Source organism: Protomyctophum bolini (genome assembly GCF_963924005.1).
Source record: "Protomyctophum bolini genome assembly, chromosome: 3".
In the NCBI taxonomy this organism is placed as follows: Eukaryota; Metazoa; Chordata; class Actinopteri; order Myctophiformes; family Myctophidae; genus Protomyctophum; species Protomyctophum bolini.
In genome coordinates, this window is record NC_137864.1 from 6,557,302 (window position 1) to 6,629,390 (window position 72,089).

The window sequence follows — 72,089 nt, forward strand, 5'->3', positions numbered from 1 at the left end:
TTTTATAGTTATGACTACGCCACCTTGAGACAGTTCAAGGAATTACATGAATAGATATATAAAAGGACTTAACAAAGTTCCAAAACACAGGAATTTATTAACTTTTAAGAACAGTATGGAAATATTTATTAGACCAATGTCCAATTTCATATAATGCAGTAAAATGCGAACAATATCTTAAAAAAACTAAGAACAAAACTAAACACACGCACTGAACCACACAGCATGCAGGGAAAAACAACAAGAGGAAATGGCTCCATTAAATAAAACCAAACACTAAAAATCAGTCTAAACAAACAAAACAAAACATTTAGTACACTATAAAGTTAAACAAATAAATCATTGCAACAACAATTTGATATGATGTATACCTATTTGAGTCTGTGTTCATTCACATCAGCCCCTCTGGCACATGAAACTCACAAATGATAGCCTCTACAGCTTAGGTCTTGCCCAGCGTGAAGGAAAGTAGGCTTTCTAATTACACAAACCGCCTTTGTATTGGTGAGTATGCAAAACCTTTTCTTATATTTCCGCTACAGAGGAGAGGCTAGTCTGCATTTCACGCGAGGGCTAGAAGCAAAGAGTGCAACGGCAGCAAAGGCTATGATGGACCAGAGATATACTATTCCACTATCTCAGAGGCAAATATTGTAGGCTACTTACTCCACTAAAAGTTTGCTGGCACCATGGGGGGTCAGAACAACAAATGGAATGAATTCTGTACTGGCCATATATGGAGCGTGCCTTGAGTGTACAGGGTTTGATGAGAGCCCAGGTAGGGCCGGGCCTTAATTTTCGGGGCTGTTGAGAACTGTTTTTGCGGGCTGCCGGGCGCACTAATAACTTTGGGGCGGGCCCGTCTAGAGTTTGAATGGACAGGTATCAGTCAAAAGGGAGACATCGAAGAGGAAGGACGGGTGGGGAAGGATCAACATATAGAATGTCAGAAAAGGTCAGCTCCATATATGGAGATCTTCATAGTAAAACATACATAACCACTTCAGCACTATATGCTTATAACTTAGGCTATTTGAAAATAGCCGATCTACAGGCTCGCAGCATCTGCTATTTTCAAAGCATTTAACTTTGACTTTGACAAGTACTTTAACTTTCAGTATTTGAGTGATTTTTTAATACCAGACTTTTATTTGTAACAACAGTATTTCAACATTGTGTACTGTATTGGTACGTCTAAGTACGAAAGCTGTAGCCATGAGTTTTGTGTTTGAATCTCTTTCTTTCTCTATCTCTCTGTCTCTCTTGCTCTCAGACAGACAGACAGACAGACAGACGGTTCCTCATTTTATAGTAGATGATTGAGCCCTAATCTATCCCACCTCACCCACTACTGAAGATATCACTGTTTAACGCACTGCATGCTGGATTAGATTTAGTATGTGCACACTGAAATGACAACAAAGTTGTCTCTAATGCTAATGTCTAATGTTGTAATCCCAATCCCATGGGGGAGTGAGGGGGAGGCAATCACTTAATGTTCTGTGTTTGGTCTTGGTGAGAGCAGGAGTGGACCTGGTGAGGTGTAGGAGGTGCCCGGCCAGGAGTCAACCCACATAACCTATAGTCCCTCTCCACACGCCGCCACGCCGGATGGTTCTACCTCCCAATTCAGTATTTAAGGCCGACGTCATTTTGTAGTGCTACGTTACGTCCAGGTCCAAGTGGCACCAGCTCCCGTCCGCATCCCATTGTAAATAGATTATCTAAACGCATGAATGTTTTTACAATGACGTTATTTTTCAGCAGGGATTGAGGGTTAAAGTGGGTCTATAATGCTTCCAACTCGAGTAGAATTATTAATGTTTTGTACAAGTGTCCATGATAATAAAAATATTTTATGTGGAGACAATTAAAACTATTATTATCATTATTATTGAAGGTGGCAACAGTCCATTGGCTCGGTAAAATATTTCGGGGGCATATTTAGAATGCGTGCATATGTTGAATCTGTTTGCATTATTGAGGATTTAGTTGACACAATAAAATAAAATGGCGATGTTTTTATTGTTCTTGGTTCGTGTGGGGTGAAAAAAAAAGTCACATGTAAAGAAAAATCTGCAACGGAGGCAAAAGTTACAGAGAGATAAACTGTTAAATAAAATCTAGGACTGCATTAGACCAATTATATTAATTAGAGCTAACTTATTGAAGAAGCCATTTCGAACTTCAGCTGTTTTGGGCGCTTGGGGTTACGAAAAAGAAGATTTTGGCACAACATTTGGTAACATTTTCAGTCTGGTTTATTGTACATCATTGCATTAATGTACTAATCCCCATGGATTCATAGACCTTTTTGAGAATGAACAGTGCTGTGTCTTCGGATTCCCAGTAGCACTGATGACTCTGAAGGGAAAAAACGTACTCGTTGAAACTCTCAATAGGCTTCTCCTGCAGGACGTAGTCAATGCGGCGCCCACCGTTCAGCATACCTACCTTCACCTGGGGTTCCACTTCTTGGTGGTGTGGCTCAGGACTGTCCGAAACGCTTCGTTCTTCGTGTGCCGGCACCTGCTTCTCCTCCACCTCTTTGATCTGATCTGCCACCATGGCCAACTCCACCTGGAGCTGGGTGGAGGAGGTGTGAAAACGAGCAAACTCGTTGAGCGTCTGCCAGGCACTTTTCAGGGAGCTGATGAAGCCGGATTTCAAGTCTGAGCCCATTTTAGAGAGACTATCTTTCAGTTCCAGATGCATCCTTTTTCTCCCTTTGTGATGTGGGATCAAAACCGGCTCCAGGTCCAAGTGGGGAACGATCATGGGTTCAATCCTGTATGCGACCGAGTCCAGGGGGTGATAAATGTTAAAGAAACCCTTGCAGGTAGGCAACTGGTATGTCTCCTCGATCTTCTCCAGACCCCGGACTGTCAGGAACATGGCAATTGGAGAGCCCAGGGCAAAGAAATTCACCGGCTCAAAGTCCAAGGCTTTGTAGATCACTGACACATGTCCAGTGCCCACTTCAAAGTGATTGTAATCGACATAGATGTTTCTTCCCACACATAGCTTTGTGATGGTGTGATCGGGCAGAGGTTCAGGTACTGCCTGTGGTGCTACCACCCCTTGGTTGAGGTCCTTCACCCCCATTTTCTCATCCGCCTGGCGAGTGGCCTGCTTATTCAATGTGTCTTTGACAAATTTAGCAACCCTTTTCCTGGGTCCCAGTGGGATTCCCATCTCTTTTAGGTCCTCAATTGTGCACATGAGCAAAGATTCAACGTCAATCTTCTCCTCTTCAAAGGTGCTCTTGTACTCAGATAGGCCCAGATGTTGCAGGACAGCAGATAGATCCTCAAACACATCTCCTTCATCTTTATGTGCGACAGCATTGTTTGCCTGAGCCTCTTGTTCCGTGTTTACCTCAGGAACTTCATTATTAGTTGGCATGGTTGTCATGACCTGTGCAAGGTTACCATTCTTCTGATTTGACAGCAAGTCAAAAAGTATCAGGGAACCTAGGCCATGTCCAACCACTGACACAGCTCCTGTGTAGTCCGGGTTTCTCTTCATGAACAGGGCATGCAGTCTGTTAATCCCCTGGGTAACCGTGTCAACGATGGTCTGGCAGTACGTGGGGCTGTTATAGATAAGCACGTCCAGCAGCGTCTTGTTGGTAAAGTGTCGTAAACGTCCAGCACTGGGCAAGGTGATCTTCCTTATCTTCTCATCCACGCCCGTGGCATCTCCATGTAGAGCTGTGTGCCACTGGACTGGGAGGACCTCCACCCTTCTGATGACATGCTCATCCTGGGATGTCTTAAAGTGACTTTGCATTAGCATCAGTGACACTGTACGAAAATCGTCCACACAATTCACCATGCTCCGACATCTCAGGTCACACACAGGACCAATTCCATGCACCATGAACACTAGGTGATCCACCTTAGGTAGCTCTCCGTCAGGCACTTCATCGTGGTCATCATCAATGCCCCTCTTCATCACCCTGGTCCTGGTCTGACCATCTTGAGCTGTACCCCGCTCGTCTGGCATGGCAGAGGACTGGAACTGGACTATCACATTTGGACTGTGCATGACAATGGTTTCGCCCGATGGAAATTCTAGCCTGCGTTGCCACTGGTTTGTGGACACAGTTTTCTTGTATTCTCCCTCCAGCTTGTCACTGAACTCCTCTGAATAGGGAATGAAGTGGCTGTCGGAGTCTTCCTTGTAGAACCAGGTGCAGCGTCGGATCTCCGTGGGTTCTTCCTCCCAATACGCGGCGGTTCGCGTGCGGTTGCACAGCTGCACGTCATAGCGGCCTCCATCTGTGCACACGATAACATTCTCTGGGTCCGGTTGAATGGAATTATAGGTCTCCTCCAGCTGAATGGAGTCGATGATACTGAAAGGAAGCCAGACACTCTGTGATTCCACTTGTTCGCAGTGGAACCAGTGAGGCTGAACGGGCTCATAGACATCGCTGTTGTGTAGCATAACAGGATTGGCAAGCGCCAAATCTGTGGTAGGTGCAGGACAGGGTGTCAGAATATGTGTGGGAGGGAGCTTTGTGAATGCAGGGCCTGCCGTTTGGAACGTCTCTTGTGCCAGTAGGCCCAGAGAATAGGGGGCTTGCTGCAGTGGTGGTTGAGGTGACAGCTGCAGTACTGGAGCTGAAATGTAAGGGCTGGCTCTGCTGCTGATGGGAGTGTGGCGGTATGGGTTAAAACCCAGCTGGGAGCCCTGTGGAGTGGTTTGGTAAACTGTACTACTGAATGCAGGAGCAGAGTTAGTCTCTGGTGGTGGAACAATGCTAAGGGCACTATTGGGGACAGAAGTGGGACCCGTCGTTTCCGTAAGAGCAACTAGATGTGACCGTGGCGGGCATGGCTGATGACCTATCGCTGCGAATGGGTCATGGCCGCTACTGGTTTCGGTACTGAAGAAGTAGCTGAATGTGGAGGGAGCCGACAGGTTGGCAGAGGTCTGCCCAGGGAAGCTATCCGCTTCTTTCACCTCAGCTGAATCGTCCGGTAACAACACATCATCGGGACCAGTGGCCCGGCCGACCGGTATGAATGGCAGATTCAAGTGAAACTCTGGAGCCGTGCTAAACAGTAGATTTGCACTGGAGTTGGGCAGAATCGGCACATTATAATTCTTTCCGTCAGCCATTTTCACCCGAGACATATGATAAACCAACTAGCACAGTAACTGGATCTTTGTTCTTGCATGGACAGATTGTCTGGCCCACCACAGTGTTGTCCAGCAACAAAAGTACATAACTAGTGAGTGATATCAGTCTGAGATCCGACCCAGGAACAGTATGGTAATAGTGGTTAAAGGGTTCGTCTTCCGTTCACTGATCAAATGGATCATTTGTCCATGATTAAGGCTCATAAAGGCTGAATGGTTGCACCTGCCAGAGATGTTTTAACCAGCTTTGATGCTCACGTCATCAGTTACATAAGACATATCCAAATGTATTGAGTTCCATATCAGTCTTTTCCAAATATGGACGTCTGTGATGTTGCACAAAACCACTAAAGTCACAACCACTAGGGACTTTTTGCTTTACTCTATACTCTCATCCTATCATATATTAAAATTGCCTGTGTGGGTAGACTTTGGGTGGATGATGAGTGTCACAAACGTAACACGTTATAACAGACAACTACATTTTCAGGCTGAAAAGCGGCCTGAACATCTAATCACATAGAAAGTATGTGGGACGTAAGGAGGGGCCCGGACAGGAGACAATCCACAGAGCCTAGTCCCTCCATGTGCCAGAAGTGTACCTCCCAGCCCTGGCAGAGTAGTTCCAAGGGATTGTGTGCCCCTGGTTTTTCCCTAGTGGGACTGATTGAGGGTAGCTACTGGGACGTAAGTCGGGACTTGATCACTCCCGGCTGGGTCGCCTGAGTGAGGGGTATGATGTTGAGAGACCCGAAACCCCGTTGACCTCAGGATACATCACTGAGGATACGTCCCAGGTGCGTATCGTATCCATGCTATGTTTTTTAGTTGTGAAAGTATGGTAAGTCTATCTCATTAGATTAAGGAGATTTTAGTTTTTAACTAATTGCACAAAATAATTGGAATCATGCACATCTCGGACTCCACATGGGAACGGCTTGGCATTGATGTGGACAGTAACGTACGTCATCTACATCTACAGTGTACACACTGTGATACTGTAGTTTCTACAGTATGACGTCTGTCGCCTATGACATAATTATGTATCTATGATGTATGACTCGATGCGAGCCCCATTGATGTGACGACATCCATAATAACAATAACAACACTCTCAGTCTTTTCTGCATTGAGCTGCATTAGCAATCCATTACTTAGTCATGTACTGTAGGCCTTAAAGTCAGTCAGTCAAGTGTGTGTGTGTGTGTGTGTGTGTGTGTGTGTGTGTGTGTGTGTGTGTGGGGGGGGCGTATATTGTACAAATGTTCTGTTTGTATAATGAGGCTGTTCACCTGCTCCTGACAGCAGAGGTTCCGGTGCAGAGCTTGTAGACAACCCTCCCCTGGCCTATTCCATGGGTTGGACCCACCCACCTCACGTGCTGTCACTCCCTCCCAATCAGTAACCACACCTGCTCTCACTCACTCCTCAATCTGACAATCAGCGGCCTGGTATATAATGCTGCCTGTTCCCTCCTCAGTCCATGTTTTGGAAGCAGCAGCAGCAGTAGCAACCAGCTGAGAGCCCTCTGCTCTGGAGTCTCAGCAGGCCACAGTTATGTGTCACTGAAGTGAGTAGTTAAATTCATGAATGCATATGTTGTACTTTATTGGGTTTGTGATGGAGATAATGACTATTATAGCTACTCGCTTGCCTTGAAGCTTATAGTATAGATGTGTTTGTAGCTACTTGCTTGCCTTGAGGCTCATAGTATATGTTTGTGTAATGCAAATGCACATGTGCTTGGCCTTTTGTGAACTTCAGGGAAATGCAATGATCACAAACCTTCTTAGAGAATATTCACTTGGGTGTATTGTTTAAATGTTGTTGGATTGTATAATAATTGTGTTTCTATCTATCCCTACCTAACACCTACATTAAGCTGAGTCGCTCAGTACGGGGGCTATGGCGGGGCTATAGTTGTGTGTTGTGGCGTAAATGTATTACATTTGGGTATTACAGGCGCGCATATTCATGGCGCAGCAGTGTTGCTGTTGTCATGTAATATAGACATATAGACAACAGATCTTTAATTTATTAAGCTGTCAGTTACTTAGGTGTAGGACTGTAGGTCATTCCAAGTGGTTGGGGCACTAAAACAAACGTCTGTTGTTTTTTGGGACGGTCTTGGCCAAATGTCAGGGCCGAATTATTTTGTCTGTCTGTCTGAGTAGCCTCTGCTTCATTTTGATGTAGCATATCAGATATCTCACCAGAGGGCGGCATTGGCCCTTTTAACGTTGACCACAGCATAAAGGACATCATCCTGTCTCTGGGGCTGTGGTGGTACCTTACTCTAAGGGTGGTACTGGTTGGACAGTATAGAATACATGGGGCACTTCCTGGTTCTCAGAGCGAGTGACGTGGATGCTGGAGTAGTGAACACCACCCAGGTGTTCCGTTGGTTCCCTCTGATCTGTAGAGGCAGAGCTGCTACTGCCCATAGGTGAGATGTTCTCATAGTCCGGGCCAGAGTTGAACTGCAGGGAGAGAGATTGAATATCAAGCATTATTTTGTTTTACTTTCCTCAATTTATTCAACTCCTATAGCGTACCTGGACTGTTGGTCCCCCATCATCAGATGGCAGCTTGGAGGCCCTTTTTCTCCTGTGGATGAGACATTCTACTTCAAACACAAGTTTGTAATTGAACAAATGTATTTAGAAAGTGTAAAGTATGAACAAAACAATTAATTACCTGATCCACAGGAAGATGAAGACAGATATGACAGCCAGGAGAGCAGCTACGGTGATTCAGCTATTGATGCCCTTGTCCCTAGAAATGTGCTCAAATTAGAACAATAACGGTAATAAAAGAGAGTTGGACTTATACAGAACAGTATATGGATTTATTTACTTTTGGAAAAGAGCAGATAAAAAAGGTCATCCAACATATTTGTGGACATAAATCTATCTCTTGAAGAATATTTGATTGGCTAAAGATCACTGTCACGCAAAAATTATATTCCAATAGAATATTAATTAATAGGAGCTGGAGTTGGACGTTATATCTAGTATAATAGGCATATTGGTTTTGAATTAGTGAAGATGACTTTTTTTTTCATCAACTTCATACAGTATAGAAATTACCATACAGCTGATGTATGTAATGAATGAATGAGTAATTGTTACCTGCTGCCTACAACCTCCAAATGGAAGGTGGAATTCCTACCACCTATTGTGTTTTGGACAAAGCAATAATAATATCCTCTGTGGTCCGGTTGTAAAACTTGACCCAATGAAGGGTGTGCGCACTGCTCACACTGGCTTCATGATGCTGTGAAAGGAAACTTTGCATAAGTCTAACCATGTGACATCTAGACAAATCATAGTCATTCCTAGAACATATTGCTAATTTAGTCATCAAAATAATACAGTAATGCAATAAATAGGTATATAATGATATATAATTCAAACTACTCCCATTGAGGTTCTTCAGGTGAAGAGACCCGGGTTAAAAATGGACCACACTACTATTTCCTCTTCAGAAGGTTTCAGTGATAGTGATCGAACAACTCGGATAAGTCTCCATTTTTAACAGTTTATCATTGTCCATTACAACGGTCATTATTTGTAGATTATGCATTGTATGACATTGTTATCTGAAATATAGAAAATAAAAATCTGTCTTAACTTGTAATAGATAAATGTACAATACCTGGTACAGTCAACAGGAAGAGCACAAGTCCACGTGTTGCTGTTGGTTAACCTCTTCAGATGCTTCAGAGGTTAACTGACTGGCCGGTGAATAATGTACATAAGAGGAAATATTTTAATATTTTCAAGATAGTTTATCAAGATAATGATCTTTAAATTACCCTTGTCAGGTACATAGTCTTAGCTCAGTATTTGAAAGTCCAAAAGTTTTTTTTTAAAGAGTAGCTAGTAACTAAAGTATAGGTTGATACAATTATAGAAAAGAAGCTGTTTAAACTTGGACCTCTTCCTTCCAGTCACACATGCATAGCAAGCAGGCTTTCCTCTCACTGTATAGACTACGTTTCTTTTCCCTTTTTACCTCTATGACGAGTTCCTGCATGTTTTGACTATATAGTTGTGTATATTCGTACGTCTCTTAATTTATTTGATGAATTGAAAATGGTGGGCCCTATTGTAGACAAGTGTAATGCTTTATGGTGTCGTCCACTCACAGTTAACAGTTGTTGTATTATTGAGTTGTACTTGAAATGTACCGTAATTCTGCAAACTGTTAATAAATCAATCAAGTTTCTGGATAAATCTAAAGAAATATTAAAATATAAAGAAATATTAAAAAGAGAGAGAGAGAGAGCACGCTAGAGGTATTATATCAGGTATTATATCTGTCATGCAAACCGATGTTTAAGGGTGTTTATTGAGAGTTTGGAGATCATTAGCAAGAGTTTAAACCTTTCAACAGCAAACATTTGTTTGAAAACAGTGTCCACTCAATTATGAGCCTGGCACAAACTGTTGATGAGTATTTTAGGAACAGTAGCCTACAGTCCTTAGACATTATTTGTCTTTGTAGTAAAAGTATTTAGAGAGAGAGAGATACACTTATGCCCAAGCCCTGAAAACAACCACTCCCAGCCCCACACTTGGAAGAATCACACCTTATGAGCACAACATGCATAATGAGTTCATCAACTTGCTCAGTGAGCTTTACAGTTTACACCAACTGGTTCCAGTCCAAAACTACTAGTGGAATATAATTCCAAAACGGATTACAAACTTTATAGACTCAGTGAACACAGTTGAGAAATTCCCCCATAGGCAGACCTGTATTAACCTGACGCTGCCAGATCCAAGAAGCTTGCTACACAAGTTTGTTTTGGTTACCCAATACCGCCCCCATCTGGCAGAGTCAGGTTAGACCTGTATAGGCTCCCAAGAGAAGACAGGCTATGCACACAAAACGAGGTAGAGACTGAGCTACACTTCCTAACCGTCTGTCCACTGTGCCATCAGAGACATGTACAGTACTTCCCACGGATTACATTCACCCCAAGGAGAGTTTGAAAACCACCAAATGTTTATAACGTGTTAAACATTTGAAATACTGCTGACAACTTTCAAAAGTATAAAGCGTATAACCTATATGGATGTATAACTATCTCTGACAGAAAATGCACAATGTTTTATAGTCTCACAAGGTAGTATTACTCAAAGTGTTAATATAACACAGCTCTGTTTACACGTTTATTGTATTGTTTTAACTTTATTGTTTTGTTCCACTTTTGCTTAAAACCTTTTGGTTTAACCACTTTAACTCTAGTATAGGCTACTGTACAACGCTTGTACTGTATACCTGTATGCAGTTCTCAACCTTTTCTTACTGTATAAGGCCCATTGTTTGTTCTGTATTTGAGCCACGGACCATGATGAAATTTAGACCCAAAACTTAGAATATGTTATCGTTGAATAAGATTTAGTCCACAATTCCATATGCTAGTATTGATGTGGTAACATAGATAGGAGATATCGGGCAAACGTTGATCAAAATAACAATTCTTCTACATTCTCTATTCTCATTTTACACTCTCAAGACAAGAGTTAAATATCCGGAGGTCCATTTGATGACCCACGCTCCATCAACCACTGGTTGAGAACCACTGCTGTACTACAAATACTGTATACACTCTTCTTGATTCTTGATTCATGCTTGGTCTAATGCCATATGTAAAAATGAAATAATAGTAGGCCTAGTAGTAATATTTATTCAGTACACAAATTCACAGAAATACACACAAGTCACTGATTCTGTGCTTTTATTCTCAAGGAAGATGCAGCAGTTATTCTTCTACTTCCTTATTATTACAGGATAGAGACGCGTAGCTCTGCAATACAAAGATAAGAGATAAATAACTAAAAATACAGATGGATTAAAATAAAAAAGACATAATGGCCCTATCTTGCGCCACCCCTTACCCCCTTATCCCTAAACTTATTTGCCATTTTTTTACTCTTTTGAAAATCATTTTAAAATAGTTCAACTAGGCACGTTGTGAGCCTGTAGATCTTGTAGGTTTACAATGTGGAAGAAGATACACTGTAACTTATAGTACCATTGTTGATAAAGTCACTGAACATTAGAAGACAAGTATACTATTGTGAAATGCGTACATATACCACTTGTGTAATGCACTTTTAATAACCTTTTAGTTTTTAATACAAATGTTAGGAAATTAATTATTAGATATTTAGCGTGTGCCTATATGTTTTGTTTAAGTTTAAAGGGATAGTTCAGTTTTTTTTTTAACTTAAGCTGTATGAATACTTGCCATTATTAATTGATTGCCCCGAGTCCCGTGGTGGGAGTTCTGCTCTGGTGTTGGAGAAATATTAAGTAATACCTGATGATCATGTTTTAGGATGGGGGGAAACAATCGTGGCACTCCATCTTTACATTTCAGCATTTCCAACACAGCCAAGGTTCAAGGTTCTTTATTATTTGTCTCCCGAGGAAGAAATTTGTCTTAGACAAAGGGCCCGCATGCAAGCGTAGCCCTTATGTCTATGTCGCCGCAGTGCAGCGCCAAATACATCTTTCTTACATCATAGAAAAATAAAACGTAGAGGGTGGGGGGCGGGGGGGGTAAGAAGACATCACATCACATTTCAAGTAGGATGATAATACTCGGCTGTGCAGGCACAAAAAAATCTCTCTTCCTACGCAAGCCATCGAAGGGATGAGCTGCGCGGGGGGGGAGGAAAAAGCCACTCATCTCACCGATCATAAACGTCCACGGACATGTTAGGTGCGTGCGTGTTTGTCATTGTGGCCTTGACAGTAAATCTACCATCTGTGTGGGTGATGGCATGCGCAGCCTTACGTCTGACAAACATGCTCTCGTGGTTGTAGTACATCTCGCGGTAAAGATACTTATCGCAAACTTTGGACTTTGGAAAGAATCCCGCCGCAAACCAGTTGGAGTGAAAGATGAAGTTGAAGGGCACGGAGAACATGAAGGCCAATTTCCTGTCCACACGGTTGGTCTTGGTATCAACGAGGTCGTAGGTGATGACGCCGACGGCACCCCTGGTGGCATACGGTGTCTTGCGGAACTCCAACTGCACCTCGTGGTTGGGTTCGATGTAATGTTGCATAGCTACGGCTGAGCCACTGTACATGTACATCCTTAAAAGTAGGAAGGGAAAAAAATGTTTAGCGTAACTGATTAAAATAAATCATAGAGAACTGTGACGGACATTGTGCATTTGTTTGATTTAACTGTATGTAATGTATGTGTTTTTTCTTTTTTTCGTTATTCTTTTTTTAATTTGTTCTGTATTTATGAACATTGCCTGATGTTTCTTCAAATATTGTCTTTGTATTTGTGCTGCCATGGGGATGTGGGGGGGAAATATATGTAAATTATTACTGAAATTGAATTGAAATTACTTTGTTGTAATGAAAAATCAATAAACATATGTTTAAAAAAACCAAAAAGTATTATGAAAAAGTTAAAAGTAGCCTACCCGGGGTTCTGGAGTTTATGGGAAGTACAATGGTTCCTCAACACGATGTTGCACTGGCGATGAGTGAGCCTGGAAACGTGAGCCTTGAGACGTCTAAAAGACTTGCGTACAAAAGCGTCACTCATGGAGCTCAAACATAATATAAGCATAAACGTTAATATCTTCGTCTTCGACATGATGAGTGGAAGGGTAATAGCCTGGGAAGGGAAGAGAGAGAGAGAGTGCAAAGACGATGTTATTTAATGTCTTCTACATCCTGACACTTTTCTGAAAAAGCCATGTTTCTATGTCAGACCTACAAGCTCGTAGGGAGCTCGTAGATCTGCTATTTTTCAATAGCTAAAGCATAACATAATGCTAACACCAAAAGGGGTTCCCGCGAAAATGGATTAAGGATCATGACATTGACTTCTTCTCACCCAGGGATTGATTGCCCAGTACAGAGTCATAACCTGATGCATTTATTCTTCACGCATAAAATGTAAATACATTTTTTTTAAGAGAGAATGTTGCCCTCTGCAGTCAAGTTCCTAAATATTCATTTAGACTTCAAGAAGAAAAGAAGCATGCACTTGTTCTGAACTAATGGAATGTTACTCTAAAACATCATCAAAAGGCAAACTCCTCATTTGCAATTGAGGCTTCATTGGGGAACTGGTTTATTTAGTCAGTTCAAATAAATAGTATTAAAGTAAGTAAATAACACCACAACACAACCTCAGCATCCTTTCTCAGACCCCACATTTTTGGTCTCGATGTACATATACGGTATATACATTGTTAATAATGTGAACATGTACCTGAACTATAAGAACTATTGGTATAAGATTAATATACTGTATAACCATGCTGCTACCAATTCTGGGTTTACATGAAAGAAACAATAATGTTCTTACCTGGAATCAAAACGTATAGCGTCTGTCGAGTTCTTTGAGAGCTTCTTATTATTTGAAACAATTGACAAGCAATTTATAGCATCATGGGGCAGGGCCTTTTCCTAATAGGCCCCTCCTTTTAAAAACTGCAAATAGCGGTTGTCCGATTCTTGCATAATGATGACATGGCCATGGCCATATTACGTATCAGTTCTACATTGAGATGAGAAGTTGAACCAACCCGGATGTGCCATACTTTTCTTCAATTAAACAAATACAAAACTGAAGTAATAGTTGTTGGTGCCACAATTGGAAGACAGATTAAAAGTCAGCACCCAACTCCAATCGGCAATGCAACCCATTAAGGCCCACCTGAGGCCGATTCTGCAAATGGCTTCTAAATTCCAACAGTTTTCTGCAAGTGTTTGCTATATAGTGTATCAGTGGTGCTCAAACCTTTTCATGTCAAGGACCCCCAAACATGTATGTATTTGGCTGCAAACCCCAAGAAGCAAAGATTTAAGAGTTAAAAATGTTCAGTTAAAAAAGATCCACAATATATTCAAAAAATTGCAAAGAATATGATTTTCAAAATAGCAGATTTACGAGCTCGTATCCTTGCTTGCTTTTTTTTTTTTTTTTTTAATCATGAAAAGTAACAGTTTCTAGCTCTATCTCTCGCTCATCACATTTCTCACCCATCGTACTGAGAACACTTGAGTTGCAGGCCATTTCCTTTGCGTGAGCTGTATGGTAGGCCTATGGCCTAAGATTTAGACTCGTAGAGGTATTTTTCGATTCTGAGTGATCATTACTATGATGGTGTTTACATTTTTGGCTCGCGGACCTATAATCGCTCTTAACATGTACATACGCACAATCTAAGGTGCTTACGTTGCTGCCCCACATCTCAGCTTGGCCTACGCCCTGCGTTTAAAAGTCACGGTGCGTTGTTTTCAATACAAAAGGTGTTTTGATCCACTCTGATCTGGCATCCATCTTGGATTTCACTCCATTGTAAATGCGCAATGATGAACAGTTAACAAAGAGAGAAGTATATGACTAATCTGTCTGATAAAGACTAAAGATTACCCCCAAAAAAGAGAGAAGAATGACTTGGATACAGAAGTGGTCCATTTTTATCTTCAACTTCATATTGACATCTGTTGTCCAGATCATATCTCACACCAAGGCATGGCTGCATGAATCATTCAGGTCATACCAGGCCAGCCAGGCCACCCTACCCACACGCGTGTACATTTTTGGATTACAAGACAGCCAGCCCTGGCAGCCAAATACCGCTTGTAGGCCCTGAGAAAGCCAGTATTCTGTCCCAGCGTATCCTCTGTTGATTGTGTCGGAAATTGAAAAATAATGGACAGGTCTACCATTAGGAGCTATAGCCCCACCGACTATATGGGGAGGGCGTGGTCATTCAAGAAACATACAACCTGGGTGATCTAATGTATGCTATCCAAATTGTATGTTTATTCGCAACACAGTACAGTACAGTACAGTACAGTACAGTACAGTACAGTACAGTACATGAATGATACATTCTCTGGCTGATTTTAGTTTCTATACCCTTCCAATTAAGGACCCCTGAGACCCCAACTTTAAAAGCCAATGGTGTAGTGCTTTAAGTACCGGACCGCATCTCCAGATATGATCTACTGGACCTCGGATGTAAACATGATGTTGAAATGTATCGTAGTCATAGTTCTCTCTTTTTGTATCTTTTTGCCATCAGTTTCCTCCTTTAGAGTGAGAGAAAAACAAGTAGTGTCGAAATATGTTTTGTATCTGTTTGTAAAACATGGGGGTCTGGTACTAGATTATCATGCTGGGGCCCTTTACTTTAGATTTGAATCGTATGATAGACTGCCGGTTATATGATTTCGCTACTTTATTATTATTTTTGTAACACATAGGCTATAATTTAAATTTCCAGATTGAATGCCTGATAGCCTCTCACTTGGCCCCATTTTCTACAGTGCCACCCTGATCTTTGGGACCTATAGGCTTGGTTCCAGAATGCCCATTCAGTGTTTTCTTATGAAGGCTTGCAAGTTAAAGTTAAAGTCTGCTAAATGCCTGAATTGCATTTTCAGTCATATTACCATTGTACATGGCATTTAGGGTATTTTCCAGTATATGATATTTTATTGTAAGGCAAGGCAAGGGAAGGCAGTTTTATTTGTATCTAGCACATTTCAACAACAAAGCAATTCAATGAATGTGCTTTAAACAGAACATCACACGCAATCAAATGACCTTGAGAGATCTGGACGGTTCATGATATCGTACAAGATCAGAAATGTATGATCAAGTCCCGACTTACGTCCCTGTAGCTACCCTCGATCAGTCCCATTAGGTAAAAACCAGGGCCACACAATCCGTTCCTCCTGAACTACTCTGCCGGGACAACTACACTATAGGTCTGAGTCCATGATAGTCCGGCAGCCGGGGGTGTGGAGTGGGACATTTGGTATAGTTTTTTTATTGGCCTAAAATATTGTCTAATACGTATACATTCATGAATCCACTTTCTCACCGGCTGTCGGTATTGAGCAGTTTGTTTTATATAGGGTTTATATGTGACCATACCATTAAAAATGTCATTATGCTTTATCCATTCCAAGCATTAGTTTTGCACAAAGAGCACTCCTTGGGCTATCTTCAGATGAAGAGCACCTGACTTAATATGTAACAGTCTGCTAGTTCCTCTTCAGAAGGTTTCAGTGATCTAACAATAAACCACTCTGACCTCATTTTCTTTTTCTTCTTTTTTTCCGCAATTCAAATGTTTATTTATTTTTCAAAGTGCTACAAAATATAAGTTTGGCACAGCCTAACAACATTGCAAGCCTGTCCAAGTCAATGTTTGTGCATTCATTTAAGGTTCATATAAAACTCAAATCTGTCCCATGTCCCTTTCATTTACTTTCTCCATTCACTCTGCCCACCATATTCATATGATGTGATTTGAACAGTTTATCACCATTACAAAGGTCATTATTTGTAGACGGTCACTATATGCACTGTATGACATTTGTTACCTGACATGTTGAATGTTGTTTTTTAGAGTAAAAAAGAAGAGAGTGAGAGTAAAGTTACAGAGTATGCTATTATGGGTTGATATACTTGCTACCATAGAGGTTGATACAAGACAGAAGCTGTTTAAACTGGGTCCAATTCCTTCCAGTCACATCATGCATAGCAAGCAGGCTGCCGGTAAATCACCATTTATGTTCAAAAGCAGAAGTTTCTGGATAATCTAAAGAAATATGAGAGAGAGAGAGAGAGAGAGAGAGAGAGAGAGAATATTATATCTGTCATACAAACACCAACACATAAAATAGTAGTGTTGATGTTGCCATGTCTCACGACCCCCGCCCCCCACGCCCCCAATACAAATTGGCTGCTACAATAACCTTAATAATTGAGAAGATACATCATCTGAAACCAGATATAATCATTAAGGTTGTACTATGTGTATTCTATGTAAACTCTTATTTTTATAATCTGGGGACCCCCTGAAATAATTTTGCAAAAGCATGGGTTCTCAACCTTTTCAGGCCGTGACCTTTTACAGTCTATGGCTGTGACCCCCCAAAAGAACCCTGTTTGAACTGGGGACCGCCACCCTGATTAGCACTTAGAACTAGGGGTTTAGGCATTACATTTTGTTTGACTCTGTTCCACAGATAAATATTGTGAAAATAGCAGATCTACAAGCTCACAACGTCTTGCAATGCGAGGCGTTGTGAGCTTTTAGAGCGGCTATTTTCACAATTGTGTTACTTATGTAATTTTACAATTTGGCCAACGTTTGACCAGTTTGTATATAGTAAAGTTTTGGTAGGTATTTTGTAAAGTGTATAAAATGTATTTAAATCGCACCGCTACTCATTGTGTGCTTGTAGTTCGGCTTGTAGATAGTTTTAATAAAAACCTATACAAACTAACTAGTAACTAAAGTTTTCAAATAAATGTAGTGGAGTAAAAGTACAATATATGGATCCGAGATGTAGTGGAGTACTAAATTACAGTAAATGTACATAGTTATTTTTCCACCACTGCATAAGAGACATAAGAGTGTTAAGTCTGTATTTTGTAGAGATAAGACTCACTTTTGAGGAGGGATCTTATATGGAGCAAACCCGTTGGATCAGTTAATTGATAACCTTATAGCAAAAATAAATAAATACGATGTGGAATTCTGGATGTCTCCTGTAGGTCTTGTGACAAAGCTCATGAGAGAAACAAGAAGAAGTGTTTGACTTTGAGGAAGAAAATATGTAACAATTGTGAACAATATCACTGCTACAAAATTGAAGACAAAAATGGAACACAGTGAGCATGGGCAATACGTGCACACTGCAGTGCATACTCTTCTTGAGCATGATAGTGACACAGTGAGGACATTATTGGTATTACAGCAGTAGAGGCAAACACTGAAACTGAAACTGAACTAAGTTCAGCATTTCCATCGACCTGAATATTGCTGTTAAGAAATGTGTCCAGGTTCTAAAAGTGGGGTCCTTGAGCTGGTTCTAGGGGGTCCCCAAATGATAGATAGTTTGTAACTAAATGGACAGGTCTTTAAGTCAGAGACAGAGAGTGCGCAAAAGGATCCAAATGGATTTTCCAGTGAAGAAATTGGGGTCCCAGAGAACATATCGAATGGGGGTCCCAGCAATGAGAGAATGCCTATTCATTTCATAGGTTTCTGTAAGCGCATTACAAACAGTTCTGTACTTGTCTAACGACTAATATCTCATGGCGGTCTGGTATAAAAACATTTAAAATGTGAAAATGGTTCAGCAAGGTGTATAGTACAATAGAATTATCAGGGTAGCACAAAACATTATGTTCCATAGGTAAAGTATCTAACTGACAACACATGTTATTCTATTATAGCTAAATAAAAAGCACTGTAGTAACAACATTCAAACATTAGATTTAAAAGCATCAATACCAGCCATACAAACGAGGTCCAGTGCAGACCAACCAGGGGTTTATTCTGTTTTACAGCACAGTATGTATTTGTATATTGATGTTGTTGCTGGGGCGTTTTGCCACAGTACATTTGCACACACATGGAATTTGTCTTCTACATTTTACCCATACCTGAGCAGTTTTTTTTTCCTTTTCTTATTTATTTTTCTTTGTTTGTGTGATATATTGAATACTATCTCTAGATGCCTGCAGTAGACTGCAGGGGCCGCCAACGTCATGGCTTGTGCCTGATTCTGAAGAGAATACAGCGGGCACTAATGCATTAGTCTTCAATCTGTTCATTAGATCTGTTCACTTACGCTGCCGTCATTAATACAGTGAATGGAGACACAGCAACACGTTGTCATTCTGTTCATTCATTTAATCATCTTTTCCCCTCATTCAAGGTAAAATGCTGGTGCACGTGCACCTATGATGGTTTTAGATCAGGACATTTGAGTGCTATTTTGCCGTTTTGGATAATGTGTTTACAAAGGGTTTTCTGGTGATAACAATGCTATGTTATCTGACCCAAGAACACAAAGCTAATTAGTTAGCAACAGTTTGCTAATATAGCTGGGAATGATGCAGAAATGTATTTATGTTGTTGAAATGTGTTTGGTACTCTCATGAGAGTGAACAGTAGCAAAGTTACAATACTAATACATGTTAGTGTTTTGAAATGCAGTACAGACTACAGTTGGTATACTGTATTTGGGGTATCTAAACCAGATATAATTATTATTATTGAACTGTCATGATGTGGATAAACCATTTAACTTAGGACATTTGTATGTTGAGCAATACTGCAAGAGATATGTGTTCAGTCATATAATTTCTATGTGAAATTGTGAATGATGATAAAATACAGTATTTGTTACAGTGAATGGAGACACAGCAACACGTTGTCATTCTGTTCATTCATTTAATCATCTTTTCCCCTCATTCAAGGGAATTACATTTGTTTGTAGCCTACACATATAGGACCACAATGGAAACAAGTCTCTAGCTAGGACTAGCTCCTCTTATCAGATCATAAACGTCCACGGACATGTTAGGTGCGTGCGTGTTTGTCATTGTGGCCTTGACAGTAAATCTACCATCTATGTGGGTGATGGCATGCGCAGCCTTACGTCTGACAAACATGCTCTCGTGGTTGTAGTACATCTCGCGGTAAAGATACTTATCGCAAACTTTGGACTTTGGAAAGAATCCCGCCGCAAACCAGTTGGAGTGAAAGATGAAGTTGAAGGGCACGGAGAACATGAAGGCCAATTTCGTGTCCACACGGTTGGTCTTGGTATCGACGAGGTCGTAGGTGATGACGCCGACGGCACCCCTGGTGGCATACGGTGTCTTGCGGAACTCCAACTGCACCTCCATGTTGGGTTCGATGTAATGTTTCATAGCTACGGCTGAGCCACTGTACATGTACATCCTTAAAAGTAGGAAGGGAAAAAAAATGTTTAGAGAGTAACTGATTAAAATAAATCATAGAGAACTGTGACGGACATTGTGCATTTGTTTGATTTAACTGTATGTAATGTATGTGTTTTTTTTTCGTTATTCTTTTTTAATTTGTTCTGTATTTATGAACATTGCCTGATGTTTCATCAAATATTGTCTTTGTATTTGTGGGGATGTGGGGGGGAAATATATGTAAATTATTACTGAAATTGAATTGAAATTACTTTGTTGTATTGAATTGAAATTACTTTGTTGTAATGAAAAATCAATAAACATTTAAAAACATTAAAAGTAGCCTACCCGGGGTTCTGGAGTTTATGGGAAGTACAATGGTTCCTCAACACGATGTTGCACTGGCGATGAGTGAGCGTGGCAACGTGAGCCTTGAGACGTCTAAAAGACCTACGTACAAAAGCGTCACTCACGGAGCTCAAACATAATATAAGCATAAACGTTAATATCTTCGTCTTCGACATGATGAGTGGAAGGGTAATAGCCTGGGAAGGGAAGAGAGAGAGAGTGCAAAGACGATGTTATTTAATGTCTTCTACATCCTGACACTTTTCTGAAAAAGCCATGTTTCTATGTCAGACCTACAAGCTCGTAGCGCTGTGGCGCGCTATGAGCTTGTAGATCTGCTATTTTTCAATAGCTAAAGCATAACATAATGCTAACACCAAAAGGGGATCATGACATTGACTTCTTCTCACCCAGGGATTGAGTCATAATCTGATGCATTTATTCTTCACGCATAAAATTTAAATACATTTTTTTAAGGGAGAATGTTGCCCTCTGCAGTCAAGTTCCTAAATATTCATTTAGACTTCAAGAATAAAAGAAGCATGCACTTGTTCTGAACTAATGGAATGTTACTCTAAAACATTGATTGTGTGCATCATCAAAAGGCGAACACTGGAAACTCCTCATTTGCAATTGAGGCTTTATTGAGGAACTGGTTATTATTTAGTCAGTTCAAATAAATAGTATTAAAGTAAGTAAATAACACCACAACACAACCTCCTTTCTCAGACCCATCTCGATGTACATATATACAGTATATAATATACATTGTTAACACGCACATGTGAACATGTACCTGAACTATAAGAACTATTGGTATAAGATGAATATACTGTATAACCATGCTGCTACCAAGTCTGACTGTTACCAGAATTCTGGGTTTACATGAAAGAAACAATAGTGTTCTTACCTGGAATCAAAACTGTCGAGTTCTTTGAGAGCTGCTTATTATTTGAAACAATTGACAAGCAATTTATAGCATCATGGGGCAGGGCCTTTTCCTAATAGGCCCCTCCTGTTTAAAACTGCAAATTGCTGTTGTCCGATTCTTGCATAATGATGACATGGCCATGGCCATATTACGTATCAGTTCTACATTGAGATGAGAAGTTGAACCAACCCGGATGTGCCATACTTTTCTTCAATTAAACAAATACAAAACTGAAGTAATAGTTGTTGGTGCCACAATTGGAAGACAGATTAAAAGTCAGCACCCAACTCCAATCGGCAATGCAACCCATTATGCAAATGGCTTCTAAATTCCAACAGTTTTCTGCAAGCGTTTGCTATATAGTGTATCAGTGGTGCTCAAACCTTTTCATGTCAAGGACCCCCAAACATGTATGTATTTGGCTGCAAACCCCAACCTGAAAATATTCTGACCCCAAGAAGCAAAGATTTAAGAGTTAAAAATGTTCAGTTTAAAAAGATACATAATATATTCGAAGATTTGCAAAGAATATGATTTTCAAAATAGCAGATTTTTCTTTTTCTTTTTAATCATGAAAAGTAACAGTTTGTAGCTCTCTCTCGCTCATCACATTTCTCACCCCTGAGAACACTTGAGTTGCAGGCCATTTCCTTTGCGTGAGCTGTATGGTATGGCCTAAGATTTAGACTCTCGTAGAGGAATTTTTCGATTCTGAGTGATCATTACTATGATGGTGTTTCAATTTTTGGCTCGCGGACCTATAATCGCTCTTAACATGTACATACGCACAATCTAAGGTGCTTACGTTGCTGCCCCACTTCTCAGCTTTGCCTGTACGCCCTGCGTTTGAAAGTCTACGGTGCGTTGTTTTCAATAAAAAAAGTGTTTTGATCCACTCTGATCTGGCATCCATCTTGGATTTCACTCCATTGTAAATGCGCAACAGGAAAATGCCAGATCCTGAGACAGAGTGGATCAAAACACCTTTTTTATTGAAAACAATGCACCGTCTAATGGCAATAACGTGAAGAGAGAGACGTCACGTAGGCTACACAAATATACAAACGCAAGCACGCACGCACGCACAGACACACACAGCGCACATCTGCCACAAACGGCTCTTCCGTGGCTGTGTACATGTGTACACATCAGTGATGATGAACTTAACAAAGAGAGAAGTATATGACTAATCTGTCTGATAAAGACTAAAGATTGCCCCCAAAAAAAGAGAGAAGAATGACTTGGATACAGAAGTGGTCCATTTTTATCTTCAACTTCATATTGACATCTGTTGTCCAGATCATATCTCACACCAAGGCATGGCTGAATCATTCAGGTCATACCAGGCCAGCCAGGCCACCCTACCCACACGCGTGTACATTTTTGGATTACAAGACAGCCAGCCCTGGCAGCCAAATACCGCTTGTAGGCCCTGAGAAAGCCACTATTCTGTCCCAGCGTATCCTCTGTTGATTGTGTCGGAAATTGAAAAATAATGGACAGGTCTACCATTAGGAGCTATAGCCCCACCGACTATATGGGGAGGGGGTGGTCATTCAAGAAACATACAACCTGGGTGATCTAATGTATGCTATCCAAATTGTATGTTTATTCTCAACACAGTACAGTACAGTACAGTACAGTACAGTACAGTACAGTACAGTACAGTACAGTACATGAATGATAAATTCTCTGGCTGATTTTAGTTTCTATACCCTTCCAATTAAGGACCCCTGAGACCCCAACTTTAAAAGCCAATGGTGTAGTGCTTTAAGTACCGGACCGCATCTCCAGATATGATCTACTGGACCTCGGATGTCAACATGATGTTGAAATGTATCGTTGTCATAGTTCTCTCTTTTTGTATCTTTTTGCCATCAGTTTCCTCCTTTAGAGTGAGAGAAAAACAAGTAGTGTCGAAATATGTTTTGTATCCGTTTGTAAAACATGGGGGTCTGGTACTAGATTATCATGCTGGGGCCCTTTACTTTAGATTTGAATCATATGATAGACTGCCGGTGATTTCGCTACTTTATTATGTTCTTATAACGCATATAGGCTATAATTTAAATGTCCAGATGGCCTCTCACTTGGCCCCATTTTCTACAGTGCCACCCTGATCTTTGGGACCTATAGGCTTGGTTCCAGAATGCCCATTCAGTGTTTTCTTATGAAGGCTTGCAAGTTAAAGTTAAAGTCTGCTAAATGCCTGAATTGCATTTTCAGTCATATTACCATTTGTACAGGTAGGGTATTTTCCAGTATATGATATTTTATTGTAAGGCAAGGCAAGGGAAGGCAGTTTTATTTGTATCTAGCACATTTCAACAACAAAGCAATTCAATTAATGTGCTTTAAACAGAACCTCACACAGAATTAGAACAACACAATTATACAATTACATTATAGGATGCATAATGGGAGTTTGTTCGGTATTTGGTGCATATAAAAGCTAAATGCTCCTTCCCCACATCTATTTTTGGTTGTAGGGGCAAAAAGCAGACCTTTCTCAAATGACCTGAGAGATCTGGATGGTTCATGATATCGTACAAGATCAGAAATGTATTTTGGCCCTAAACCATTAAAAAGCTTTATAGACCAAGTCTACTGAAGATGAATGCATGTACACCTTTTTCTATACCTTGCGGAAACCCATGCTATATGTTTTAGTTGATTTGGCTGACTTTGTGATTGTGCTGAGGTGGATGTTTAAAACAAAAATACATTGCATGGATGCACCTGGGACGCATCCTCAGTGATGTATCCCAAGGTCATCGGGGTCATGCGGGTCTCCCAACATGCATACCCCTCACTCAGGTGACCCAGCCGCGGTGATCAAGTCCCGACTTACGTCCCACTAGTAGCTACCCTCGATCAGTCCCATTAGGGAAAAACCAGGGCCACACAATCCGTTCCTCCTGAACTACTCTACCGGGACTACTAACACTATAGGTCTGAGTCCATGATAGTCCGGCAGCCGGGGGTGTGGAGTGGGAAATTTGGTATATAGTTTTTTTAAATTGGCCTAAAATATTGTCTAATACGTATACATTCATGAATCCACTTTCTCACCGGCTGTCGGTATTGAGCAGTTTGTTTTATATTAAAAATGTCATTATGCTTTATCCATTCCAAGCATTAGTTTTGCACAAAGAGCACATTTGGGCACAATATTATGTTAGGCCAATAAAAAAACAACTATACCAAATTTCCCATTTTAAACAAAAAGAAGCCTGTTGTCTGCCGGACTATGACTACACCAAGGTTATTTCTTTTACTTGGCGAGTTAAGTAAAATCCTTAGCGTTAACATAGCTCTGATCCATAGCTCTAATGCGTTTCATTTATTTTAGAGCTATGTTACTCTCAACTTCCGCCGCTCGCATGAATGCAGACCAGCCTCTACTCTTTAGTGTAAATAAAAAGAACGTTTTTGCTACTCACCAAAACAAAGGCGGGTTGTGTCATTAGAAAGCCTACTTTCCTTAGTGGACGCACTCTGAGCCCCCCACCACACGTATGAAACTGTACTTTTTAGCCAGAAAGGGATTTCTTTTCACCAGAGGAAAAATATTCTCTATGGGGCAATTCTCTGGGCAATATCGGTAGAAGGCGCAGTGGAGCAACTAAAAGTATTATTTTTCTGGTGGAAACAAAAACAAATAACTTTGGGTGTGTTCACACTGGCTTCATGATGCTGCTTAGTGAAGTGTGAAAGGAAGCTTTGCATAAGAATTCAGAATTCTGGTCAATGCACTGAATGGGACATTATCACGTTGAATAATTTAAACGTGATAATGTTTGGTTCCATTGAGGGTCTTCTGTCTTCAGATGAAGAGACCTGACTTAATATCTAACAGTCTGCTAGTTCCTCTTCAGAAGGTTTCAGTGATCTAACAATAAACCACTCTGACCTCATTTTATTTTTCTTCTTTTTTTCGCAATTCAAATGTTTATTTATTTTTTGCTACAAAATATAAGTTCGGCACAGCCTAACAACATTGCAAGCCTGTCCAAGTCAATGTTTGTGCATTCATTTAAGGTTCATATAAAACCCAAATCTGTCCCATGTCCCTTTCATTTACTTTCTCCATTCACTCTGCCCACCATATTCATATGATGTGATTTGAACAGTTTATCACCATTACAAAGGTCATTATTTGTAGACAGTGACTATATGCACTGTATGACATTTGTTACCTGACATGTTGAATGTTGTTTTTTAGAGTAAAAAAAGAAGAGAGTGAGAGTAAAGTTACAGAGTATGCTATTATGGGTTGATATACTTGCTACCATAGAGGTTGATACAAGACAGAAGCTGTTTAAACTGGGTCCAGTTCCTTCCAGGCACATCATGCATAGCAAGCAGGCTGCCGGTAAATCACCATTTATGTTCAAAAGCAGAAGTTTCTGGATAATCTAAAGAAATATGAGAGAGAGAGAGAGAGAGAGAGAGAGAGAGAGAGAGAGAGAGGGGGAGAGAATATTATATCTGTCATACAAACACCAACACATAAAATAGTAGTGTTGATGTTGCCATGTCTCACGATCCCTGCCCCCCCCCCTCCACGCCCCCAATACAAATTGGCTGCTACAATAACCTTAATAATTGAGAAGATACATCATCTGAAACCAGATATAATCATTAAGGTTGTACTATGTGTATACTATGTAAACTCTTATTTATTTATTTTTATAATCTGGGGACCCCCTGAAATAATTTTGCAAAAGCATGGGTTCTCAACCTTTTCAGGCCGTGACCTTTTACAGTCTATGGCTGTGACCCCCCAAAAGAACCCTGTTTGAACTGGGGACCGCCACCCTGATTAGCACTTAGAACTAGGAGTTTAGGCATTACATTTTGTTTGACTCGGTTCCACAGATAAATATTGTGAAAATAGCAGATCTACAAGCTCACAGCGCCTTGCAATGCGAGGCGTTGTGAGCTTTTAGAGCGGCTATTTTCACAATTGTGTTACTTATGTCATTTTACAATTTGGCCAACGTTTGACCAGTTTGTATATAGTAAAGTTTTTGTAGGTATTTTGTTTTCATAATAATAATAATAATAAGCTTTATATAGCACCTTTCATACAGGGTTGCAGTTCAAAGTGCTTCACAGGCAGGACATACAGTACATCAAGTGCTTTACTGTTGGTTAAAACAAACACAACACAAGACAAGACAAGACAGTGGACGTGCATGACATCAGACATTGAGATAAAAATAGGCATGAGAAGGTCCAGCATTTAAGATATTTGTTAAGAGAAAAATATATATAGAATAATAATAAAATACATGATGGGAGGCCTCAATAAAGTGCTACGGCAGGGTGGTGGAGAAGGCTAATCTGAAGAGGTGTGTTTTTAGTTTGTGTTTGAATATGTTGGTGGAGTTGGCCTCTCTGATTTCCTGAGGAATTGTATTCCATAATTTTGGTGCAAAAAACGAGAATGCTGCCTCTCCTATTTTCTTTCGTGGTTTCTTTTTTTCTTTTGTGGTTAGTAAACCTGTAAGTGTTCCAGATGGAGTGTATGATGGTAAGAAATCTGTTATGTATGCAGGGCCTTGGCTGTTGAGTGCTTTGTAAACTATAAGTAGTACCTTAAAATCTATTCTATGGGAGACTGGAAGCCAGTGGAGGGTGTGTACTACTGGTGTGATGTGTTCTCTTTTCTTTGTTTTAGTTAATAATCTAGCAGCAGAGTTTTGTATGAGTTGTAGTCTGTTTATGGCCATTTTTGGTAATCCTGTGAATAGAGCGTTGCAGTAATCTATAGGCGGCTATAGTGACAAAAGCGTGGATAATTTTTTCAGCATCTGGTTGTGTTAGGAAGGGTCGCATCTTGGCTATATATTCATGGTAATCTGCGACCTATACAGTCGCAATGAGGATAAAAGGGTCAAGGACGTAGGATGTAAATATGTCCTATGAATTTAAATAATAATAGTAGCCTAGTAATATTTTATTCTGCACCCAAATTCACAAAAAAAACACACAAGTCACTGATTAGGTGCTTTTATTTTCAAGTAAGATGCATGTTTCAACTTACAAGATAGAGAAGTAGCACTGCGATACAAAGATAAGAGATAAAGAGCCAAACATATAGATGGATTAAAATAAAAATACAACTCGTCTTTTCTTTTGAGTCGATTATTATTACATCACATATTATTACAAAATGAATGACAGTACAATACACTGGAGAATAGTCTGCCTGAACAAGTGGGCACCCTGGACAACTGGCCACCTGGATGGTGTGGTGTGGCGCTAGAGTTCTAGTTTTTACAATGAACCAAAGACCTGAGTCTGCATACGTTTACAATGCAGAAGAAGATACAGAGTACAGACTGTTAACTGAATGAATAGATTTACCTCATTACCGTGCCCATGTATTGTTTAAGTTTAAGGTAACAAGCCTGAATAGCAAAGCAAACAAAAAGGTAGGAGCGCACATCAATAGTGGGGAGGTGCTGACCACGGGAGACAAACTGGAAAATAGAAAGGTTGGTAACCCAAATAAAAATGATTTTTTTGCATCGTGACTACGAGCTGTGCGACCTCTCCTTTCTATTAACAAGCCTGCATGCAGGGGAACAGCAACTCATCTTAGCATTTCAGCATACACTCAGCCACGGACCCACCTATCAAAAACGTCCACTGTCATCGTAGGTGTGCGAGTGCGTGTCATTGTGGCCTTGACAGTAAATGTACCGTATCTGTAGGTGATGTGTCGCGGTGCGGTATTTCTGACAAACCATCTCTGACGCCGGGAGCGCATATCACGATAAAGATTGTGATTGCCAGTTTTCCAGTTTGGAAAGAATCCTGCGGCAAACCAGTTGGAGTAAAACCATTTGGAGTGATACATGGAGTTGTGGGGCGAAAACATGAGGGCCAATTTCCTGTCTACACGTTTGGTCAAGGTATTGAAGAGATCGTAGGTGATGACACCGGCAGCACCCGTCTGGCGGAACTCCAAATTCGTCATCCTGTTGGAGCCGATGTAATATGGCATAGGCGTGTGGCCCGATCGGCCACTAGTCATGTACATCCTTAAAAGTAAGAAGAAAAAATATGTTTAGAGTAACTGATTAAAAAAAAATATATATTAATAAAGGATTATAAAAAATAAACAATTATAGCCTACCGGGGGTTCTGGAGCCTGTGGGAAGTACAATGATTCTTAATCACAACGTTGCTCTGGCGATGAATACCAAGACCAATCGCAGTAGTCAAAGCATCACTCACACTGGAGCTTACACATAATATGAGCATAAACGTAAATATCTTCGCCTTCGACATGATGAGTGGAAGGGTAATAGCCTGCAGGGAAGGGAAGAGAGAGTGCAAAGACGATGTTATTTAATGTCTTCTACATCCTGACACTTTTCTGAAAAAGCCATGTTTCTATGTCAGTCGTTCTTCGATTTTTCAAAAATAGCAGACCTACACAAGCTCGTAGCGCGCCACTCAGTGGCGCACTATGAGCTTGTAGATCTGCTATTTTTCAATAGCTAAAGCATAACATAATGCTAACACCAAAAGGGGTTCCCGCCCAAAATGGATTAAGGATGATGACATTGACTTCTTCTCACCCAGGGATTGATTGCCCAGTACAGAGTCATAATCTGATTGTATTTCTTCATGCATAAAAATGTAAATAATTTTTTTTAAGAGAGAATGTTGCCCTCTGTGGTCAAGTTCCTAAATATTCATTTAGACTTCAAGAAGAAAAGAAGCATGCACTTGTTCTGAACTAATGGAATGTTACTCTAAAACATTGATTGTGTGCATCATCAAAAGGCGAACACTGGAAACTCCTCATTTGCAATTGAGGCTTTATTGAGGAACTGGTTATTATTTAGTCAGTTCAAATAAATAGTATTAAAGTAAGTAAATAACACCACAACACAACCTCCTTTCTCAGACCCATCTCGATGTACACATATACAGTATATAATATACATTGTTAACACGCACATGTGAACATGTACCTGAACTATAAGAACTATCGGTATAAGATGAATATACTGTATAACCATGCTGCTACCAAGTCTGACTGTTACCAGAATTCTGGGTTTACATGAAAGAAACAATAGTGTTCTTACCTGGAATCAAAACGTATAGCGTCTGTCGAGTTCTTTGAGAGCTGCTTATTATTTGAAACAATTGACAAGCAATTTATAGCATCATGGGGCAGGGCCTTTTCCTAATAGGCCCCTCCTGTTTAATTGCTGTACGACAATAACATGGCCATATTAGGTATCAGTTCTACATTGAAATGGGACACCGTGACCGTATGGTACCACAGAAAACCATGTGCCATATACCTTTCTTCAATTAAGGAAGCCAAGGCTAGATTAAAGGACAGATTAAAAGTCCACGCCCAACTCTAATCGGTAATGTTAAACACCTCTTAGCCTCGGAAACCCAGACGTTTTATTTTATTTTAACACCCCTCGGCAAGTCAATCCTAATTGTAATTGTATACTGTAATTGTGTTTCTTTTGCTTGATTGAGCACATTGAATTGCCTTGTCGAACTGTGCTATACAAATTGCCTTGCCTTGTCTTACAATACCCTGCATGTGCCATGCACAAATAGTAATTATGACTGACTTTAACTTGCAAGCCTTCATAAGAAAACACAGACTTGTACATTTGCAAACTGGAGCGCACAGACCGTCTATACTGAATAATGTAATGTTAGTGGTGAAACAAGATGAAACTAGCTTTTGGGATACGGCAGAGCTGGACTCCTGAATGGGCATTCTGGAACCAATATACTATACCTACACTGTACAGTCTGCAGTCACAAAGATCAGGGTGGCACTGTAGAAAATTGGGCCAAGTGAGAGGCATTCAACCTGGACATTTCTAATATTTCCAGCATGATAATCTGCTATAGTACCAGGCCCCCATACGGTGTGTGTATATATATATATATATATATATATATTTATATATATATTAGTGCTGTCAAAGTTATCGCGTTATTAATGCCTTACACCTTATTAACGGCACTCATTTTTTTTATCGCATTAACGCAAATGCGTGATGTTGAGGAATACTGGTTCCTGCAATGCAGGGGAGTGCCTTCCATTTACAGTTCACATTTCACTGGAACGTGTCCGTTCCAGTCCAAGAAAGCGCTTGAGAAACCCTGTGCAATTCATCCATCCAGACCAAAAGCAAAGCCCCCGCTGTTCATTTTGCATCGCATTGTAAACAGCTGTGCCTCGTTATAGCCACACACACGTGTCTATAACTTGCGGTCACAGTCGCGATACTTTTCAGTTGTGTGGTACTTTTATATGGATTTAACTGTAACAGAAAGTTCTATCCAGACCATCCACAGTCCCATCTCCCAGTCACAGAGCTGGGACTGACACACAGAGACGAGTCGACGAGCAGCACATATCCAGACCAGCTAGAAACTTGAAGCCAGAGGTGTTGCCAGTATAACTCTATGGCATACAAGGTCTATACAAAATAAGACAAAAAGAAGCAACACTGGTCGTTTCTGGCCAGTGTTGCCAAATCTGTTTATAAGTGATTTTGAACCACTGCTCTAAAACAATATTAGACAAAGTTTGAGCCACATTTCTTTCACGTTTTGCGATTAATTGCAATTAATCACGCGATTAACTACACAAATCATGCGATTAATCGCGATTAAAAGTTTTAATCGCCTGACAGCACTAATATATATATATATATATATAACTGTACATCGCATATTTCGACACTACTTGTTTTCTTCCACTCTACAGGAGGAAACTGATGACAAAAGATACAAAAAGAGAGAACTATGACTATACGAAGCGGTTCATTTTATCGTCAACTTCCACTTCACGTTGACATCCGTCCAGTAGATCATATCTGGAGATGTGCTCATATCTGGAGATGTGCTCATATCTGGAGATGTGCTCATATCTGGACATGCGCTCCCGGTGTTACTGTCTCCTACTATAGGGTTACAGCAGCACCATGACCTACAAATTTACATTACAATTTAGGCATTTAGCAGACACTCTTATAATCCAGAGTGATTTTACAGTAAGCAATAGTCAAGTTTTGATTATGACTGATGTCTGGATAAGGAGCTGGGCTGACTCCTGGGTGAGGAAGGGTCTAATTCATCAAACGTTATAGAGTGTAAACCTACGAGATCGAGTGACCGCTGTAATATGTGCTTTGAACGAGAGCTGACTGTCCAGGCCAACACCAAGGTTCTTGGCTGTTGGAACTGAAGTTACCAGGGCGTTAGCCTTAGCTGGGAAGAAGAGAAGCTCAGTCTTGTCTTGGTTCAGCTGCACAAATTCTCACAGACGTGGGCCCTGACAGTAAATCTAGTCAAGACAAAAATGTGTGTGTGTGTGTGTGTGTGTGTGTGTGTGTGTGTGTGTGTGTGTGTGTGTGTGTGTGTGTGTGTGTGTACGTACATACATACATCAAATTAGCCAATTGATCACCCCTAGATCTCCAAATATGGAGCTGGCCTGTTCTAACATCAGCATAGACTCCATATTTTGGGCATGCCTGACAAATAACTCCATTATACTGTATGGGCATAACAGCGACACAGACATAATAACTGGGTGGGGCATGCATTTCCAACTTGCATCGTTCCAAGTAGGCCAGCGCCCGCAACGGGCACCGCTCTATAGTTCCAAAAAAGACACACCCACCTGAACCAACAATTCTTTCTAAACACAATGGCATGTGAACACAAAAAAACTATACTTACCTCGGCCTAAACATAGCACAGGAAACTGCAAACGACCTGAGAGAAAGGGCAAGCTAAGGGGGCTTCTATGCCATCAAAAGGAACATTAAGCTATAGACATCCCAATAAAAATCTGGTTAAAGATATTAGACTCTGTCATAGAACCCATCTCCCTCTCTGGTTGCGAGATCTGGGGTCCCCTTGCCAACCATGCAAGAACCTGAGAAATGGGAACACCAAACCGAGACTCTGCACGCAGAACTCATTATAAAGATAAATAAGAGAGCACTGACATTTTATAACCTGCACCTAAAAGAAAGTAACCCAGACACGCTCAATAACATAGCCCTAAAAAGAACCAGTTTTGTAGGGTGGGTACATTTCAAAGAAAGTATAGGTCAATACAAACTGCTAGGTGATGTTCTATCCTACTGTAAATGCACCACGTCTCTATGTGTCTGCACACGTGTGTGTGTGTGTGTGTGTGTGTGCGTGTGTGTGTGTGCGTGTGTGTGTGTGTGTGTGTGTGTGTGTGTGTGTGTGTGTGTGTGTGTGTGTGTGTGTGTGTGTGTGTGTGCGGTTGTAATGCACGTAATTCAAGAACCGTTTGCCCCACCGACTTCTAATTCGACACACGCATTCCACACCCCCGCAGGGAGTGCAGCAATATCATTTACAAAAAATGGCATTGCGTTTTCATGAGGGAATCTGTGAATCTGTGATTCATGGGGACCATTTGTAGAAGTAAGTTTTTCATTTACAAGTGGCAAGTCGTTTGATCATGTCACACAATTTAGGATAGTATCCCTGTTCCTGTCATTGCTATAAGGTTGCCCTGGCGCCGTGACCACCAGAGCTACTTGACATGGTGCAATATCAATTTAGGGCACAGAGTAATAAGTACATCACTGATGTACGGTAACTGCTCTGGTGAAGATGGTTACTATGATGATTATTTTTGCGACCATACTGTCGCAAAACTGAAATAATAATACAAAACTGAAATAATAGTTGGTGGAGCCAAGGAAGACAGATTAATAGTCAGCACCCAACTCCAATCGGTAATTTTAAACACTAGTCATGCGTTGACTCAATGTCACCATGTCAGCCTACTGTCAACTCAAACATTTATCATGGGTAATTCAGCAGGATATAGAAAAACGTGTATATTCATTCATCTTCAGTAGAAAAACCTGCCTTGCCTTGCCTTGCCTTGCAATACCCTACAATCCTGTATTCATTTCTTGATTTTTACCAGTGCCATTTGTTTTGTTTCTCTTCTATTATTATTATTATTATTATTATTATTATTATTATTATGTTTAGCTTTTATTGTTGTGAAGCACTTTGTGACTCTGATGTCTGTGAAATGTGCTCTATAAATACAGAATAGTTTTCAAAACTTGAAAAACTTGCAAGCCTTAAGATAAGAAAACACAGACTTGCATGTGCGAATGGAGCACACAAGTATTATTGAGTATTTCCCTGCAAAGACCTTCTGCTGAATAATGTAATGTTAGTAGAGAAAGAGGATGAAACTATAGCTTTGGCGATGAAGCCCATGCATGGGTCCCAAATATCAGGGTGGCACTGTAGAAAATAGTGGCCAAGTGAGAGGCATTCAACCTGGAAATTGAAATGATATAGCGGCCGTCATATGTGTTATTTATTGTTACATAATATGTAACTGATCATGCAAATGATGTGCTTTTGCAACTTTATTCTTTTTATATTATAAAAATAATAAAGTTGCAAAAGCACATAATTTGCATGATCAGCCGGTCTATCATATGATTCTAAAGTAAAGGGCCCCAGCATGATAATCATACTACAGTACCAGACCCCCATACGGTCTGTACACAAAACCATAAACAGTACTGATGTGCATCTCATATTTCGACACTACTCGTTTTCTTTCATTCCAAAGGAGGAAACAGATGACAAAAGATACGAAAAGATCGAGACTAAGATACAGTAAGAGTTCGTCGAGGCCAAAGGTCAGCTTTGAAGTATAGTGAAGGAGCTATACCTCCATTTTAGTTGGCAGAAACTAAAACATGCCAAGTAGTCTACTCAAACAAACCCTCAATCTACTGATTCGAAGCTTATCCATTAGGCCACGTGGTCCTCAGTATAACACGTACGACGGCTGGGTTTCCCAAAGGACATTATGCGTAGGGAGTGGGCGTATGGTTCTTCTCAACAACACACCCTTCACTGTGAATATAGATATTCCGTGCACATAGATGTGGATGTGGTATATGCATGGTATAGGCCTGAGGCCTGGCATGGTAGGCCTCAGGCCTGATATGGTAGGCCTCAGGCCTGATGCCTGCTATGGTATTGGCCTCAGGCCTGTGTTTTCATATAGGCCTACATTTACCTTGCCAACATCACTTCACCTCTGAAATTTAATGTAATGATATTTGGACTGCTGGACAGCTGACAGTATAGGCTATTAGGCTCTCTTCACTCTTAAAACTAAACATGTTTGCTTAATTTCAAAGTTTTTATATTTAAATGAGATGAAGAAAGTCACCACTCACACCACACATTTCACTGCGAATGCTTTTTACTACTGCCACATGTCAACAGGTGTGTGTAGGCTGAAGAGGCTTTAGGGAAACAGGTTTGTTTTTTATGTATTCATGTATGGCTGTGCTCTAGTCTGGGTTGTCTATTTCTATGTTGTTGTGTTTGCCAGTGTTTCCCAAAAAGGTTAGGGTTAGGGTTATACACATTGCTGGAAATGCAATGAAGAGCATATTGGATGTAACCTGAGATGGGGCAACAGAGAACCCAGTGTACTGAGTCTCTTCTGCCCCCGTCTGGCGGAGTCAGGTTATTGGATGTACATTCCATTAAGATTAACTTAATTGGAGAGTTTTGCAAGTTAAAGATGCACATGGATTCATTCTAATCTGTGTTTGGTGGCATAATCGTGCTGGATAATGTAGTGAAGAGCATATTGGATGTGCATATAAAGACAGTTTTTGCGAAAGAGTGATGAATAATCTGTAGTCTGTGGCCAATACGGGGATCAAACCCGCAACCCTGGCATAATGGCATTTATATAATATTAGCACCACGCTCTGACTGAATCTCCGTATTTTAACTTTTTTCATAATGAATGCCCTACTTTCATCATTCTGTGCCAACAAATGTAACAAAAACAGCCGATCTACGAGCCCAAAATGTTGAGCTTGTAGATTGGAATCCTAAATTCTTATTTCTTTAATACCATTTTTTATTGAAATCCTGAAAAGTAAATGCATTTATTTTAGTTATACTTTTTCTGAACTTAAAATATAAATACATTGGACATTAAAAAAAAAAGACAAATCTTGTAATATATTTGATTAAGCATTAGCATTTCTATAATGCATTCTTTTGATAATGCATTTTTGATTATTTGATATATAATATTACATTGAAATTAAATGCACTACCGTGATGCACCACATTCGACCATGGGGGCATTCGACACATTTCATGCACAAAATATTGTTTTCCTCTGGGACGAGGCCAGTGAATTCAAACAGACCAATGGGAGCACGGCATATGCAGACCTCAGCTGTCTGACCCCGCCCCTCTTTGATAACCTTCCAATCACCGTCTTCTAGGTAGGCCGGCGTTCGGAGGACAACAGCGGCGCATTCAATTTCAAACCCGAGCATGGCTGCCGACAAAGATATCGATGAAAACACACACAATAGACGGTAAGAAAATACTGAATATAGGTGTATATTACACAGTAGTGTTGTCGTGAACAGACGTCAATGCACGGCGCTAGGTGAACTTGCAACTGAAGGCTGAGAGAGTGATAAAAACGTGTATAAATGTAGCTTTAGCTTAGCTTATCTGTCAACACCAGGGCTGCACATGACAGCTGTTTCCTTGTCAGTCATCAACATGGAATAGAAGTTATTCACTTATTGGTAAATTTAATTCATGTCAGGTATAACTTTGGTTAACATGGGTGCAGGTATAATTACAGGAATGTTTTCCTCACATGATCGTGAGCTAATGCAAGGTCGGATAATAATCATAATGTTATCTGTGAATGTAAATTTGTTTAGGTGACAAAAAGTAAATTATGTGCTAGCCATTGTTGTTCACATGACGCTCGTATGACAGACTCATGTGTCAGGGTTAATTAAGTGCTATAGGCTAACGCTAATCCCAACATTCTGGGGGAAACATTTCCCCCAAATAGCCGATCTACAAGCTCGCAATGCCTTGTTAGCTTGTAGATATCATGTAGACCTCTGCTGTCTGCGTGGCTTCCCCCAGTCTACTCCACAGTTTCTCATCCCTTTCTCATCATTTATTCCACTGTACTGGACTTGTGTTTACATTAAGGAAGTATTTAGACAGGTACATGCGTATCTTGGTGGTGTAGCAAATCTTGTGGCTCATGTAAAGCTCCTTGGGTACTTATAGAATAGCACTATAATACATTTGAGAGATTTTGGTGTATAGGAGAAGAACAGTCCAAGTATAGAGGCAACTCGGGTCTGTCTTGCTACGTCTGTAGGGTTTAAGTTATTACAAGTACACGTACACCAATACAGTGTGGACTCAACTCTAGCTAATATCATGTTTGTTGTGTACACGGTACACGCACACCATATTCGTCCATAACATTACTAGCTAGCTACATGCTTGTCTCTGTGTTTGTGCTCATGTTTAGGGGTACAGTGTGCAGCATGGTTATCAGCAACGATGTCGAGACACCCAGTTCCTCCCGTCCCGGCGGCCGGCCCACTATTATCTTCAATCCGGATTTCTTTGTGGAGAAACTGCGCCACGAGAGTCCCGACGTCTTCCTGGAGTTGGTGCTCAGTAACGTCACGCGCCTCATCGACCTGCCCGGGACGGAGTTCGCCCAGCTGCTGGGAGAGGAGAGTCCCAAGGGGAACGGAGGCTTCTTCCGCTCTCTGAACTTCCTCAGACGCAAAGGTACAGCAATAGTAGAGATTTGCCGAATTCCCCTGTGGAGGTTCCAAATGGACCCTTACATGCCATTTTGTACACTCTCAGAGTTATGGGGGGTCCTCCTTGCAATGAAAGACTTTGAGAACCACTGACTGATCTGGGAATATAGATTAACCCATTCTGACCTGAGATCAGATTCATACGAGGTTTCCACTGGACACACACTGGTCTGATGAACCCATTCTGACCTGAGATCAGATTCTAAAAATGTCGTTCTTCGATTTTTCAAAAATAGCAGACCTACAAGCTCGTAGCGCGCCACTCGGTGGCGCGATATGAGCTTGTAGATCTGCTATTTTTCAATAGCTAAAGCATAACATGATGCTAACACCAAAATGGGTGCCAGGTCAGAATGGGTTAAAAAGCGTTAAAAATGCATATAAAGCGGTAGTGCAACATCAACCGACGCATTCAATTTCAAAATACAAAATAATTACTGTATATGACATACTGTTTCATCATCACGTGATAAAAGATGTTGTATGGGAGATTGACAGCTTGTCCAACACGGGTATCGGTATTGAAACGACTCCAGTCAGCAGACCAGAAGGATGCTCATACGTAAGGGATAATGTATGGCTGGGTGGTCATTGTATTTGTTGATAGATAAATCACTGACTGGGTGAATAAATTGACCCAAAAGTGACAACAAAACAAAGTATTCCCTTGCTTACGGTAATGAAAGCATCCCAAGTTGGCCCCGCAGAGCGCAACGAATCGCTTCGGACACAAGGAAGGAAGTGAGTGTTGATCAAAATGGAATACATTTTCGGGTACTGCATCGTCTTATTTCTCGCTTCAAATGTTTTCCAAAAATATTCTTGAAAGAATGTTTATTTAAATGACGACGTGTGTTGGTTCACATGGCTGTCATGTTGGGTAGCCTACAGCATTTAATCCAAGCAGCGTAGCAGGTGCTCTGAGCCTTTGATTAGATTTAGACATTGGTCTGCTATATAGCGTGAATATACGTAAGTATATAATATTTTAACAAAATTATCCTTAGAAAATGCATTAGTTGGTTTGTCATGTCCTATGATTAATTGAAAAGATTAGAATTTGTGTTTTGGTATCAGCCATGTCCCACAGTCAACATGTAAGCATGATTGTTTATAAGCTGCAAAGAAACCTGTCAGAACTGCAATGGAATGTGCTGGTTTTTCGTTCCTAATTTTGATGTACTCTACGCTCTTCTTTCTGTCACTGTCACAGATAAGGGGATCGTATTTGGGACACCTCTGACAGAAGGGAGCATCGCACAGATCTACCAGCTAATCGTTTACCTCAGCAAGAGTGAGTATCGGTGTAGTCCAGTGAGTCAAATTTCACATCATGTTGTCATTTCACCATGTGTTGTTCCATATTTGGCGCTGCTCTGCGGCGACACGGGTATAAGGGCCATGCCTGCATGTCTAAGACAAATGTCTTCCCCGGGAGACAAATAAAGCTTGAACTTGCTTAAACATTATTCCTACAGAGATTAGATTTGACTCTTGACTTTTAAATGCTATGATGGACCACTTTATTTTTCTGAACAGCACTAAGATTTGCTGCATATGTTACATGCAGCCCTTCGCTCTGTCAGTCACGCCGTCAGTTCATTACGCCCCGTGACATTGCGCCTTGTCCATTCAAACTCTAGACGGGCCCGCCCCAAAGTTATTAGTGCAGCCGGCGAAAACTAGAGCTCTCAACAGGCCCAAGCTGACCTGTCCTGACATTCCATATATGTCCAGACCTCATCAAACTGTCTGGATTCCGGTACCAATAATCAACATAAGATACTATGGCCAAATCACCCCATTAATTAACTTTAACTTTAACTCTACAAGCTCATAGCGTGCCACCGAGTGGCGCGCTACGAACTTGTAGGTCTGCTATTTTTTTTAAATCGAAGAACGACTGACATTTTTAGAATCTGATCTCAGGTCAGAATGGGTTAATCAGACCAGTGTGTGTCCAGTGGAAACCTCGTATGAATCTAATCTCAGGTCAGAATGGGTTAATCAGATGGTCTGAGTTTATTTCCCCCCAAAACCAGACACATTTTAATTTAACCTTGTTGGCATTTGGTTCTGTGAATGATTGACACACAGCAGTACCCACTGACCCTTGTGTCCATGCAGACCTCCATATGGAGGGTCTGTTCCGGGTCCCAGGGAACAGCCTGCGTCAGCATGCCCTGAGGGAGCTCCTGAACAGCGGGGCCGACGTGGACCTGGAGTCTGGCCTCTACCACCCCAACGACGTGGCCACTCTGCTCAAGACCTTCCTGGGAGAGCTGCCCGAGCCCGTGCTCTCCCACAGGCACTTCCATGCCCATCTCAAGATAGCCGGTGAGTGACGCCGCCGCCACACGGGCTACGTTTTTTTTGTGCTTGCTTCACTTTTTCTTTACAGAGCTCTCTGTGTTATTTGATATTTGCGAATGCAAATATCACTTACACTTACTATGAGACCTAGCAGATCATGTCTGTCTGTCTGTCTGTCTGTGTGTGTGTCTGTCCCGCTATACGTCCAAATAATATATGGAGTGTGTTGCATCAGCAATCACTCAGCTCCATATATGGGCACAAATAACTATACTGTAGGTGCAGTACGTCTGATGTGATGTATTCTAAATGTATTGCATTGTTGATGATTGATTAATTAATTAATTAATGATGATTTATTAATTCCCAGAGGGGCAAATTAAGTTCTCACCAGCACAAAAAAACAAATGCAGATATTAAAAACTGTCCCAAATATGTTATGTTAACACCCGCAGCTTTTGTTACATCATGGTTGCCGTGCAGAAGCCTTATGTCAGACAGTCCTTGTTACTATGCTTCAAATGCACCATACATTTCCAAATGACACTCGGGCTGTTTTCTTGGCAGCTCTGGATCAAGGTTCAGCCAGATCACACTCGGGAGATATGGAAAGAGAAGGTTTAATTATTTGATTTGTGCTCTCCTTTGTCACTGAAACCAATTTGCCAAACGCTCTGTGCACTTGTCATCTTTAGCAATTTAATGTCAATTTACAGATTAACAGACCTTTTATGCATGATGAGTCCAAGCCGCTTCTTTTCACCTGACGGGGGAGAGGTTCCCGTTTTGGACGTAGCTCGTGGAAGGAACACGTTATTCCAACCAGTTCCTTTCCCCTCCCATCAGGCGCCCCAGCTGGCCAGGGGGAGGCATGACTAAGCAGAGTTGAGAAGAGTTGAGGTCCTTTCAAACGGCCAGCCATTTAACACGACTAGTAATTCATTTTCAATGAGACCTGCGTTTTCCCCCCCCCCCCCAAAGTCTAAGGGCGACTAGTAGACACTAGACAGTAACGCTAGGCATTTCCTCAACAAATTAGGCCATGTGTTTGATTGAACTGCCGATGTTCAGGTGCTTAATTGACACGTGAAAATGATGACTGTATCCATGTGTCATGTCCGTCCTCCAGACATGACTCTGCTGGATGAGCAGGGCATCAAGACGTCCGTGCCCAACAAGGAGCGTCAGATTGAGGCCTTGCAGCTGCTCTTCCTGCTCTTACCCCAGGCTAACCGCTCACTGCTCAAACTGCTCCTGGACCTGCTCTACCACACTGCCAAGCAGCAGGACAAGAACAAGATGTCTGCATTCAACTTGGCCCTCATGTTCGCCCCGCACGTCCTCTGGCCTAGACATGTAAATGATATATTTTGTAATAATGATTGGTGTCACTGTGGATGCTTTTTTGATAATGACTGCCTAATTTGCTTTGCTGTAAGGGTGTGATAAATAATGATGACAACAATGACAATAGTTAGAAGGCCAATAATAAGACTTAATATAGTACTTTCGAAACCGCTGCTTCCCATAACATTTATTAATAATCCAAAAAGATGAATTATGCCAGACATGAATGGAAAAGCAAAGCATGTGTGTTCTTATAGAACTTTCAGTTCAGTTTTTTTTGTACTCCTTTTGAGTGTCCCTTGCTCATGTCCTGTCCGATATCTGAGATGCTCTTTTCCATCTTGTTCCTCACATATTCTATATGGGGTTTCCAGCTATGGTCTAGAATAACTACCAATAATTTGTTTTCATATACTCTTTCTATTTTATTATCTATAATCAACTGGATATCCGTTTGTATCTGGCGGTTTCCGAATTCCATACATTTTGTTTTACTTAGAATCAAACCAGAGTTTGTATTTAATCATTTCTGCTGTTAAGACCATCATGAGCTTTCATGCAAAAGGTAATTCAACAATTAAAGCAATACAAATGTATATTTTAAAATATATATATGCTGTGTGTTTTGTAAACAAGACTTTAGTTTGGTTATTGTCTATATGCATATGCTGTACATGTGCATAGTGGCCTGCGTTTGCTTCTCTAACCACTGTTTGGCCCTCACACCCTCCAGATGACAGCTGCCGACCTGAAGGACAATGACAACCTGAAGAAACTCAACAATGGAATGGCCTTCCTCATCAAACACTCCCAGAAACTCTTCAGGGTAATTATTGGACTCACTCACGCACGAACATACGTCGCACGCGTGTGCAGTCTTGCTCGTCTGTATATATCTGTATTTTTATTTTTTGCTAGCTGCTCGCAAAGCGGCTGGTTGTTGATCTACCCCCTAGTAGCAACCTAGTGGAGACTTTTTGATCATTAGCTGCCTCCTAAGCCAATGGGAGACTTACCCATGAAACCATTGTCTGAACGGCATAAAAAAAACCCATAAAAAAAACATACTCTGAACGCAGCAATGTGAAGCTGCATACTCTGAATGCCACAACGTGAAGCCGTGAGCTGAGCCATACAAACTGGTTATAGCTGTTCATAAACGAGAGCTTGTTTTTTTTTCTTTTCCTTTCTCCATTATCAAATGGTTATTCTATCCATGCGTTCCAATTGGGGAGATCCTGAATTTCAGCTTCAAAAACTAAATGAACTGCCCCCAGTTAATTGGCACAAAAATAATTCATGGTGCGTGTACGCGGGCAAACATTTTGTGGGTCCTTGACATGAAAAGTTTGACAACCACTGATACAGCAACAGAGGCTTTTCAGAAAACTGTTAGGATTTAGAAGAGCTTTCTTGAATCGGCCTCAAGTCAGGTTAATAAATGGGATAGAACGCTCACCCCCTCCCTCCTAGCATCTGGATACAGGCCATGTGGTTGTTTAGTGTCCCACTGGGAGTTTGATGTTCCCCACTGCCTTTTATGCAGGTGCCAGCTGTTAGGCCAACTTAACGGGACAGAACTAGAAAAAAAGTGCCCCTCGGGTCACAGGTCTCCACGAGGCCAGGTCAGGTTATCGTGGCCTCCTGGTGGCGCTGTCATAGGCCAATGAAAGCAACTAAACCACCACCTCTCCCCGTCTCATGCAAGTAATTGACAATATATAAAGTCACAATGCCACATTTGATGAGGCAGTATTGCTTTGTTTTTAAAATACGTTTTCTTTTCTTAATTTCCTGAAAAATAAACATTTTTGGAGTTAGGTGGTTTCTTCCCAACAGCAGAGATATACTTAAAATTTTAGTTTTTGATTTTTATGTTGTTTTTTTAACATTGCTCTGTGCAGCACTTTGGAACCTTGTTTTGAAACTATATAAATAAAGTAATGAATTAATCATAATCAAGAAGGAATGTTACATGCATTATTACTATGGATATGAACGATCACCACCTATCTGTTTCGTTTAGGCTCCAGTCTACCTGCGGGAATATGCAAGGATGCACTTCGCTGGAACCAAGACCTTCCAGACCAAGGTTAGGAGAAGGCATGGATTAAAGGTCTCCGTCACCACAACGGATTTCAGTCATGATTTCAGCACGTTGCACACCGACAATAGCATATCTAATAATTCACAGGATTGCGATCACTATATTGCGCCACAATTAGACCTTGGAATATATGAAAGTGTAGTGCTAATTGTCACCACCAGAGAGCAGTACTAGAACACTGTTATGGTACTAAACATTGCTGCAGACAGCAAAGGTTTTCAGAAAATATGTCTATGTTCGTTCACATTTGTTGTCTGAAAATGAAAAGAAAAACGTACTGTAGCAGTTGCATATCGTTGATGTCGGGCGGAAACCATAATATTTCAACTAATAATACTCAACTCTACTTCATCATACTGCAGTCTCACACAAAAGTAGCAGAAATAGCCTGTCTACAATATGGTAGCTATTATTTTTCTTTACATTTTATGTGAAAATGTTTAAGTGTGTCTGTGGATGTTATATAAATATCGAATGAAAAGTAAGAAGCTTGTGACTAAATAATAAGTACATTTGTTCTCAGGTTGTTTCTCTCCATTTGCAACGTGACGGTATGTTGAAAAGTGTGTTTTCAAACACTTTTCAGTGGGGAAAATCTTAAAGATTAAGTAAAAAAACCCAAAGAAAAAAACACCCTATCTCTTCTAACTTCAGGATGATCTAGAGCTGTTGGCTGTGAGTAGCCCATGCTCCCCCATGCGGCGTGTGGCTGCGGGCCCTTTGAAGAGGCCTGCTGAAGACGTCGCTGAGGGGCCCAGTTGTTCTGGCCACCAGTCCCCACATCCCAACCATACCGAGGATGCCCTCAAAGAGCTGTTCGTACACATCAACCACAGCATGCCGGACTCTGCCAAGAAGAAGAAACTGATCCGACAGGTATTTCTATATATGCGAACCCTTATCGCTATCACCACCATCATTATCATTTCTGCTCGTCCAAAGTAATGCTACAGTAGATTATGCTTTTTAAATGTTAATTAAAACCGGGAAAGCGATCTGTCATTTTAGAGTTACATTTTTTACGTGAGGTCGATTATTTTTTTCCCGTGCTCCAACATTCGTGCCGATCAAAGTCAAAGTCGTACGATTTGTCACACACGTTACTGCAGTGAAATTTGTCCTCCGCATTTGAACCATCTCTTGGAGCCGTAAGCCGCAGCCAAGGAGCGGTGAGCTGCAGCCTTGCCGCGCTCGGGGAATCATTTGATTAGTAAATTTGACCCACCCCAATCCAACCCTTTGATGCCGAGTGTCAAGCAGGGAGGCACTGGGTCCCATTTTTACAGTCTTTGGTATGACCCGGCCGGGGACTGAACTCCGACCTCCCAGTTTCAGGGCGGACACTCTAACCACAAGGCCACTGAGCTGGTGCCGATATTCGTTCGGGAAAACGCACCCTTAAGTGTAAATGTAATAACTCTCCCTCCCCTATACCCAGCTAGCCAAGCAGAACCCCAAAGGAACACCAACTGAAGAGGATAACCTGTCCTCCCCATCCTCACGCAAGAAGCAACACCGACGCACACGTTCCTTTGGTGCACTCATGAAGGTACGAGGCTTCTACACTGTAGGACGTCAGGGAGATGTTGATCGTTTTGGATGCTTGTTTGAAACGTTTGGGCATTGTAGATATTGCACATACTGTGGGCAGCATCGTCTACTGCGCAAACACTCATGTGAACGTGTGTGTGTGTTGAATTAGCGTAAGAATCGTGGAGAGCAGCTTACGATAGAGAGCAGGAGCAGGCATGTCTCTCCAAACACCATCGCCATGGAGACGAGAAACCCTGGAAAGGAGAATCGTCTGCAGCCGGTGAGCCACTTTCAGCAACATGATCACTAATGATGTTTATTGAAGTTTTGTAAATGCCATTACAAAATGTTACACATTTCAATTGTGTGAGATTTATACATAGCAAGTGATTCTTGGGGCAGATCCTACAGTACCGCCAGCAGTGTATGGCTGCAGTTCAAAAACACACACACACACACACACACACACACACACACACACAATAAAAACATTGGTTTTGAATAAGTAACAGTCCACTAGATAAACACATGTTTTAGCCTCTATCACTGGTGGTAATATTCTTGCTGTGGTGATACACTAGTGCTGAATGTATCCAAATGAAAGTTATTTACTGTAACATAACCTGATTACCGGACACTCGTGTCATTTTTCATGTTCTTCTACTTTTCTTTTAACTGCCCTTGTGTTTAGACAGTCTGACATCAATGGTTTATAGCCCCTGTGAAAACTATTAGGACGGCTATTTCTACGTTGCAGCTATCATTTATTTGTACAATCCATTACCCTAAAAAAATGACTAATGACCTAACCAGCTGGTAATTGTATATGTCTTTTCTTATCTATATAAGCTGATGACTACTAGTCCATTGAATACTCCTGTATTGAGGAAGGCAGGACTGCTAGTGGAGTCTACGGTAAGACTTAGCTACTAGTATCACCGCCAAAACTAAATTATTGGAACAATAATCAAATCTGATGGCTAATAAAAAAAATTGTACCTTGGGTATTTCCCTCAACGGCAATGTATAGTATACATTTCCAACTTGAGCATTTGTCTTTGAACAAGGTTGGGATAGTGAACTACTGAACTTGTTTTTCCACAAACCAATATCCTTATTTATTTGGAGAGCCAACGCTCAATTTAATACCGTATATTACCAATTAACAGCCCATGCGCAAATAACGGCCCGGCTTCTTATAACAGCCCGGGGTCCGAATCGATTTTGCATAATAACGGCCCGGGCTACTATTTGGTAATATACGGTAATTAGATTAACATCAATGTCAACAAGGAACTACCCCCGGTAAACAAATTGGTGTTTCCACTGGGAATTCCCTGCGATGTGGGGAATGAGTGTTTTCTGAGCACACAGCAGATGCGGCTGGCAGGCATCTCCCTTGGTGTTGGTACACACAGACAACCATTCTGTGAACCGTCAAGGGTCACTGATTTTTGCATCCTTTTGTGCCCAGACAACCTCCAGTCCAGTGTCTGTGAATTCTTACCAAAGCGTCCATAGCAACTGTTTTTGTCAGCTTGAGGTCCTACAGGTTAACCGTGCACTGCGTTCAGCCATGTAGTTGGTTAGTTAGTCCCACGCAAACGTGTCACGGTGTGTGTGTGTGTGCGTCTCAGTGCTACAAAGGGGTGAAAAGAAAAAGTGCTTGTTCAACCTTTGAGTGAGATATGTTTTTCTTCTCTCTTTTGTCCCCCTCTCGTTCCTCTTCCCTCCCACCCCCCCCCCCCCCCCCTCTCCCCCCAGGAGTCTTCTTCCCCTTACGCTTACAGGATGTGTTTCTCTCCAGCCCAGGAGATCTCGTTGTAGAGTCACGAGTCCTCCTCCGTCTCCGGAACTGGGCAGTATTAGTTTTTATGTTCATCCAGTGATGCTTTTTGTCTTTTTTTTGTCTTTTTTTTTAAACTTTTTTTGTTATAAAACTTTTATCGGCACCACACAGTCATACAAACAAATCCAAGGCGGGCTTTTACGTGATGTATACTCCCGTCATATGATGTGAGTCATGCACTGAAAATGGCTACAAGCTCACAGTCACAACGCGTGCCATTGGATGTTTTTGGTGTGTGACTCCGTCATGCTGAAAAAGGCTTATGTAATTCTCCTTGAACACTACTTGTAGGGTGTCTTGTACAATAGTGCAAATTTGGTTACTGGAGTGTGGCAACTGGCAAGTGTAACTGTGTATTGCCCTAAAGACATGACAATACAAATCATTAATTTTGAGATGATTGCCAGTCCAATCTTAGTTACTTAATATTTGGGGACTGAGCCATGCAGACAGATGTAACTCAGGCCGTGGTTTGGCTGGCTGTGGCCTGTGCGTGCCTTTTGTTTTGTTTTTTAAACTTGAAACATTCGATGTTGGCTACTGTATCTATGACCACTAGCTTGCTGAGCGCCTTCAGCATTTTGTAGTGTTTTATTTGTGTGTGTATATATGTGTTGTATAGTTTGTTTCAGTTTTTATGTCTTCACAGCATTTTGGTACACTTTTGGCTCTGTTACAAAGGGGTTTTAGTTACTCTTGTATGTGTTAAACTAAAGCATATGCATTTGAATGAGCAATCAGGTTTTTTTCATGACTTAATAATTTGTTTTGTTGTTTTGTCTTCACTGTACAATGTTTTTGGTACACTTTTGGGCTCAGTTACACATGGATTTTTGGGCGGATTTTTTTTAAATCTTTTGTATGTGTTAAACGAAAGCATATGCATTTGATTGAGCATTTTGCTTTTTATGACAAATGATATTCCAGTTAGTCCAGCTATGTTGAATTTGGACTTACTTACACACTACTATGTGTTGCGGAGATGTGAAGTTAGCTTCTCAAGGGAGCTCTAGGGAGCATAGCAGAGCTGCAGGTCTTAATGTCTTTCTCTCCTGCTGTAACAGGAATACAACTTATTTAGCTTATTGTTATTCATTATACTCTGACATGCTTTGTTACAGGCCAGTGGTTGGGATCCCTGGATATGTGAAAGGTTATATTTTGTGGGTTTCATTCCTGGGAGCTTTTATCTTTATGTTCTTTATTTTTATTTTTATCATTTATTATTTCCAAATGGACTGGAAGCGATAACACTTTTAAAGTTGAGAATTGCAATGTTACTGAAGGGTTAAGGAAAGTTTGTAAGAGTGTAACCGCTGGGTGTATTTGTTTTGGTGGCGATGCACATTGACCAGTAGTCGGTTATGCCCTATTATATTATACTTCCACAAATGTTTGCATCATGTCCCTGTAAACTGTATGACAAAATATACATGATAAACTTACTACAGTACATGAAGTATTCTGTAATGAGCTTATCTAACAAAGGGAATATCTTGCGAGATCTGGTATTTCAGAAACGGGACTAATTGATGGAGCATGTGCAAAATGTATCGCATGTTTTGCTCCATTGCACTTATATTATTTGTCAGATTTGATGTAACATTTGGTAGAGAACATTTGTATTATAGGCCAGGGGTGTTTCCATCACCTGACTTAACTGATCTTGGTTCATCATTTTGTGTGGAAAGTATGGATACACTGATACCACTTAACCATGGCCAATATCTGTTATTCTGTTCTGAGAGTACTGAACGTAAAGATGGAGTCGGGAGTGCTGTGATTTTTTGTACTTTTTCTGTTTTGTATGTGTCTATGGATTTAACATTACTCTAATAGGTGTAGTTATAATTATTCAAATGTCTTCTCTGTGTATTTTTGGTTTCTTCCTGAAAGCTGAAAGCCTTTGGTCAAAATGCCCAATTTTAGTGACATCATAACCCTAACCCCTCCCGCATTATCATACAATAACAGCTGTGGGCGAGGCTTAAGTTCAGGTGGGTGGTGCTAAGGTGAAAACCAGGTATACTTAATGAACTGGTGGGTGTGGCGGCTGTGGCCACATACAAACATAATTTTAACGCTTTCTGTACACTTTTTTTCTTCCTCCTAGTATAATCATAGTACCTGATGATCATTGTATTTTAGGCGGGGGGGGGGGGGACCACAGCACTCCAGCACTCCATCTTTAATTCTTTGCTTATATTCCATTACCAATACTGTCCTTTACAAATCAGATTTGCATTACCTTTTCATTAAGCCTGAAAATAGCCTGCATTGTGAGAATGTAGATCAGCTATTTTCGGCAAACGACTGTTGTATGACACACAGGCCGCTCGGTATCTAATTCTTATTTGCAAGGATGGCCTGGAGAGTCTTTGACATTCATATTTTCCCAGGTATTGGCTCAGCGTCTGGTACAGGTATTGGTGTTTTCCTGTTGAATTGAAGAGTTTGTGGATGTAGAAATGATGGGTTTGTTGAAAGTGATTGCATTTTGTGTGTCATTGCAAGTGCAGATGGATTCTATTTCTTACAGCATCTGTCCCCGTTGGGTTTTAATTGAGTTCTGTTCTCAATGATTATTTTCATTTTATTATCTTATTTCATTTTCAACAAAGCCAATATCCTCATGGTGCTTTGTATTTAACTTATTGCAAGGTAGTTTGGTTTATCTTGCCTTTCAAATTTTAAATCTTGCTTTGTAGACCATTGGCCCAAAGTCAGTGATAAAACCTCAGTGAATTGTTCAAAGGTTACTTTCTTCTTAGGTTATTTGCCATTTCTTTTTAGAAATGCACTTATTATTCTTCTTCTTAGAAATGCATCTTGCAGCAAATGCCTTTGCTGTTACAGACCTGTGAGGGGGTCAATTTGGAACCCAGAGGGTCCCTGGACCCCACTTTGAGAACCACTTAGTTAGGCTAATATTCACAGTAAGCCTGTGTGTCTTCATAGGGCTCCACATTAATGTGATGCAATGAATTGTCCCCTATCCCCTAACCTTGAGTGTTACCTATATGGCAACGTTGAATCTATGCTGGATATATGTCATTACTCATGTCACGGAAGTTTCTTATGTTATGTATGTTTTCTTAATACAATAATGTAAATACAATTGCCCCTTTTGCGTGGCAGTCTCCTTTTGGATTAAATGCACGTTTTGACACTGGCCAATGTGGATATCTTTCTTTACTGAGTTTCTTTCATTTTAAATACACTGTTAAAAAGGTACCCGGCACCTTTTTCTACATGCATTTCATCTTACACAAATTGGATACACAAATTTAAAGCCTAACATGGACTGTGTGTAGGTGGGTTGGTTGACAACATTTCCCAGCTCAAAATGATGCCCTGCCGCATTTAGTTCACTTGATGGCGCTGTTGTATAATAGAGAGGTCTAATTGTCTTCACCCTTGAATCTGAACGGAATCAAACTGGCTTGACGCCCCTGAGTTTCTCCCCTCTCCTTGTTACTCCTAGATGCTCTAGAATCTAGATTGCACCACACCGCAGTTTCTTGGTTCAGTCCGAATGTATAAGTTTCCTTAGCTCTGGTCCATAGCTTAAGCAGTAGAAGGCTATGGACCAGAGCTAAAGTCTCCTGTGAGTTTCAGTATCGGCAGCATTATAGCATCTCGAGACTCGATCACATGTAATTAAACGTCTCTGAATGAACGCTTGCCCCGCTGCTGTGGGGTTCCACATGCAGACACCCCACTGAGCCCCTTTGATTCCCACCAAGCGCACTGCCTCTCTACTGCCTGCCATTATTGTGGTGTATTGCTGGCGCTGCTTTTGTAATTGCTCACAGTGCAGAAACTAGGCTGGTGTTTTTAATCATCTTGTCTCTTTGACTCAGTGTTAAGAGCTCCAGCCAGCCGAGTGGGAGAGGAGAGGGAGCTCCCTGCCTCCCTCCCCGTCTTATCCGGTGCCGTGATGATCATCACTGCATCTGTTCAACTCTGCTTCCACTTCCAGCGCTCGACCCGACACAGACCATCCCATGGCCCGGGCGGGCGGACACTCAGCGATTGGCTCGTTGGTTGTCAAAAGGGCAACGTCCAAAATTGTAATGTGACATAATGTAATCTCTGCGGCAGTGCATGCAACTTGTCTTGATTTTATATACTCTAAACTAAGCCGGTCTTGATAGGGTTTTATCATGGATGTGCAATTGTGCACTGTCTGATTACATTACACTCCGTCGGTTGTACAATGTGGTATTGTGGTCCATATAGTCTACAAGTTCACAAGGCATCGTGCCGTGATATGAGATTCAGTGAAGTTTTCTTATGAGATGCTTCTCTAATCTCATTTGCAGCCAGCGGTTGCCCGACAACCAACCAACCACTGCCCAATCAGAGCCTCTGGCTCTCCCTCCGGAATCCGGACTATGGCATCTAGACTAGAGGGAACCCAATTCGGACCAATGATTCACGCATTGTAAATGAAAGAGTCGCTCCCTCACATGAGGATGCAGTTATAATTGGTGGTGCCCCCTTCCGCGGCGTGTGTTGTGAACGTGGAGGGTCCCCCTGGATATGTCAACATCTACGTCTTTCTTTGTTGCAGGTTATCGCCGAATGACTCATTCAATTCAGGGAGGTACAAAAACAACCGGCCAAGATTTGCCTGTGGACAATTAATTTGTTTTGCATCACGTTTGAAGGTCATCGTTGATGTTGTCGTGTGCTTTAATTATTACAGTTGATAGCCTATACACGCTTAAATTAACCTGCCACTCTTCACGGGAGCATAATAATAAACAACCAAGCAAACAGAATCCAGAGACCCATGACTCCATGAGTATACACATTTTCAGGTTTCCTGCTATGTGGGTGGGTAACACAACAGCCGAAGAAGCTGTGGCATTTCTCCTCTGGGGATTACACAGCCATGAGGCTCCATTTGAATTTGAATTTCAAAGCCTTTTTCCAGTGAATTCATAATAGACTTAAGTGAGCACTGTCTGTGGCTGCATAATTTTGGTATTCCAGTTATGCCAGTTGTTATGCCAACACCCCCCACCCCCCCACCAAACCAGTTACTGCAACATAGTAGTATGGTGCATTGGTTTGGCAACCGACTGTAAACAAAAATTAAATCATTTGTTGTGGCGAGAGGGGATGAAAAATACACATGCTCATATGTTTTCCTTTTCCTACCATTTCTCTGCCCAGGCTCCCGCAGCCCCCAGGCCCCTTATTTCTCCCCCCCCCCCTGGGGGAATATGAGAGAGAGAGAGAGAGAGAGAGAGATGGCCCACTGTCACTGGATGTGGCTCCTCTGTGACTCCACTGCCACTAAATAGATGTGAGTTCACACAGGGTTCTGGTGTGTGTGTGTGTGTTTGTGTGAGTGGGGGGGGGGGGGGTAACAACTCAGCGTGGGTGGAGTCTCAGGGGCTATTATTTGTAAAAGGTTTTGATGGATGACGGCTGAGAGAGAGAGAGGGAGCGGGTGGGCGAGCGAGCGAGGGAGTCCCCCTTTTCCTTTCCTCTCCTTTTTTTTTTTTGTCGGTGCCTCACTGTTCTCTCCGTACAGAGAGCACACAATGACTCAATGAAAACTGGAGAGGGGAGGAGAGGCACACTCACACTGTACAGCTGCACACAACACAGGAGAGAGAGAGAGAGAGAGAGAGAGAGAGAGGGGAGACAGTAATAGAGGTCTACAGGAACAGCACAGGACACACAGGAGACGAGAAGAATAAGAGAAAGCTGTTGGAGAGAGAGAGAGAGAGAGAAGGGGACTTTAAAACAGATCAAAGAACTAAAACAGGAGTATATATTTTTTTTCTTTCTTTTTTTTCAAGCTGCGTTCCAGAAGCCCATCATCAACCGGTGGGGGATCAAGTGTCCAGTCATTATTCTAGACTCCTAGAGAAAGCTGAGCTGAACTTCCAAAACCACCACCTCCTATAATTGGTCCTGCTGTCACCTCTTTTCTGTCTTCAAGGCTTTTCATTCCCCCCCCCCCCCAAAGCTCCTTTTTTGAGTGTGTGTGTGTGTGTTGTGAGTGAGTGAGTGAGGTGTGTTTCATATTGAAGGGGAGAGAGGGGCTGGTCTTGCGAGGTGCATCAGTGTCGTGTCCCCCCCCACCTCCCCAGGTTCACCGGAGCCCTTCTTCTGAGGGTGTGTGTGTGTGTGTGTGTTGGACGACGGAGCTATACTGCCGGGACCATCTCTGGGAGCTTCACCGTCGGGAGACACCACATCGCTGCCGGAGAAGAACCATGCCAAGACGAAGAAGAACAACCGGAGCCGGCGAGGAGGCCCGAGCTGCTGGGGGTCACCACCGTGGGACAGCGGTGGTGACCCCTGGGGCGGCACTTCCTCGGTTGCGGCGGCATGGCGTGCTGGCGTGGTGGGCGGTGGTCCTCGCCCTGGCCCCGGCCGTGTTGTGGGCCGAGGGCGCGGCGGCGTCCTCGTCGTGCCCGTCCTCCTGCAGCTGCGTGGGCGCCACGGTGGACTGCCACGGCCTGGGGCTGCGGAGCGTGCCCAAGAACATCCCCAGAGGAACGGAGAGACTGTGAGTACACAGTGTGTATACACTCTGGTTCGGTGTGTGTTTGTGTGTGTGTGTGTGAGAGAGAGAGAGAGAGAGTGTGTGTGTGTGTGTGAGAGAGAGACACACACACACACACAGAGAGACACACACACACACACACACACACACACACACACACACACACTTGTGCATACTTGTGGGTGTAACTGTATCACTCACAGCCCTGTGTATACAGTATATGTAAATTTAAGTGTGTGTGTGTGTAGGTGTGTAGGTGTGGGTCTTAATATTGATTCTTTCTCAATGCCCGTAGTCTGTTTTACTTCACATCTCTCTCTCTCGCTTTTGCTCTCTCTCTCTCTCTCTCTCTCTCTCTCCCTCTCTCCCTCCCGCTCTCTCCATCCCCCTCTCTCCAATTCTCTCCATCCCTCTCTTTCTCTAACTCTCACTCCAATTCTCTCTCTCTCTGCAACTCTCTCTCTCTCTCTCTCTCTCTCTCTCTCTCTCTCTCTCTCTCTCTCCTGTAAAATGAAAAACAAAACCAAACCCTCTCTAGTTCCCCTAGACTCCAGGGAGCCCCCGATGGGAGCTATAGCTGCTGTATCGTGACTAAAAGATCTCATATAAACATAATCTGTGCTGCTGCAGAGCGGAGTGCTGACTGTACTATAATACTGTAAGCCACCTGCTCCTCTGTCACACTATAACGGACACTATACAGTACAGTACTATGTTCCTTTCAAACCTTTTCATGTCAAGGAGGACCCACACAAAATGTGTATGGCCACACAGGCCCCTGTCTCTCTATTATGCTATATTTACACATTTTGCTGCAGGGGACCCCATGGAACCGTCTTAAGAAATCCCTGGGAATACCCGAACCCCACTTTGAGAACCTCTGCTCTATACAGTATGTGTGTGTGTGTGTGTGCGTGTAGGCTATACCTTATCACGTGCACACAAGACACAGTGACAGACACTCTGTCACTGTGCGTGCCGTGCGTGCCGTATCTGATGGCGTGGCGTGTCAGAGTGACATGTTTTCGACACGCAGCGGTCTTTAATTACACCGCCTCCCCATTTCGGTGGCGTTTTCTCTCTGGGTTTGTCTGTCTGCACGCACTGCGTCCTGTGTCTGTCGCTGCAGCTCTCTTCATCGGTCTCTCTTCGTCATCTTCATTTTTTGTTTTTTAAAGGGAAAAAAACTAAAAACTAAAGCACTTTCTTGAACCCTTAGCGTACATATTCTGGGAGGGGAGAATTTGCCAAAAACAATACGAGATCTACAAGCTCGAGATTTGTTGTAGACATAAAAAAGTGATTTAAGTGTTAGGCACTATATATACGATGAAAAACATAACTGGCCAATGGCTCACAACACGAAATGATTGCGAAATGTCCAGTTCATGTGGTTAATTAATCTCTCTCCTCAGCCTCTCTCCTATCTGAGTGTATAACCATACGAGGGTCTCGGCTAACGGGGCTAAGACTGAACACGTTTCGACGGTGCGTGCGCGCGTGCTGCGCGCGCGTATACACATTTGTATGTACGCGTGTGCGTCTCAGGTACTACCAGAGACTAACTAGAGCACGCGTGTGAATTATTGATGATGCGTCTGCGCGTCAGTGTGTCAGACACACTATATCCTCTCCGTCCTCTGGCTTATACACCGTAGCAGGATGGAAGAGAGTATCCCCTCTGTGACTCTCACACGTGCTCCCTGATCCGGCCCCGTGGCTCGTTGGGGGGGGGGGGGGGGGGGGGGTCAAGGTCAAGGTGAAACCACCTAGAGAGGGTGCAGACAGCCACGAGCCAACAGCACCACATCCACCATAGGTGGGAATAATATATAGACCTTTTAAGTAAGTAAGTCAGTACCCTTACTTATGATAGTGTACTGCAGCCTGGCTGGGCAGCGACTTGGTCATATAGGCCAACGCTGCTTTGATATAATCAAGGTGTAAAGAGATAAGAACTTCGGAATTCTCCATGACAGACGACCCCGTCTGTCCTGTTTTCGAGCCCGGACGAGCTGATATGCATCGAATTTGATTCGTGATATAATATAACGGGTCGTTTTTACTTTCATTCATATTCATATGCTGTCCCTATTCATTTCAGGGGAACTCCCCCCCCGTGTAGTCAATAAATTATATGCCAGTCTGAGGCTAATCTGTATACCCCTGAGTTCGGCCTGTCGTTATACAGTGGAATGATTTTAATAGTTGCAAGCTTTGGGTATAGGGGGTAATCTCTGTGTTTGTATTTGCCACCGGACTTTCGGATAAACAGAACACACACACACACACAGTCCTGCTACATCACCGTCCACCCTTACACTGCCACTTCCAACCCCCGATTTGATGAAAAGAAAATGTGGGACCTCAATTACTGTAAAGTCCCCAGTGTTTATTCACCCTGAGAGTGTACAAATGGACCCGTAAAAGGTCCATTTGGTTCCCCTGGTGGTCCCTATAGATCCGGTCCCAATAAACTGATAGAGACAGCCTTTGGCTTGAGGTACTCGAGGGTTATGTTCTTAAGAGTATTTCAGCGAGGTCAGACAAAGTATGAATTGGGCTTTGAATCGACTTACGACGAGGGAAGAAAACCACCGCGATAACAGAGGACAATGCTAGTTTGTTGTTTTGTTAACTATTACTCCCAACTAATACCAACTGCATATGCCCGTTTGGAAACAGAACTTCATAATTGAATTGCCTGTTAATCTGTCGTTACTGTCAACCATTGTGGGATCAACATAATTCAGATTCTGTATGAATGTGGCAGGGCACCTCACCTCTAGATGTTATAGGGTCACATACAGTCATTCGGTATAACGTATAGCTACAGAACACGATTCCTACGTTTTTTTCCCCCCCACTATCCCTTATCTATCTCTTTGTCTGGCTAAGAGAGACACATGGCGCAACGCGGTTGTGCCCTAACCTATAATCATCGTGTTGCTCATTTATACACAAGCTTCAGACGGGTATTTCTGTTTCATAACGCGAGAATGCCACGTCTTTGGCACAGCTTTGGTGTTTACTGTTTACCCTTTTGACCTCTGTGGATATATAGTTCCCCTTTTCCCTGTCCAAACACCCCCCCCCCCTGTGAAAAGTGCAGACAGACGGTGGCCTTAACGGAGGCAGAGAGACGCTGCTCGCCTGCCCTGCAGTGAAACGAAGGGAGTTATTAAAGTGCTATTTGTCGAAGGTCTTGTTGGGCAATTAGCATGTAAAGTGATCCGTGTGTGTTAGATGGTCGCTTAGCCGCTGGGGGGAAGATTCAGTGTGTCTGGCTATCCTCCCTGCCAGCTTAGACACACTCAATGTGTGAACTGTGAATATACTGTGTGCGTGCGTGTGTGTGACTGTGTGTGTGTGTGTGTGTGCGTGCGTAGGTGCGTGTGTTTGTACATGCACACTTGTGGGGCAGTATTCCCTGGGTGACGGCCAGTAATAAGAGGGTCATTTATCAAGGTGACTGCACCAGTCAAACTATATCCCCGCTCCACTCTCCTGGGTATTGTCACGGCAACGTTGAAAAATGGATGCCCCATTTGGGCTCCGGGGGGAATGGTTATTTGAGCGAGGAGAAGAGTTTTCTCTCTCTCTCTCTCTCTCTCTCTCTCTCTGTGTGTGTGTATGTGTGTGTGTGTGTGTATTGTGAAGGGTCTTTGTCATTGTGTGTATGAAGAGGCCATAATGGCTGATGTTGTATGGCTTAGTGCTCGGCAATGCTTCGGTAGCCTTCGGAGTGAAAATTGTCAACTTTTATTAGCAAAACAACAGAACATAAAAGGTTGTAGGCGCCAGGCGTTGCTCTCTGGAGGAATAAAACACAATTATGAAATGTAGACATTTAGCAGATCCAGAGGAACTATAAAGTGCAAGATCAGAGTAAATCGCAGGAACCTTAACCCATTCTGACCGGGCACCCATTTTGGTGTTGGCATCATGTTATGCTTTAGCTATTGAAAAATAGCAGATCTACAAGCTCATATCGCGCCACCGAGTGGCGCGATACGAGCTTGTAGGTCTGCTATTTTTGAAAAATTCGAAGAACGACTGACATTTTTAGAATCTGATCTCAGGTCAGAATGGGTTAATCAGACCAGTGTGTGTCCAGTGGAAACCTCGTATGAATCTGATCTCAGGTCAGAATGGGTTAACGAACCGACAAACGATGGTATTTTTCGGTCAAGCAAAGAAAACAATGTAGTGCTACTGTACATAGTAAGTAGGACACCCTGTGAACAATAAACCTATCTATAGCGTCTGTCTAAACAACATGCTATATCTAAACTAGAAATGCACTCTGGCGAGGTGCCAACTTGTACCGTTGCACACAAGTAGGCCATGGCCTGTATGGCCTACTTGTGCGCCAGCAGAGCGCGCAAGTACTGCTACTAACTAATGTCTATTACAGCTGCTGTTCTAAATCAGTGGTTCCCAGACTTTTTCACGTCAAGGACCCCCCCAAATTGACACTCATTTACACCCCCATCAGAAAATATACGCCAGGGACCCCCGCATAAGAGAAGATTTTCACGTCTCTAGCAGTGACTCTCAACCATTTTAATTTCAAGGACCCCCAGTTTTACACGACTTTGGGAACCACTGTTCTTAATCCTTTAGACACGTTATTGACCGTATATAGTACCAACCCTGAAACGTACCGTAGTTTCATCACCATCGACGGCCAATAAGGGACCGCCATTCTCACCCCGACATACCCAGTGAAGTGGTCACGCAAACAGTGGAGTGATGCTTTATTTAAGACTCACACAGGAGAGGAGGTTTTACAAGTCAGTGGTATAGCTATTTGTTCTGTAGTCATTGGAAGTTTGACATTATACTACTGTAACACCAAAACCCACTATGCTTATTGTTTTTGGTGTTTCTTTATCATAGTCTACTCTACTGTTATGTCCGGTCCATCTTGGTTTTATAACGTCAGTACATTAAACAGTCACTACTCACTATACACAGGACAGAGTGCCAAAATGTTCGTTTCGACGGAGAAATAAATCAATCAAACAAATTGTAGACACCTTTTTCCAGTTAAAAAATAATCACAGTGAGGGGCGCTCGTATCACCATATACCTCATCACACGTCGCGTTCCGTGCTCAGCCAATCAGCTGAGCACATTCTGTGGTCATACGGACAGACATGCACACACACACACACACACACACACACACACACACACACACACACACACACACACACACACACACACACACACACAGCTATAGCGCCCCTTCAAAAACATTATTGTGTCACTGGAGCATGAATCGGGGTTTAGTATCGGAGGAGAAGACACCTTGAGTTTTGGTAACATCCAGAGATGGTGTAACAGTGGGTCTCAAAGTATAGGTTCCAGGGATTCCTCGGGTTTCCCATCCAAATGGACCCTTACACAACAAGGTCCATTTGGTTCCATAAGGAGAAGAGACTGGAGCAGCACGGACATTTAGAGCCTTTTATTTAGGTGCCGAGTATACAAAACGACTAACGTTTCGACCTTGCGGTCTTCATCAGAGTCATGGGGTGGCAGCATTTGGGCATGTCTTAAATACAGGCTGGGCTATCAATGAGCCAATGACAAGATACCATGAAACATGTAATAACCAGTTACTACCAGCAGTCTATCTAGACAGTTAAGAGGGTGGCTATCTATGGAAAAAACGCTGTTGAACAGTAAAATAAATCAAGTGATTTAACCATAAAAAAAGCCATCAAAATTAAAAAACTTAGTTTAGTTTTTGGTTCCATTTGTACACTCAGAGTTCCGGGGGGGGGGGGGGGGGGGGGGGGTCCATGAAATTAAAACGTTTGAGAGCCACTGGTTCTACTGGTTACTCACATTTCCTGAACCCCCCCCCCCCCCCCCAGTAGGTGGTTAAGGACTAACCACAGGCATGTCATTTTGGGGGTCAAAAGGTCAGCACCGCACACCGACTCTATCCTAACAGACAAGGACGGAGAAAACCCACCATGGGAAATTTAAACAAACCCTCTTCCCCTGGCTGGCAGCGTGTGTGAGAGAGGGAAAGCACATTTAGTGAGTGTGTGTGTCACTGTGTGTGTGTGTGCGTGCGTGTGCGTGTGCGTGTGTCTGTGTGCGTGTGCGTGTGTGTGTGTGTGTGTGTGTGAGAGAGTGTGCATACCGGTAATGTCATAGTTGCGGATCTGTGCACATCACGGGACGCTCCAAACCAAACAAATCCCTGCAAGGCTTGGAGCCACACGCGCAGCAGTCGGTCTCACACACTGCACACACACACACACACACACACACACACACACACACACACACACACACACACACACACACACAGCAGACTGACGCAGCACAGACTCTGGCACTGTGTGTCCTATATACTTCCATGCGTGTGTGTGTGTGTGTGTGTGTGTTCCCAAACGTTTTTTTTGCATCTCTCAGATGCTTAGTGGGAATGAAATCCGCATGTTGTCCCATATTATGGGACCCATCCTGGATGTACTGTATAGGCCTCTCTTGAAATTAACCACGTGTGTGTGTGTGTGTGTGTGTGTGTGTGTGTGTGTGTGTGTGTGTGTGTGTGTGTGTGTGTGTGTGTGTGTGTGTGTGTGTGTGTGTGTGTGTGTGTGTGTGTGTGTGTGTGTGTGTGTGTGTGTGTGTGTGTGTGTGTGTGTGTGTGTGTGTGCGTGTGCATGCGCTATACATACATAAAGTATGTTGTGCCAAGTGGGAATTCGGTTGGACCCATGTGGTCTTTCAGAACCAAACCTCTTTGCCTGTCTGTCTGTCTGTCTGTCTGTCTGTCTGCCTGTCTGTCTGTCTGTCTGTCTGTCTGTCTGTCTGTCTGTCTGTCTGTCTGTCTGTCTGTCTGCCTGTCTGTCTGTCTGTCTGTCCCCCCCCCCCCTCTAGTTTAGACAGTTTCTGGTTTAGACTAGTCATTGGTTAGACCAGTCATTATAGAGCGTCGCAGTCCCTCCCCCTTTCAGAAAAACGAACGGCCCAGGAAATGAAAACGCAATGCATTTCCCCCATAGGCAGTTCTTATTTAATTTATAAGACCTTTTAAGCGTCGTACGAAGCCAACTCTTGTCGTGACAAATCATGACAACACACACAATATTTTGGACCAAACAAATAATTACAAAGAAGAAAAACAACAAAATAAAGTGTTGTAACCCGCCGTTTTTTTCTACTTTCTAAATCTTTGTTTGGCCCGAAAAAATCTGTGTGTTGTCATGATTTGTCACGACAAGAGTTGGCTTCGTACGACGCTTAAAAGGTCTTCAAATAAATTAAATAAGAACTGCCTATGGGGAAATGCATTGCGTTTTCATTTCCTGGGCCGTTCGTTGTTCTGAAAGGGGGAGGGACTGCGACGCTCTATAGTCCTACAACTACAACCTATCTCAAAACCCTCACCCTAAACCTATAACCTCCCACGGGGCAGCACACCTAAACCTAACCTCCCACGGGGCAGCACACCTAAACCTAACCTCCCACGGGGCAGCACACCTAAACCTATAACCTCCCACGGGGCAGCACACCTAAACCTATAACCTCCCACGGGGCAGCACACCTAAACCTAACCTCCCATGGGGCAGCACACCTAAACCTAACCTTAACCCATGTCTGTAACCAATGACTATAGTCTAAACTAAGTATGCACCCTCCCCGCCCACCCCGTCTTTGTGTCCCTTCATTCCCCCGTTCTAATCGTCTCATTTCTCTCCTCGGTTTTTATTTATTTATTTTTTGTATTTCATCTCCTGTCTCGATCTGTCCCTCATAATCATCTCTCTATTTCCCCCGCGGTCCCTCCACAACCTCAGTGGCAGGGATGCGACTAATTAAGCGTCACTAATCGTGCGTCTACCGTCTACGCTTGCTCGCCCTCTCTCTCTCTCTCTCTCTCTCTGTGTGTGTGTGTGTGTGTGTGTGTGTGTGCGTGCGTGTACTTACTATACTTGTGAGAGCCATATGCACCCACACAACAAGCATAGTAGAATTTGCAAACTAGATATTTGTGAGGACAATTTTCCTGCTCCTCCACCACTCTCAGACAGACAGACAGAGCGGAGGAAAGGAGGTGCAATTAGAGTGAGTGTGTGTGTGTGTGTGTGTGCGTGTGTGTGCGTGTGCGCATGCTATAACCACCGTGTCTCTACTCTCCGGAATAATCCTTATGCTTTCTTGCTATGCTGTCAAGGAAAAGGTTGCAGAACTGGTGATTTAATAAACAAAATAATAATTCAAAAAGGACAAACGTGATCAGCCAGGGTTCTATCCTGTATCCAACCTCCGTAGTGAACAACAAAGTAGTATATCTCTCTCTTCCTCCTAATAATGCGACTGCTTCCCTGCACACCAGAACACAAAGTAAACACAAGATATCCCATAATACTCCTCGTCCCAGACTCAGCCCGCCAACACCATTAAAGGAACAATCCCCCTGTATATACCTTAGGGTTACAACTTACAACGCGTGCGTGCGTAGCTGCGTGTGTGGCTGTTGCTCCCTCTCTCTCTCTCCCAGAGGTGTCTCTCTGTTAGCCACATCATCATCACTTCTTTTATTACCGAGCAAGTGATGGAAAATATAAATTTGCTTCTGTGGGCGAAACAAATTATAAAGGAATGAGTCAAATAAATAAATAAAGTACATTTACTTACTTTAGTGCTACTGTTCTTTAGTACAATTTTTTACTACACAAACTTTTACTTGAGTATTCTACTCCAGTACATCTCATGAGGCAAATGTTGTATTTTATTTAATCCACTAGAATTCTTTGACAGTTACTGGTTACATTTGCAGATCTGGGGTACTATTACAAAACATACTATTACAAAAGTATGTTTGCATTGAACGCCATGCCCAAAATTTGGACGTAACGATGAAAGTGGTTAAACCATTTTGGGGCGGGAACCCCTTTTGGTGTTTTAAACATTATGTTATAATTTAGCTATTGAAAAAGAGCAGATCTACAAGCTCATAGCGCGCCACCGAGTGGCGCGCTACGAGCTTGTATAGGTCTGCTATTTTTAGCTAAATCGTGAAAATGCGGCACAAATCTTTGAATATATATTCTTTCAGAAGACTTTTTTTGTATTTTGACATCAGGCTTAATAAAAGTGGTTAATGACTGAGGATGAGGTACTGGGAGAGTAGTACTGTCTAGTCCATAGTGGTTCCCAAACTTGTCAGCCCGCGAGCCAAACCATTAGATATTCCACCCGGGACCCAAACTAATGGGGGGGGGGGGGCGCGCTGTCTAGAGTCTAGACACTGAGTGTACAGGGTTTGATGAGGTTCCCAGGTAGGGCCGGCCGGGCCTTAATCTTCGGGCCTGTCGAGAACTTAGAGTATAATATGACAAGTAAGACGTGCGAACGCAGCTCGTAAATTGCAAAAACATCAATTAGAATAAATTACGTACTTTTTAAAGGTTTTTTTTAAGTTAAGATTTTTTTAAGTTATTTTTGTGTGTATGTACGTGCGTGCGTGTGTGTGTGTTTTTTTTAAGTTACGTTTTTTTTAAGTTAAGCTTTTTTAAAGTTTGTGTCTGTGTGTGTGATACAGCTGCGCCCTCTGGTGGCAGGCGAGTGGTGTTACAGCGTGACACAGACAGACAGATGTTCTGCTAGGTCTCATAGTGCATTCGCAATGAATAGAGGCGGCACCCGGAGGAAACCCTGAGGCGAAATGGACATAGTGGCCGAATTTGGTATTGCAGCGTGGGCCCAGACACACTGGCTGCAGGTCCGTTGACTATCATTGTGCACGTTCACGATGACATGTGAGCGCTGTTTCATACGCGAACGCACGTGAACCCAATCCATCCCAGAATGCACTCTGTTCCTATACTCGGAAAGGAGGAGTGAAATCGCCTCATGCGCTTTTAGAGCAACTTAATGCAAGTGGATGGGAGGAGAACTCGGGTGCCGTCTCCATTCATATACACTCCAAGGTCGAGAACTCTGGTGTTCGCCGGCTGCACTAATAATAATAACTTTGGGGCGGGCCCGCGTCTAGAGTTTGAATGGACCGGTATCAGTCAGAAAAGAGACATCGAAGAGGAAGGATGGATGCTGGGGAAGGATCAGTTATAGGGAGATCACCTGATAATGATGACATGTGATGTCACAAGGCATGACTATATATGGAGGCATGGGGTGACGGACGGACGGACTGACGGGAAATGCACGTTTCCATAGTAAATGCGACCTGCTGTCGCAATTAAAAACCAAATGCTCCAAAAACTACACACATACACACACACACACACACACACACACACACACACACACACACACACACACACACACACACACACACACACACACACACAAGCACACTCTCTCTCTCTCTCTCTCTGTTATGTGTGGCTGTATGGGTGGGATGTGTGTTCACACGCCCCACTAGGCCCAGCAGTCGTGCACAGATGCTCAATTGATTAGCGGATTAGAAATTTAGTCATCTGCACCGATTGGCCACACGTGGGTGCTTTATATATGCAGCTGACTGCACCTTCTGTCTGTCTGTCTGTCTGTCTGTCTGTCTGTCTGTCTGTCTGTCTGTCCGTCAGCTTGTCAGTCTCTCAGTATGGCTTTGTTTGTAGTCTTAGTTTAGTGTATAGAGACTCCATGGTTTTATAACAGTGGTTCTCAAACCTTTTTAATTTCAAGGACCACCATTTGGATATGCATCAGGCCACGTACTCCCGTACCCCTGAGAGTGTACAAAATAGAACCAAATGGACCTGTGCGGGTGCATTTGTCACAGAACATTGACGGCGACTTGTTTCTTTGATTAGTGTAAATACTATAGTGTAAGGCTTTGTCAAATTGTCACACAAGGCTTACTACGCCAATTTCAGAGAACAAGAAAAAACAATGAAACCAACCAATAAAAAAAAAAAACAGTATTTCTTGGCAGAACAGAAACATTATCCCTCAAATCTGAAGTTGAATTTAAATGAATTACACACGGCTGTTGACGCACGCGGAACGTCGTCCAACAATGTGTTGGCAGCGATGTGCCATTATAAGCGCATGAATGGTAAACCTGTGAATGAAACGTGAAAAGTGGCTGCAGTGTTTATGACTAGCACGGTTTGGATATTGATAAAGGTGGAACCGTGGAACACATATAGTAGTTCAGGGCTTTGTTGACACACTAAAAAATCGTTGTTTTTAGAATGACTGTGGTTCACCCACTCTGTTATTGTGGTCATCTGAAATTTAATTGACATAGGATGTTTGGTGAGAACGCTGCATACTCCATGGGTTGTCCACGATATGAGTTCAATTATTGTCACTACGATTTTAGTTTTAGTCATTTTTAGTCGACTAAAATGTGTTTTGGTGGGCCTTGATGCCGTCGTAATGAGTGTTTTTACACTTGCTGAAAATAGCCGATCTACAAGCTCACAACGCGTCGCAGCTATTTTCAGCATGCATCCAAGAGTAAAATGACTTCTAGTGGATCTCTTGTCCACTAGTCCCTTCCTAACGTTTTAGTCTAGATTTTATTTGTCGACGAAATTGTCACTTGTCAGTATATTTAGTCTTTAGTTTTAGTCATCATAGCTTAGTTTTCATTTAGTTTCCATTCGTTTTTGTCATGTGGAAAAAGGTAGTCGACGAAACTTAGTTTTAGTCGACGAAAACAACACTGCAATGTACTCATGTTACACAAGTGACAATGATGATGTACTATAGTATTATCTGCAACACCATCAATAGAAAATTAAGATAAATATAAGAGAACAATAAAAAGAGAACAACTGAATTCAGTTAATAGTCAACGATCTGGTGGCGGTGTGTTCAATGTTATGGAAAGGTTTCATACGTGCGTCTTAAGACATTTAACAACATCAAAGCTGTGTTCCCATTCTCGTTTGGAAGGGGCGTTCCACAGCTGTGGTAGAAAGGCAGCAGGAGGTTTGGTGACCCAGAGCTTTTAGTTTCCTGCAGGGTTGTTGAGAAGGTATGTGGAGCCAACAAAACCGAGTTTGCATTAACCACAATATCCCTGGCATCCCTACACTTTGGGTTTGTCGTGACAGGCGAAAATTATATGCTTACTTTGCTTTGTCGTATACGGCGGAGGTCACGCGGTGAAAATACCTGATCTACAAGCTCTCAACACATCGCGATGCACATGATATATGACACATCGTCGGGACCGTACAGCCCACACGGTGGTATGAGGAAGTGTAAGTGAGGCTGAAGTGGGTTCACTCATGCACAGAGCCCAGAGGCATGCAGGGAGCTGAACCGTGAACTGATTTTTTATAGGTGAGAGTTTTTAAATCGATACCAGAGCAAACGGGACTGCCGGGGATTTGAGAGTACAGGTTCAGGAGTGGTTGAGAGTTGAGAGTTTGGAAGGGGAGTGAATGTAAGGATCTTAACCCATTAAGACCTGAGGCTGATTCTGCTCATTTAGTTCTGTTTCGATGTCGGCGGTTCTCAAACCTTTTAATGTTTAAAAGAAACCCCCGAAATGACATTTATTTGGGCCAACGACCCGCATCTCAAAACATGTCGTTTCTTGTAGATCGGCTATTTTCAGTACTACTGCGTTTTCTAATTCATGGAATTTCCTTGATTTTTTCTTTTTTGTTTGTTCATGAAATTACTTAAACAAATCATTGAATTTGTTTTTAATTCATGAAAAGGGTTGGTTTTTTTTGGGAACGTATATATTTTTTTAAATAATTAAAAAACAAAATATAGGAAACTATACATCAAGTAAAAGGACCCACAAAAATGTGACGAACAAATGGCTCCCGACCCAGTGTCACTGGTGGTCTCTATATACGATATAAACATCGTATCCATTAATATAACCTCTCTTGAACGTGCAAGTGGCAGCGTGCGGGTATAATCCGTCCAGATTCATCTCAACCTCTCACCTAACACACACCTGCTACGTATAAAGTAACCCGGCGAGCGGAAGTCCCATCCTTTTTTCACTGTAGCATATTTCCCCACAGCGCCAGACACCGTGTCGCGTGACAAATTAATGACAAAATAGGGCTCAAGTGCTTAACATTGTTCTTGTGTGGTGTGGTGGGGAAGCTCTCTCTGGGCATGCTGCAGTGAAGAGACCACGGGGCGGGCTGGAGATTCATTACACCCTTCTCCTGCGTCGCATCTCTGCCACTTCGCCCAGCCGCACGCACGCACGCACGTGCGCTAATCCTGACCCACACTCCTTGTGGCTCTGTCTTCACAAATCTCATTTATGTTCTCTCTCTCTCTCTCTCTCTCCGCAAACATCTTATTTCATCCTATCTGATCGCCCCTCCCTCCCTCCCTCTTTATTCCTTGCTTGCTTGCCTTGCTTTCTAAACTAATAGGGTAGAGAATGGCCTGAGTGGGCCATTTCAGAGGAGAGAATCATCAACTGCTTCAGTGCGTGCTGAGGCCATTACCGTATACTGTTATATGTGCAGCTGAATTGCACAGCGCGCGCGCGCGTGTGTGTGTGTGCGCGTGTGTGTGTGTGTGTGCGTGTGTGTTTGAGAGAGAGACGCGTTCTGCTTTAATGAGGTATTGTTTGGTGGAGTCGCCACTTGAGGGGAGTCTGCCGCTCGACTGACCCCTGACCCGACAATACCGCGCAAAACCCAATTAGCCATGCCTCATCACTCTGTGTGTGTCTGTGTGTGCCTGTGTGTGTGTGTGTGTGTGTGTGTGTGTGTGTGTGGCGTGCCTGTGTGCACACACTTATCCTCGCACATCTCTCACTCTCTCTCTCTCTCTTCCACTCAACCGTTTTCTATTGCTCTCTTCACCTTGTTTCTTTCTCCGGTGGGTAATTGTTCTAACTCAGCTGTAGTCAATAATGATAATGTCAATTCATTTCCTGGTGTAAGAGAGACACACGGTGCTTTATCGCAGAGCAAAAACCCCTATACGTTTTGGATTGGGCTATTGGGTATATCGTTGGTTTGTCCTGCAGGTATAACGGACCTCCTATATGGGGCACGGACGACTGGCGTGTATACATGTCCGGGGCAACTGTCTTCTAGTGCCGCCTGGCGCCGTGTCGCGGGTTCGACTCCCGATCCCGACGACCTTTACTGTGTCTCCCCCCGTGTGTGTGTGTGTGTGTGTGTCGGATTCGTTGTGTGCATTTAATACAGCCACTCTTCTTAAGGACGCGGCGTGTTGGACTGGTGTGATTGGATGTGCTCCAGTCACAACAACAACAAGTGGACCAATAAGGAGTCCATTTTGGTTCCCTTTGTATACACGCTGTCCGAATTGAATGGACACAGAGAACTGACCCTATACGTTCCTATTGGTGTGTATGTGGGTCACACCTCTCTCTCTCTCTCTCTCCGTCTCCCCTACACAGTGCTGGCCCTCCTTGTCCGCTGTCTGTCAGAGTAATTCTCACACACACACATCAAGGGAGCGATTGTAGACCTCCCACCACCATGACCCCGCCTCCCTCCCTCCAACCCGCCTCCTGTCCGTCCGTTGTGCCTATAGTCCCAACCTCTCCCTCCATCCCTCCCTCCATCCCTTCATTCCTCCATCCCTTCATTCCTCCCTCCATCCCTTCATTCCTCCATCCCTCCATTCCTCCATCCCTCCCTCCATCCCTTCATTCCTCCTTCCCTCCCTCCATCCCTCCATCCATCCCTCCATCCTGCCATCTCTCCCTCCATCCATCTCTCCCTGCCTTCCTCCCTTTTGTTGTCTCTCTCTCTCTCTCTCTCTCTCTCTCTGCTGTGCTTTGCACGGACACTTGATTCAACAGGACAGACAAGGTCAAACTGTAGTCCCACCCTTAACTACAGCGAACATGACACTGCATGCACGCACGCACGCACAGACAGACGCACGCGCAGACAGACGCACGCGCAGACACAGACACACACACACACACACACACACACACACACACACACACACACACACAGTATGTGTGTAAACACGCATGCACACATACACACACACAAACACATTAGCACACGATACACAAACACGGGGCTCATTTGTCCACCACTGTCCGCCTCGTGGGAAGAGTCGGTGACATCATCCCTGCTCTGTCTCGCTGCTCTGTCAGTCAAGGCAAACGGTGAGGTCACAGACACTGTAGCCCCTCCTACCATGAGTCAGTCTCCTGAGCGCCGGTTTAAACAGCGTCACAGATCATGATCAGAGAGCTTAGGCTATAGGTGCACGCTAACCCCTCCTATAGCACAATAGATGTGACACAATCGAAAATTGGAAAGAATAGAAGAAAAAAAAAGGAACCGAGTGTTTTTTCTTTATTTAATTTCTTCTCATTTAAAAAGAAGATTGTCTGTAGTTCAGTTGATTTACAACAACATGTTGGGAAAGTCTGAGAGCAAGAGTGTCTGTCCTGTTGTCTTTGTTCTGTTTGTCTGTTCACATTTTGTCATTGTTTAACTGTTTTTTTGTTTTTTTATTATGTACTGTATTATTTGGAACATTTATTTATTTATATTACCTGACATTATCATTGTCAATGATATTCTGAAGTTGTCATATACAAAATGCCTAATAAAAGAGCTTAGACTAGCGGGGGCTTCAGCTGAGAGAGATATAATTATGAAGCAGGGACCCGACAATACAATGTTGTCTACAATTGTGTCGCAGATTAAACCTTTTCATGGATTTCATAGATAGCCTCGTAGACCTTGTCAGCGTATGTCGGATGTTATAATGTCTTTTCATACGTTTAACCACTTAAAGGTAGAGTTAGTGATTTCACTTAATTCAAATATCACTTATGTTTTTGTTTTGTTGTGATAATCCTCTCTACTATAGAGTGTGTGCTGACCATATAAGGAGTTCCTCCCTGTCCCCAGTTAACCCCTGGGGGTCAAAAAACCTTAGGTTTCGTTTTTGTTCTCTATCCTGATTGGATGAAAGCTTGTGTCCCAAGGCAAAAACGAAACCTAAGGGTTTTTGACTGAAATCACTGACACCCCCTTTAAAACCGTCAATGGAGGGTATACTGTATATGCACATGCATAAAGTGAGCGGCAAAGTGAGTTTAACGTTGCTTAAAGGACAACTTCAGTAGGCTGCATGCTGCGTTGATATCAGTTTTAACCGGCCACGTATAGTCAGGTGACAACAGCAGGGACGTGACAACATAGCGAAAACAGCAGATCTACAAGGTGTTTTAAACATTATGTTATAATATAGCTATTGAAAAATAGCGAACTGTCGGGATTTAGAAGTCATTTTGTAAATTTCGACGTCGAGCCTAAATGGGTTTAAGCGTCTGTCTGTGTCCCTTTTGTGCCCATACTGTATATACAGTATGGAGATCTATGTATCTGTGTCTGTTCTGAACAACCATTCATGCATCCGACCGGGCACTATACACTCCTGTGTGGTGGTGTGGAACATTTGAAGTTGGTGGGCCGAACGGTTCTCCAGTTTACCGGGCTGGAATACAGACGTACAGAGCCAAGGTTACAATAGTTAACTAAAACTAACAAAAAAAAACGAAAACTAGAATTAAAGTTTTACGGCAGCTTTCAGCACCGTACGTACGGCAGCATGTAAGCCACGCTAATCCTAACCCACAGATAAACCAAAGTACGAATAAAACTAAACTAAACTAAAACTGAGCATTTTCACCTAAATAAAAACTAGCAAACCAGCTCTGAAAACTAACTAAAACTAACTGACTTAGGAAAAAAAAATGTCAAAACTTACTAAAACTAAACTATAATGAAAAAAACAAAACTATTATTACCTTGTATACACATACAGTGCATTTATTGTAAGAAAAAGAAAAACATTGTTTGAAATGTTAGTATATAGTTTCATCACTCTCTCTCAGCTAATTGGACTGAAAAACGTTTGAAACATTGCTCTACTGTAGATGAAAAGGACCTCCAGGTATGAGCTCACCATAGTTGCGTGTTGTTGAAGAGTGGCGCTATTATATAGTATCCAGGTTGTAGCAGTCTTAACTGTCCCACATGCCCATTATACTGCTTTCAGGGATTGGCCAAACTGCCCGCTGTGGTTTAATAAAATGCCCTGTCATTGGCTAAACCTCCTGCTGGGTCCAATCAGCTGCTCTGCTGGAGATGGGAACTGTTGTGTGTGGGTGTGTGTGGGTGTGTGTGTGTGTGTGTGTGTGTGTGTGTGTGTGTGTGTGTGTGTGGGTGTGTGTGTGTGGGGGTGGGGGGACGACGACGACACTGCAGCAAGAAACTGTCACTTTAGTGTGTGTGTAGTTGGGTTGTGTGTGTGCGCACCACACACACACACACACACATGCACACACATGCGCGCGCGCATAGTTATTTACACTTGTCCTTTCCATTTTAACTCGCAAATTGCTTCCACAACTCCAGATGTCCTGATGTGTTGCCATGTGAGCTTTAGATGTGCTTTACAACTGTCACAGTTATTACATAATCGCCTGGTCGCAATTATTTGACATAATTGCAATTATTGTTCCAATCGTGTACATCTTATCTCCATATTTTTGTGTTTTCTTTTTTGTAAATTAACGGCCTACTGTATATACTTGATCATACTACAGCGTCACGTAACGTGACGCGATGTGACGCCCGCACCTTGTGAGCTTGTGGATCTGCTATTTCCACTGTTTGAAACAAAACGTCCAAGGATAACATTTTTAAATATGAACCTATAGTAATTTTCTTTTTTATTGATATAATATTGATATGGTGCAGTACGTGTTATTTACCCAAGCCCGAAAGAAACAATTTTTTTTAAACTTTTCGGCATTCAAATTCAGTCAAAAGTAGCAGATCCACAAGTTCGAAACTTATATGGATATATATATATATCTTATATGGATATAAGAGATTTCTGACATCAATTAAAAATCACACCCGTGTGAACTGAGTGGTGCAACTCCCCCCTCCCCCCCTCCTCTCCTCTCTCTCTCTCATTAGCAGGCAACAGTGCAGCACTAATACTATCTCTCTCTCTCTCTCTGTTTCTGGCACAACAGCGCCCCCTACTGGTGGTAGTCATAGTCATAGACTGGTACTGGTGCTCATAGAACCAACACATACATAGGTGAACCAACACATACTGTATAGGTGAACACGGACATTGCTGTTCCTTGGAGTGGTTGCACCACTCAAAAAATGTGTCATGATGGTGACAACCGTATACTGACGTGTCTCTCTGTGTCTTATCTGTCTTCTCACGATGGTGACAGCCGTACTGATGTGTCTCTGTGTGTCTTATCTGTCTTCTCACGCAGGGACCTGAACGGCAACAACCTGACAGTCATTACAAAGACCGACTTCTCTGCTTTCAAGCACCTGCGAGTCCTGTGAGTCTCCCACACACACACACACACACAGTCACACACACACTCGTGCGCACACACTCATACACTCTTCCACACCACACTGTACATATCAGTGCGGGGTCCGTGGTGCAGCGTCACCAGTTCATCTTCATCATTATTACATGTACAGGTGAATACAACTATACAGTATATGTATATGTGACAAGCATGTGAAAGAATGGCTTACTTTGATACGAGATAACTGTATACCTACAGTTTACATATACTGTACTACAGTAAAGGAATTCTGGACCAAGTGACAGACCACATGCATCATGCCTGGCTATACAAATGTTCTTCGAGATGAAGAGGGAAATTATTTTAACCCATTTTGGACTGACAGTTTTCTGAAAAACCCATGTTTCTATATGTCAGCGGTGCTCAACCTTTTTCCTGTCAAGGACCCCCAGAATTATCTCTATTGGGCCACGGACCCCCATCTCAAAATATGTAGTTCCAGGGACCCCCCCCAGAAGCCAATATTTTAGTTAAAAATGTTCGCTCTGAAATATATATTCAAAGATTTGCGCCACATTTTCACGACTTTTTCAAAAATAGCAGACCTATACAAGCTCGTCACTCGGTATACAAGCGCGCCACTCGGTGGCTCGCGCTATGAGCTTGTAGATCTGCTATTTTTCAATAGCTAAAGCATAACATAATGCCTAACACCAAAAGGGGTTCCCTAAATGTGAATTCAGGATTTTATTGTGCAACCCTGCATGACTGTTGTGCTATACTCTGGTTCACACATCACGAATTTAACAGACGTTTTAACAAGATGCTATAATCTATCATTCTGTCCCCCTAAGTTAGTTGAAGATGAAATGAAAATGACACTGGGGGGGGAATTACGCCATGAAAGTTGCCTCGATCATCTCCTCCCGTAATGACATGCGGTATAGAATGTCATTTAAAAAATAACGGCTCAAGTGTAAAAAAAAACAGTTGTTATCAAAAATCTAAAGGTCTCCGTGGTACTCATGGCACGCGCAAGCATGACAACATGATAATATTATGCGTGGTTTGTTCATTTCACACAAGGGGCTCTGTACTGTGAGCATGCACGCAACAGTTTGAAATGCAAAACAAGACCGCATTATTGGGGTAAGGGGGAAATCACAGAGCAATCTGTTTCTATAACATCCTGCCACG

The 72,089-nt window shown here is 42.4% G+C and overlaps 3 protein-coding genes and 2 long non-coding RNA genes across 6 annotated transcripts in view; 2 read left to right on the top strand and 3 right to left on the bottom strand.

Annotated features, from left to right (window-relative positions):
* Positions 1–2,271: 2,271 nt before the first annotated feature.
* Positions 2,272–5,130, bottom strand: LOC308311954 (SEC23-interacting protein-like; the record flags this gene model as incomplete). Its single annotated transcript, XM_080758771.1, has 1 exon — positions 2,272–5,130. One exon carries the CDS (start codon positions 5,128–5,130, stop codon positions 2,272–2,274), a length of 2,859 nt encoding a protein of 952 aa, XP_080614897.1.
* A 5,753-nt stretch (positions 5,131–10,883) lies between these two features.
* Positions 10,884–13,576, bottom strand: LOC308312617. The gene is made up of 3 exons (XR_013963785.1): positions 13,508–13,576; positions 12,612–12,808; positions 10,884–12,270 (listed from the first exon to the last, which is right to left on the bottom strand). It is a non-coding gene; the product is annotated as an uncharacterized lncRNA (long non-coding RNA).
* A 5,658-nt stretch (positions 13,577–19,234) lies between these two features.
* Positions 19,235–29,337, bottom strand: LOC308313057. The gene is made up of 3 exons (XR_013963837.1): positions 29,297–29,337; positions 20,255–20,451; positions 19,235–19,925 (listed from the first exon to the last, which is right to left on the bottom strand). It is a non-coding gene; the product is annotated as an uncharacterized lncRNA (long non-coding RNA).
* A 6,220-nt stretch (positions 29,338–35,557) lies between these two features.
* arhgap19 (Rho GTPase activating protein 19) lies at positions 35,558–48,194 on the top strand. 2 transcript variants are annotated; one of them, XM_080759373.1, is made up of 11 exons: positions 35,558–35,635; positions 36,610–36,878; positions 38,127–38,207; positions 39,041–39,250; positions 40,356–40,582; positions 41,307–41,399; positions 42,600–42,665; positions 43,335–43,556; positions 44,119–44,229; positions 44,383–44,493; positions 45,978–48,194. In XM_080759373.1, exons 1-11 carry the CDS (start codon positions 35,592–35,594, stop codon positions 46,038–46,040), a joined length of 1,497 nt encoding a protein of 498 aa, XP_080615499.1. In that variant the 5' UTR covers positions 35,558–35,591; the 3' UTR covers positions 46,041–48,194. The 2 variants fall into 2 exon arrangements, with proteins under 2 accessions (XP_080615499.1, XP_080615500.1); XM_080759374.1 differs by having other exon boundaries at positions 35,559–35,635; positions 36,618–36,878.
* A 4,107-nt stretch (positions 48,195–52,301) lies between these two features.
* Positions 52,302–72,089, top strand: part of slit1b (slit homolog 1b) — a gene marked incomplete at both ends in the record, with an annotated part of 107,479 nt that continues 87,691 nt past the window's right edge. The window contains 2 exons of the mRNA XM_080758786.1: positions 52,302–52,597; positions 70,845–70,916. Of these exons, the coding sequence (XP_080614912.1) occupies positions 52,302–52,597; positions 70,845–70,916 (368 nt within the window). The remainder of the gene's footprint in view (positions 52,598–70,844; positions 70,917–72,089) is intronic.

Bases quoted from the DNA above. Each gene is read 5' to 3' on its own strand.
- arhgap19 (XM_080759373.1), top strand. From the start codon at position 35,592: ATGGCTGCCGACAAAGATATCGATGAAAACACACACAATAGACG. The intron at 39,251-40,355 runs GTGAGTGACGCC...TCCGTCCTCCAG, and splicing joins TGCCCATCTCAAGATAGCCG to ACATGACTCTGCTGGATGAG. The intron at 42,666-43,334 runs GTTAGGAGAAGG...TTCTAACTTCAG, and splicing joins CCAAGACCTTCCAGACCAAG to GATGATCTAGAGCTGTTGGC.